General features: G+C 51.7%; 3 protein-coding genes across 5 annotated transcripts in view; all 3 read left to right on the plus strand.

Moving 5' to 3' along the window:
* Positions 1–4,693, plus strand: part of KIF6 (kinesin family member 6) — a 386,472-nt gene extending 381,779 nt beyond the window's left edge. For both annotated transcript variants that reach the window (XM_011944312.1, XM_011944316.1), the window contains one exon: positions 4,298–4,693. In XM_011944312.1, the coding sequence (XP_011799702.1) occupies positions 4,298–4,314 (17 nt within the window). In that variant the 3' untranslated portion in view covers positions 4,315–4,693. The remainder of the gene's footprint in view (positions 1–4,297) is intronic.
* A 12,701-nt stretch (positions 4,694–17,394) lies between these two features.
* Positions 17,395–25,229, plus strand: KCNK16 (potassium channel, two pore domain subfamily K, member 16). 2 transcript variants are annotated; one of them, XM_011944321.1, is made up of 6 exons: positions 17,395–17,615; positions 20,788–20,902; positions 21,969–22,135; positions 22,972–23,137; positions 23,477–23,617; positions 24,799–25,229. In XM_011944321.1, the coding sequence occupies exons 1-6, from the start codon at positions 17,403–17,405 to the stop codon at positions 24,924–24,926; spliced, it is 930 nt and encodes a 309-aa protein (XP_011799711.1). In that variant the 5' UTR covers positions 17,395–17,402; the 3' UTR covers positions 24,927–25,229. The 2 variants fall into 2 exon arrangements, with proteins under 2 accessions (XP_011799711.1, XP_011799715.1); XM_011944325.1 differs by lacking the exon at positions 23,477–23,617.
* Positions 25,230–25,380: 151 nt separating this feature from the next.
* KCNK17 (potassium channel, two pore domain subfamily K, member 17) lies at positions 25,381–41,047 on the plus strand. The gene is made up of 5 exons (XM_011944337.1): positions 25,381–25,844; positions 28,836–28,950; positions 35,403–35,563; positions 35,927–36,101; positions 40,301–41,047. The coding sequence occupies exons 1-5, from the start codon at positions 25,608–25,610 to the stop codon at positions 40,609–40,611; spliced, it is 999 nt and encodes a 332-aa protein (XP_011799727.1). The 5' UTR covers positions 25,381–25,607; the 3' UTR covers positions 40,612–41,047.
* The last annotated feature ends 28,961 nt before the right edge of the window (positions 41,048–70,008 follow it).

Raw genomic sequence — 70,008 nt, forward strand, 5'->3', positions numbered from 1 at the left:
CTGAAACATGCAGAGGAGGGAAATTGAAGCTACAGTGGGAGAGGGGAGCAGAGCTGCAGGAAAAACTTCCTTGAGAAAGTAGAGGTGACGGTGTCCGGGGCACAAGTGGAGGAAGGCTTGGATATGCAGGATATCCTTTGGAGCTGGGATATCCCTTCCCCTGTATCAAATCCATAGAAACCGACCATCATTCCTCCCCTCAAGAAGCCTACAAGCAAGCAATGTCTTTATGTTCACTAAGCTTTTGTACATATAAGAGAGATGTGATCATCTAACTGTCTCAAACAGAAGAGGCAGAAGTCCGGGTCCCTGTCAGAGTGGGGTCCTCCTGCTAACACTGTCCCCAGGCAGTGCAGAGAGCTGGATTGAAGGGCAGGGACTTTTATTAAAATATGTATGGCAAATTACCATTTATAAATGTTTTCATTTTTTATTGTTTCATTTAATGCTCTTAACACTCCTGTAAGGCATGCAGGGCCAAGATTATGATCCCCTATTGACAGGTGAGGAAACTGAGGCACACAGAGATTGAATCACTTGCCCAAGGTTACACAGCTGATAAATGGCAGAGCCAGCATAACCCAGGTTTTCTGCTCTCTCCCCACTGGGCCACACTGTCTTGAAAAGCTGCAGCTACCAAGATGTGCCCACTTTGCTGTCAGGAGTTCGCTCAGCCTCAGGAACAGGAACCAGTGTTGACAGGAGGGGAGTGACCGCAGCCTCTACCCACCCTGCAGCTGTGGCGCTTTGCTCTCCAAACAACAGCAGCCTGGAAGTAATTCATCAAAGCAAACAAAACTTCCACGGCTCCATTTTTATTCCGAAAGGAAGAATATTCATTCTGGCTTTTCAGTGACGACAGGGCCACAAAGGAAGCCAAAGACAGGTTGACACCGGGTCCCTCTGCCACCAGGTCCCAAAGGGCCAGCAGGCGTGACCTCTCAGGACATACAGCAGATGGTTCTGGTCCCACCATGCGGCACTTAATAGGCAGCCCACTTATCAGGGCACCCAGACAAACACACAGGCCGGGGCCCAGGCACCTTCTCAGCCAAAGCAAACACCTCCCTCTCCCTGCCTGGGCTCTCGAATCTTAATTTAGCACACAGCGCTGCCTTGGTTACTTCAGGAGTGCTCATTAAGGGGAATTTGTGACTGTCAGCCCGGGAGCAGGAGCCCAGAGAGGGCAATTTAACATAAGCCTCACCAGCTCTTAGGCTTCACCAAGGGCCAGGATGAATCTACTTGATTTAGGATGCGTGGAACAGCATGGAATGTTTAAATCCCTGCCAGGGACACGTGTGGACAGGTATATAACCCCCGTAAGGGGCATCAGTCATCTGTGGAGTCAACTCTGCCGTTTCCAACTGCCAAGGACAGTTTTTACACTGAGGAAATGAGGTTAACCCCTTTCTAGAGGGCCTTTTTGTTTTTAATCTTGCTTAATCGCTGAGTTTGGAAGTATTCCCATCTGGAAAGGAACCATGGTGTGACCCCCATAACCATGAATCTGTCTTCTCCAAGAGGTGTTAGGAAGAGGTCCCGCCTCTCCCAGCCCTCCAGCCCCACTCGGAGAAACCCTCCAGCTCTCTTCTGTGTTCAGAAACCCTCCCAGGGAAAGAGAAAGAGCCCCGAACTGGGAGGGAAAAGGCAGAAATTCCCAGGCCATCTCCGCTCTGCGTGACACTGGGCAGGTCACCTCCCCAAGCCTCCCTCTCACTGTCTGTCATGTACAGATTCCTCCCTTGCCCAGGCTCTGATCCTTCCCCAGATAATATCCATTAAAGTCCCTCATCAACGCCCAAGCACCAAGAAATTATTAGCAGGGAAGTTCTGTGGTGAGAGCTGGCCCAACACCATGAGGTGTGATTTTTTTTAATAGTGTGTCTGTAGCATGCCCTCCATTCTGGGAACCCACAGTAATCAAAATCTCAATATAGACAGAGCTTCGTCACTTAACTGGGGTCCATAAAGTGAATGAGTTGTAAATGGTGCCTTTTGTGTTGAGGTCTGTGCATGTAAGGAACTATGTCTTGGAGCAGAGCATGTTCTCAGCCCTATTCTGTAGCATTTCTTCCTAGGCCCCACCCCACCCACCCCCTGTCATTGCTGCATGAAAGTGTGTGAGGGGCTCAGAGATCATCCGGGTGGGAGATGGCTCAGACTCCATGCTCCTTACCACCGGCAGCGTTCACAGTCCTGGCCCAGGCTGCATTTCAACAGTGCAGCAGAAACATCACACCCCAGATCTCACCAGCAGCCACATGCCCACAGGCCCCTGCTCTTGCCCTGCCAGTCCTTGTACTAGAGAGACAAAAGCAGCGAGTTTCAGCCCTGGCCATGCCTCATAACCACTGGACCCACCCCAGCGATCCTGACTTAATGGTTTTGGGCTGTGGTCTGGGCACCAGGATTTCTAGAGATTCTCCAGAGATTTCCATTGTGTAGCAGAGCTGGGAACCACAAGTCCAGAGTGACGGGAACACATGACCATCACAGGCGCTGGTGTATCTTGTCTTCTTACTTCCCATTCTAGGATTCAACTGGGACAGGTCGGAATGTCTTAAAAATAAGGACCATGTTTGTTGAATTAAACAACAAGGCCAGGCGCGGTGGCTCAAGCCTGTAATCCCAGCACTTTGGGAGGCCGAGACAGGCGGATCACGAGGTCAGGAGATGGAGACCATCCTGGCTAACATGGTGAAACCCCGTCTCTACTAAAAAAAAAAAAATACAAAAAACTAGCCGGGCGCGGTGGCGGGCGCCTGTAGTCCCAGCTACTCGGGAGGCTGAGGCAGGAGAATGGTGGGAACCCGGGAGGTGGAGCTTGCAGTGAGCTGAGATCCGGCCACTGCACTCCAGCCTGGGCGACAGAGCGAGACTCTGTCCCAAAAAGAAAAAACAAGGCCAGCCAGAGGTCCTGCACACAGAATTAGAACCGAAGGACCAAGGCCTCACAGCCATGAATTATTTCCAATCTCTTCCTCCATATTAGCTGGACATTCAATGTATCACCAAGAACTACCCATTCTTCCTCAGCAATATCAAACCAACCAAGCCCACACTCGTCACCCACCACCAGGTTCCTGTGGCCACACCTGGAGGGCTGCAGCTGCCTGCTCACCTGTTCCCTGACCAACTTCACCCCTCAGTCTCTCTGTCCACTGCAATTCTTTTAAACATTGTATTTATTACTTCATCCAAGAATCTCAGAAATTCTCTGTTGCTCTTATTAAATTAGCCAAACTTTAAGCAAAATAACTGAATATCACTCTTACCAGTTCTTCTCACCCTTTAATGTGCTAATGAATCGACAGGTTTCGTCAAACTGTAGATTCCGATCCGGTAAGTCCAGGGTGGACCATGTCTTAGACTCTGCCTTTCTTAACAAGCTCCCTGGAGATGCCAGCACTGCTGGTCCAGGGACCACACTTTGTGGAGCGAGAAGCCACCTTGCTTTCTTCAGGTATCTCACCTGCTCTAGCAAAGAGAAATGTGAGGCCCAGAGAACTGACATGACTTGCCCAAAGTCACACCGTGGGTTGGGGACTGTCCTGGCTAGAACTCAAGGGCCCTGGTTCTCAATCCAGAGAACCCTCTCCATGCCCAGCCATGGGAGGTGACAGGATAGGGGCCATGTGGTCAGGAAGAGCCATCCTGGAATATAATTAATATCTGGAGCAAAAAGCAAAGAGAGAATCTCTCTGGGGGTTAGGTAGGAGCATCAGTGAAAACCGTGCGGTTGTCCGGGTGTCATGGCTCATGCTTGTAATTCCAGCACTTTGGGAAGCCGAGGTGGATGGATCACTTGAGCTCAGGAGTTTGAGACCAGCCTGGACAACATGGTGAAACCCCATCTCTAGTAAAAATACAAAAATTAGCCCAACTTGGTGGTGGGTGCCTGTAATTCCAGATACTTGGGAGGCTGAGGCAGGAGAATCACTTGAACCCGGGAGGCAGAGGTTGCAGTGAGCCTAGATTGTGTCACTGCAGACACTGCAAACAGAGTGAGACTCTCTAAAAAAAAAAAAGAAGAAGAAGGAAAGAAAAGAAAACCGTAGGGTAGGAAAACAGGTGTCAGTCTCAGCCTAGGGAGGTGGAGCTTCTGCAAAGGGCAAAGGGGGCCTCTTCCTTCAGAGCTTGGGGTATAAATGCAGCTCCTGGGAGGCAAGACACAGATGCAGTGCCCAAGACCCAGGGGCAGTGGCCCGTGGCCTCCCCTCCTCCCGATTCAATCCTGGGAAAAGTCAGTATTGGCATGCACAGCCTAACCAAAAGCATCCTGTCCCCCTTTCAGGTTTGGGAAGCAATTGAATTTCCAGGAAGTATCCAGCCATGCATTATGCCCGCAAGAATGAAGTACAGATGAAGGCAGCGCCCCTCACTTGCCCTGGCTTCAGAAGTGAACTATGGGCTGCTGGGAGCAACTAGTGACTTTGATTCCCATGGAGGGGGCTATATTTCTTTAAGGGTACTGTCCTGGAGGCCACCAAGACGCTGGGGCTGGGGCTGACCATGACATCCGTCCTGTGGTTCCTGGAGCTGCTGGCAGGACCGGGCAATGCCAGAGTGCTGGGGCAGGGTGAGGGCTGCAGCTCGCTGTTGTAGTGACGTTTCGTGTAGATCATTACAAACTTTTGAGAATGTGAAATACACCGTCATAGTATAATGTCAGAGGAAGCTCACACCAATGGAATGTGGGGGGAATATTTTTATTTTTAGCGATTTGCCAGCTTTCTCCCTTGGCCCATGCTCTGGTTTGGAAGCCCAGAAATGGCCATGACAGGTCCAGGCAGGATGTCCAGCCACAGGCAAGGCAGTGGAATGCAGGGCATCCTGAAGGCCAATCCTGATCCCCAGACCACATCTTTCACCATCAGCCTCTTGGCCAGGATGACCTGGAGGCAGTGCCTGAACAGCTGTGTCTCCAGGGAGCCATCTGCCCTGCAGGGTCTAAGGACATCATAGCACCCAGAGAACAGTGGGCAGCTCCCGGGGGCTCTGCTGAGAGCTCGAGAGAGGGCAGTGTGTGTACCTTGCACCTCACAACCTTCACCCAGCCCCTTGGGGCCTTGCAGGATTTGGGCCAACACTCCCGCTTCCACAGGGAAAAACATAGCTGCCTGGGGGTCTTGTCTCCATGGGCCCTTTCCATGACAGATCCGAGGGAAGGTGGGCAGCCCTCAAGGAGGTGCTTGAAGAACTGCCCCCTGGGCCAGGGGGTTCCAACCCAGCTGCAGCCAGGGAGGGGCAGCGGAGGGTGAGCAGGAGCAGCACCTGAGAATGAAGCTAACTGCATAAAAGTGCTTGTCCACTGCTCCTGGTGTCTCTGTCCTATAAATATATGACCTGGTGATCCTGGAGGGGGAGCAGAGAGGTAATATAGTATAATTGGCTTGATTTTCTTTTTCCTTTTTTAGGATTGGGTAACAGGATCATGCGGGAGGAGATAAAACCATTACATTTCTAAGCTAGGTAGCCCCATCGAGCTCCTCTAATCCACACCCCTGGTTTATACAGTAGAAGACCCGAGTGAAGGGGAGACTCAGCTTGCTGTTCTACGCTAATTAGTGACAAATATCCCCTCTTCAGGGGGCTTCCCCTGACCACTCCATCTTGAGTCACCCCCTAGTTATCCCCTATCCCATTTTACCATTTCTTTCTCCATCACTATCTGACATACTATCCTTCATGCCTATTTTTGTAATACCTGCAGCCCCCGATAATACTAAGAGCTCCAATGCAACAGGACCTGTTGGTCTTGCTCATTGCTGTGTCCCAAGCACAGAGTCACTGTTCAGTAAACAGTCCTTCAGTTCATGAGTAGATGAGCCAGAACCCAGATGTGTTTCTCAGGTTAGTGTCGCTCTGACTTCCCCTGGCTCTCACTGAATCCCATTGGGACAGGGGCCAGCATCTCTGGTCCACTCCTTGTCCTCACAGTTCAGTGGAACATAGTAAATCCTCTGTAAAGTCTATGGAACCAGAGGAAGACCAAATTCTATTCTAGAAGCCTCCCCAAGAGTCCATGGAACACACATGTAAATGCACACTCTCTCTCTCTCTCTCTCTCTCTCTCTCTCTCTCTCTCTCTCTCTCTCTCTCTCTCTCTCTCTCAGGAGCCCCGAAGATGGCATGGCATTTGCCCCAGTACCCTGTGTAGCAGCAGCAGCATTCTTGGCATGCCTTAGTGCCCTCAGTCCTCTAGAGCTGGGTAGAGTCTACTGACTTTTTAATTTTCTTTTATTTACTTTTTGAGATGGGGGCCTCACTCTGTCAGCGAGGCTGGGGTACAGCAGTGCGACCATAGCTCACTGTAGTTTTCAACTCTTGGGCTCAAGTGATCCTCTCACCTCGGCCTCCAAAGTTTCTGGGACTATAGGCATGCACCACCACACTTAGCTCATTTTAAATTTTTTGTAGAGACAGGGTCTCACTATGTGGCTCAGGCTAGTCTCAAATTCCTGGCCTCAAGCGATCCTCCTGCTTTGGCCTCCCAAAGTGCTGGGATTGCAGGCATGAGCCACCATACCCTGCCAGAGTCTTCTGACATTATATGTCCCACTGAGACATCATCCCCTGGATCCAAAGGCCTTATTGACAGAGATGCTTGGCATGGCCCCATGCGTGGCATGGCCCCTCCTGCCTTGGCCTCCCAAACTGCTGGGATTGCAGGCATGAGCCACCATACCCTGCCAGAGTCTTCTGACATTAGATCTCCCACTGAGACATCATCCCCTGGATCCAAAGGCCTTATTGACAGAGATGCGTGGCATGGCCCCATGCGGGGTGTGAGCCAGCCTCCTGGGGCAATCACTAAGACAGGAAAGGAAATGAAGACAGAAAAACGCACTACCTGGGATCTGGGGCCACTGGTGTCCAGACCATATGCAAAGTGTGTGCAGCAACTGACCAAGGAGCCTTTTGCTCCGGACATCCCCTCCCAGTGGAAACCCGTGCTTGACGGCAGTGCACCTTCCCAAAGTTCACTGGCCTCTGCACATGGGAGAAATCGATTCAATGTTTTGAAGACTTTCCAGCAATCCACCTGGGCTCAGTGGAGCCATGGATGACAAGAAGTATCTGAGTTCACTCTAGGCCAAAATGTAGAGTTTTCAAAAACATTTTCTGGAAAGCAGCCTAGCCAGTGACTCCAGCCTAGTTCCTGCTAGAATTCAACTGGCTCTACCAATCCCTTGACAGGAAGTGGGGTGGAAGGAGGTTGGAGGAGGGAGGTTAAAATGTAGCTTGCTCAGATCTTGCTAAAAAGGATTTTTAGAAAGCAGATAGAGAAACTGTGGTATACTGAATATGTCGTTTTAATTCTTCACCACCAGAATACAATTACACATACAAAGCTTTGTCATGGCCCACTTTGACTAATGTGATGTTGGCAAACGTGATGCAGGCAGAGGCCTGAATTGTGCTCGCATGGTTTAGCTTGCCTCTTGCTCCGGTGATCTCTCTTAGGATGGATATGCCCTGGGTAGCTGCTGCCCTTTCAGCCTGGAACATCCAGAGAGCAGACCTGAGCCCAGTCTACAGCCTGGAGCAGAGCTTCCCAGGCAAGCCCAGCCCAGATCAGCTGAACTATGGCTCACCCAAAGACCTGTTAGCATGAGAATATATGCTGCCTGTCATAAACCACTGAGGTTTAGAGTGGTTTGTTATATAGCATTAATTGTAGCAATAGCAGACTGGCACAGAAATTGCAACCCAGAGACAGTAAGTACATGACTAGATCTAGGATTTATCAGTCCAGAGTTCATTGTCTCACCATACAGCCTGTGGAAAGGCACTGAAAGCATCCTGTATATGGAAAAACAGGACTGCCACCTACAGCCATGATGAAGCAACAAGGACTTGATTTACCCTCCTGCTTTAAATGACTAAAAATGAGACAAAATCGTTTATACAAAGCAATGGTTTTCAGCCATTGGAAAACAAGCAATATAGGGTATGATTGATCTCCAAGAGAAGGGAGACAAGTGAGGGGGGCCCTATGATTGTTCCAACTTACTGCCTGCAGTGAGTTTTCAGGCTGCAGCCCAGGAAGGGGGAATCAGGTAGAGCCCAGTGGTTTCCCTGAGTTGAGAAATGGAACTGGGAATCCAGGGAGGACAAAGTGGCTTAAATTTGCAAGGCAGAGTCCCAGGGATGAGAGAGAGAGAAGGAGAGAGAGGGAGGAGAAAAAAGAGAGAGAAAGAGAGAGCATGCTCTGGAGATCTTCAGAGGGTTACCCTTGAGTCTTCAGCTAACTACCGATCAACATCTTCATGTGAGGAAATTACCCAAGGCAGGGGAAAGAACCACCAGGAAGGAACAGGTGGAATAATTTCCTGAGATAACACTGGGTTGGGAAGAGTTCATGTTTCCAACAGCCAGAGTGGAGAAACCTCCTCCCAAAACGGTCATTGTATAGAGACACAGAAGGTACTGCCTCAGAAGTGGAGCCAAATTAGTCCTAGATGATAGATTGCTCTGATCCCACCTAACAAAGCTTAAAAAGCCAGCCCCAAAGGAGTCAAATTGTTTCCGGTAAGTTTCCAAGTAACTTCACTGAGTCCCAAAACAAAGCTCGAAAATATCTAAAGGAATATGAAAAACAAACCAAAAAGAAACCAGCATCCAACAATATAGAATCCACAATGTCTGGTGTTCATTAAAAAATAATCAGGCATGCAAAGAAGCAGGAAAATATGGGCCATGAGAGGAGAAAAAACAATCAATAGAAATAGAGGCCGAGTGTGGTGGCTCATGCCTATAATCCCAGCACTTTGGGAGGCCAAGGCAGGAGGATCACCTGAGGTCAGGAGTTTGAGACCAGCCTATTCAACATGGTGAAACCCCATCTCTACTAAAAATACAAAAAGTAGCCGGGCATGGTAGTGCGTGCCTGTAATCCCAGCTACTCGGAGGTTGAGACAGGAGAATCGCTTGAGCCCGGGAGGCAGAGTTTGCAGTGAGCCGAGATTGCATCATTGCACTCCAGCTTGGGCAATAAGAGCGAAACTCTGTCTCAGAAAACAAAAAAAAAAAGAAAGAAAAAAGAAATAGAAATAGCCCCAGGCATGGCACAGTTGATAGAGTAAATAGACAGAAACATTTTTAAAATGCAATGGGTGTGTGTTTCAAATCTAGGCAGAAAAATGCTCCTTGTAATTCCTTAAACATAAACATGGCTCATTCATCTGGTCATTGTTTTGACAAGGATGTGCCATCCATTGTGCTAAGTTCTGAGGATTCAGAGGTGACAGAGTCAGAGGTGACAGAGACAGAGAAAGTGCCAGCATTCTTGGAACCTACATTCTAATGAAGGAGAGGGACGAGTCAGGCATGATGGCTCACGCCTGTAATCCCAACACTTTGGGAGACTGAGGCGGGTGGATCATGAGGTCAGGAGTTCAAGACCAACCTGGCCAACATGGCAAAAACCTGTCTAGTAAAAATACAAAAATTAGCTGGATGTGGTGGTGCACACCTGTAATCCCAGCTGCTCTGGAGGGTGAGGCAGGAGAATTGCTTGAACCCAGGAGGCAGAGGTTGCAGTGAGCTCCGATCGCGCCACTGCACTCCGGCCTGGAGTCTCACAACGAGAGCGAGACTCCTTCTCTGAAAAAAAAAAATAGGAGAGAGACAATAAGCAAGTAAGCAAGACAATCTGATAAAGAAGGAGTTGGGGTTAGCTGGGCATGGTAGCAAGCACCTGTAGTCCCAGCTACTTGGGAGGCTGAGGTGGGAGGATCCCTTGAACCCAGGAGGTTAAGGCTGCAGTGAGCTGTGATCACGCCACTGCGCTCCAGCCTGGGTGACAGAGCAAGACCCTCTCTCAAAAAAAGAAGAAGGAGTTCGGGGTAGGGTAGGATGGGCTTGGACTCACTGTCAAGGTAGGTGGGAGTGTGAGAACCCGGCAAGGTGCAAAGAGAGAAGCAGGGAAGGGAAACTTAGGACAATGGTGGCAGGTTAGGTATTGGGTGATGGGAAGAGGCACAGGACGTGGAGCTTGGCAAAAAGGGGACTAGTGGGGATTTGGGCCATGTGAGCATGTTGGGGAGACAGCGTTCCTTCCATAACACGTGTCCAGGGACTGCCAGGGCTCTGAGGCAGAGCAGGTGTAGAGAGGTTGGCTGTGAATGTTGGAAGTTGAAAACATATGTGTCAAATATGGGAGGGAAAAGCAGTGTTTCCTTGAATACGAGCTCCACCTCACCTTGCGAAAAGTGGCCTCTGAGTGTAGCCCTGGATGCATCTCTCAAGGAATAGGAGGAAGCAGCAACCTTTTCAGAGTTAACTGCTTTATTTGGGTTTTCCACGGCCCCGTGCCAGCCAGTAGGGCTGAGCCAATTTCACCCACCCTGAGCGGAAACTCAGCAAAGAGCAAGAAGCACGCCAGTTCTTTCCATTCCCTCAGCTCCTGATCTCGGGAGGGCAGCCCCTCCCCAGGCCAGCACCCATCCCATTCTGGCCCCAGGTAGGGGATGCTGTTGTTATCTTTTCTCTGAAATATCTCCTGGGTTTGTCTTTTCCATCACTGTCCTTAGACTGAGGCAAGCAGTCTCCCTGCCTTTAGCCCCATGTTTTGGGGGGAACCTGAGCTTTGACGTGCTTTGCTAGAGACTTTCTAAGTCTCCCTCTGGTGCTGGGACAAGCCATGACCAACAGCGTCATCCATGCAGGCCACCCCTAACACAGTCCAGGCCTCATGTGGGTCTCAGTTCCCTTTTCTTCTTTCAGGAAGCTCTCTAGTGCCTGCACAGTGTTGACCAGATGTCCCAAGGTGCTCTAGGACTCATGCCCATGAAGCTGTTTTAGGGCTTCCTAGTCAGTCCCTGGTTCCAGGAAAGCAGCCTGATGAGTAGATCATTCCTGCTGGCTGGTGTGGCATTTCTTTCATGGCACTACCTGGGATTGGGCCACCAGACCTGTGCTAACATGCTGATTTGAGGGACTCTTAACAGTCCACCACAGGGCAAAGAATCATCATGTGAGCCAATGAGACAATAAACAAATGCCTAAGTGCCTCTTCTCTGTCATTATTCTAAATCTACACAAATCAATCATTATACCTCACATGGGCTCATGAATTTGGTACTAAATTTTTTTTTTCATCAAATTGTTTATACACACAGGGGTCCATCCACAAAAACATATTTGCCAGGACCCTCACACACCAAGAGCAACTGGCCCTCTCTCCCCTCTGGTTTCTGGGCTCAGTATCTCTCGCAGGCCCTGGGGATGCTCTGCTCCTCCCTGTCTCGGCTGCACTCCTCATCCACATCCTAGCTCACAGCAGCCCAGGCCTCCTGCTGCTGCAGCTCCAATGACTCTTAAAATCTGGGTTTTTCTTATAGTCTGAGAGGTGAGGGGATGTAGGGAGATTCATTAACAGGGGATGTCCAGCAGATATTTTAACAATATCTTTCCTGGCCAGGTGCAGTGGCTCACACCTGTAATCCCAGCACTTTGGGAGGCTGAGGCAGGTGGATCATGAGGTCAGGAGTTCAAGACCACCCTGGCCAAGATGGTGAAACCCTGTCTCTACTTAAAGTACAAAAATTAGCTGGGCATGGTGGCAGGGGCCTATAATCCCAGCTACTTGGGAGGCTGAGGCAGAGAACTGCTTGAACCCGGGAGGTGGAAGTTGCAGTGAGCCAAGATTGCGCCACTGCACTCCAGCCTGGGCAACACAGCGAGACTCTGTCTCAAAGTAAATTAATACATAAATAAATACAATATCTTTCTTTTTTCAATTTGAGTGGCCATCAAGAGATGCGGGTATGGTCTTCCCACTCTTGTCATGCTTCCAAGGGCATTGGCCTAATATGCCAGGACAAGCTGACCACCCACCCCTCCATTAAGGTTCACAGAAGAGCAATTTCCCTGCAGCACTTACCACAGTGACCCAGACAAAGGGATGGAGAACTACAGCCTGTGACAGACAGTGTCAGCGCCCTGCCGGATCCCCCCAGCCTGCCTGGAGGTCACGCGCAGCATCCGTGGAATGTCTTCATTCTGTCCTAAGCACCCGCATCTTTCTGCACACGAGGACTCTCTGGCCACAGGAGTGCTCTCAGCCCACAAGCAGGGCGGGCTGGCAGTGCAGGAGTTAACCTCCCCAGGAGCAATCCTCAATTAACAAGGGACAAGTGTAGGTAGATAAACACCCCAGCTTCCTTGCCACTCCATGGGACAACTCTACAGCGTGTTCTACACAGGATGGGGACCCAGTTGCCCGTAACAGTCACCTGTGCAAAAACACGCCCTGAATCGACTGCCTTCCATTCCCCACTCCCCTGTTTGCTCATCCTGGGGTCAGGTTCCGGATGAACCACGCACACCCGCATTATGTCTCGGGACCCGCGCTGAGGGAAATCCAACTTAGACAAGGGCATCCATTTCAGAATTATGGGTAAGGGCTCTTGAAATCACGCTCTCCGGGCTGGTGGAAACGGGAGCCCTCTGCCCCCACTTCAGCCACAGCTCCACTCTTAACTACGCTTCAGATCTGGGCTCTGGCAAAGATTTCATGTGTGAGAGAAATCCTGTTCCTTAAAAAAAAGAAAGATGCAATTTCTGAGCAAAATTATTAACAGGTGTATTTGTTTGTTTATTTGTTTCAAGGCTTTACCTTGAATCACCTTTCAGCTTTCCCTGGTCTGTCTGCTGGTCACAGCACGAGTTGGCCCACCTCTGAGATCATACTCACGAGGGCACACAAAGACCCCTACAAACCCGCGCCACCGCCGCCTCCATATAGGATGCTGTGGGGAGACTCCGGGAGCCCAGGCTCCCACATCCAAAGCTTGCTGCTCCAGCCACGTGGTGCAAACTATTTGGGGGCCACAGTTAGGGAGGTGGCATCTAAAACCAGTGCTCTCTGTCTCCACTTGCCCTATCTACTACAAGGCATGCACCTGGGGCAGGAGGGCCTTATCTTCTCCCCTGCATTCTAGTTTGGAAAGTGTCCTTTTTCACCCATATGGATATGTGTCTATTGAGGGGCTCCACAGTGAATACCTATGTTGGATGGTGGGATGGGCGGTCTGTCCTGTCCTTATCTCGGGGCTCGTTCAGATGGAAAGAGGCTAGTGCCCAGCTGCTCTGTTTACTCTGCATTCTCTACCCATTGTACACTGAATCGATTGGGCAGATGGGGAGGGGGTGTTGTTTTTCTTCTTTTTCCCCAATCTCCTTATTAGTTCAGCCTCAGAAAGTCCCTTATCACCTCCGGATGTCAGGCCACACTCTGTCATCAGGCCTGGCCATGTCAGGCTCTCCATTAATTGATTTTGCCCTCCCCCTTGGGAAGCATAAATTGGCTCTGCCCATTAGCAGCAATAATTCCCTGAAAGGGATTGTAAATCATGCCTTGTGTCCACCCAGAGCTCACCAGCAGAGTGGTGCCCACATAGGGAGATGTTGGACAGGGAGGTCCCCGCAGCCCTGCAGTTTTTCTCCTAATCTTGGCCAAGTGCTGACCTCACAAGACCACAGTGGACTAGGAAGAGTAGCTGAATCAGGTCCCAGCACATGGAAGGCGCTCAGTCAGTGTGTGTAGAATGAGTTAAGGCAGGAAGCGAGGGAGGCAGGATGGGAACGTGCGCTCAGTCAGTGTGTGTAGAATGAGTTAAGGCAGGAAGCGAGGGAGGCAGGATGGGAACATCCTCTCTGGTGCAGAGAGCTCTGTGGGCCTCTTGAGCTGAGATCTCCCCTAAAGTCCACCATTATGTTGCCCTTTCTGTGGCTATTGTGGCCCTAGGGTTTTCAGAAGTCCCCCATTAAACTGAACATGCTTCTGAGAAAGACTCTATCCTAAACCCCAGCCACGTGAAGTCTTGTTGGGCTTGGGTGGTTTTGAAAAACTGATGTAAGAGGGAGATGTGAGGGTGCAACCAGAAGAGAGTAGAGAGGCAGCAGTGCAGAGAAAGAGCCAGGAAAGGCAGGAGGAAGCTGCGCCAGCTGACTTTGCCAGAACATGGTAGAGTCTCAACAGATAGTCCCAGCACACAGTCGGTTCCCAACAGATCATTCGTAACTGAATGGAGTGTCTGCCCACAGTGAGTCTGGTACCACTTCCTGCCCAGGACCTGAGGGAGGGAGGGCACCCTGATGGCTGATTCATCCCTCCCTCTACCCCAGCCCACCTCAGACATCCCTGTGGCCCACTACGTTCACCCCCTTCTCCCATGCAGATAGTCCATTCTCTTTTCCTTCATTTCTGTCCCCCTTAGAACAACCGTCATTACCTGCGGACTGCGTCCAGACTGCTTGAAGATACTCAGTGCTACAGAGTTGCTCAGTCCTGCCTGAAGCCCTGCAGACATCCACGGATGAGCTTTCTAAATGATACACGAGAGAGCTCTCCATGTATTGAGTTTCTCCAGGGCAATCAAATAGGGTTTGACTCTCACACTGCCTTTCAGATATAATTCTAACCGTTGCTTAAGCCAGCAGCTAGTGCATCTGTAGTAGAAATGAGTGCCAGCACTCTCTTGCCCCATCTGAGTCCAGATGCTTCCTTCTCCCTTCAAGACAAGCCCACATCCCAACAAGGTGCCGTCTGGGAAAGCTCTGGAACCATGTGAGATGGGGCTTGCTCAGAACCACTTCAGAGATCCCCAGATGGCCTCAGAGGATTCCAGAAGCAGCAGAATTCCAGAGAAGGTGGGTTCCATCACACCACCCCCAGACAGGGCCATGTCTAAGCCACAGGGTAGACAAAAGCCTGCAGGCTTGTCACTGCATCGGGACGTTCTTGGTGGTGCACAACTGTAGTCCCAGCTACTCAGGAGGCTGAGGCAGGAGAATTGCTTGAACCCGGGAAGTGGAGGTTGCCGTAAGCTGAGATTGCACCACTGCACTCCAGGCTAGGTTATAGAGTGAGACTCCGTCTCAAAACAAACAACAACAACAAAAATAACAATTGGGAAGTAACAGAATACCTAATGGTGGCTGAAACAAATAAGGTTTATGTTTTTAATATAAAAAGAAATCTAGAGAGGTGTGTGCAGGAATTGGTCCAGTGTCTTTGCAGTGCCCATGACCTTTCCCTCAGGGACACAAGATGGCTCAGCAGGTCCAGACAGAAAGAGGGAGAAATGTGGGGCCAGCTGCAGCTGAACCCTTTGTCAAGAGACAACAATTTTGCCCAAACCTCCACGGCCACCTCTGCCCAATCATGGCTGGACCTGGGTACGTGGCCAGCCCCAGCTGCAAGGGAGCTTGGGAAAGTGGGAGACCCTCAGGCCTTCTCCCCAGGTTTTAATGTGTTTTTCTTCCAGTGGCCTAGCCTGCACCTGGGGCTCTCCACGAGCTCCTGGAGCCATTTTGCCTGCACGTGTGCAAAGCCAGAAATGCATGAGTGATGGACTAATGTGGGAATATGAAGGCCCAGCTCCCCTGCTGGGACTCACTGGGATGCAATTCACCTGCCAGGGCTCCCAGGAACCAGGCTGAGGCTGGGACTGTGGTGTCTTGTTTGGTTTTCTCCTCAGTCTGGCCCTCTTGCCTGCTGTCTTATGGGTCTTCAGTAACTTCACTGCTCTCAGGGGCTGAGACAGAGGGGAGCAAGATTAGCGCGATGAATTAGACCAATTATGCTCCATTGCCTGGGGCTGACACTTACAAAGCCGGGGTTCTGCTACCTGGGAAGGAGGAAAAGGATACTCAGCACGCAACTCACAGTGTCTGCAGCCACAGCTCATTAAAGGAAACAGCAGAAAGCACAGCAGAGAAATCAGAATCCTCGCCCTGGGCTAGTGGGAATATAAAACGGTTTAGCCACTTTGGAAAATAGCCTGGCAGTTCCTCAAAAAGTTCAACAGAGTGGCCAGATAATCCAGAAATTCTACCCCTAGGTATGTACCTGTGAGTAATGCAAACATAGGTCCACAGAAAAGCTTGTACACAGAGGTTCATAGCTGCTTTATTCTTTTTTTTTTTTTTTTTTTTTTTTTTTTTTTGAGGCGGAGTCTCGCTCTGTCGCCCGGACTGGAGTGCAGTGGCCGGATCTCAGCTCACTGCAAGCTCCGCCTCCTGGGTTTCGGCCATTCTCCTGCCTCAGCCTCCCGAGTAGCTGGGGCTACAGGCGCCCGCCACCTCGCCCGGCTAGTTTTTGTATTTTTAGTAGAGACGGGATTTCACCATGATAGCCAGGATGGTCTCGATCTCCTGACCTCGTGATCCGCCCGTCTCGGCCTCCCAAAGTGCTGGGATTACAGGCTTGAGCCACCGCGCCCGGCCAGCTGCTTTATTCTTAAAAGGAAACAGAGACAACCCAAATGTCCACCAACTAGAAATCAAATGGATAAACAGATGTGTTACAGCCGCACAATGAAATATTACTCAGCCAGAAAGAAGGAAGAAGTACTGTTACATGTAGCAACAAGGCTGAACCTTGAAGACTCTGTGAATATACTAAAAACCATTGAATTGCACACTTTAAATGTGTGGACGATACAGCATGTGAATTATATCTCAATAAAGCTGTTATACATGTACATGAACAAGCATGTGCATACACCACACACACACACAGACACACACACACACACAGGCAAAGAGAAAGAAAAGCACCCTCAATTCCATCCACTCAGAGCCACTGGTACCATCCCAGGATCAGGGTATACTTTGTTTCTTTTTAATTCACACATATATTTCACCGACAGATCCTCTGAAGGTAACCCACTAGAGGGCTTCATGCAAGACAAGTTAGCAAAAGTTATAAAACCAATGTATCCAATTTATCAGCAGAACCAACCCTGATACTCTTACCATCGGGCTGAGCCAGACAATCACCTGCCTATCTACTTTGCCCTGATTTGTCCCGCAGTTTACTCATCCTGAGGTTCCCTCAACAGGCAGGTCAATTCTCCTGCCCCATCTTGTAGCCAAGGCAACCGAGTAGAAGGTTTATTTGCACCCATTCTGATCTATTCCCAGCTCCTAAGCTGGGGGCTTACAGCCTTCAAGGGCGAAGACGCTGGGGGCTGCCGAGAGAGCCCACTGGGGACTGGACAGAGTGAGCACACCTATCCGGTTTAGCCCAGAAACATCCATCCAACTTGGAGGCAGGAGAGACATGAAGCACTCAGGAGAACCTGGTGGGTCTCTTTGAAGGGTCCAGGACACTGACTTGCTGCTGTCCATGGAAACAAAGGCCGGGAGGGGGTGGCCGGCCTGTTTGCACTCACAGCATAGCACTTAGTGCAGCCAAGCTGAGCCACACTGTTCAAACAGTCTCCCCAGCCTCCAGACACCTGCGCCGAGGAGGAGGGCAGGGCAGGCGGCAGCCTGGGCACAGGTCCCTAGGTGCTTACTCCTCACCTGTGCTTACTCCTCACCTGTTTCCCACCTCTCCCTCATAGCCAGCCCCACGGCCCTGGCAGGGTCCTGGCCACAGCATGCCCAGTGCTGGGCTCTGCAGCTGCTGGGGTGGCTGGGTGCTGCCCCTGCTGCTGGTCTATGTCTGCTACCTGCTGCTTGGTGCCACCATCTTCCAGCTGCTAGAGAGGCAGGCGGAGGCTCAGTCCAGGTACCACTTTCAGTTGGAGAAGCTGCGCTTCCTGGAGAACTACACCTGCCTGGACCAGTGGGCCCTGGAGCAGTTTGTACAGGTGAAGGGGAGTGATGTGGGATGGGGATGGAGAGGCTTGGGAAGGTTGGTGGAATGGGGGTTCCTGTGGCAGAATCCAGAGTCCTCACCCAGGGACTGATGCCCCATGTGGAAACAGAGCGTGGTGGGAACAGAGAGCTTGGTGAGATCTAGTCCTGGATTCTGGCCCCAGGTCTACAACTGGATTGATGTGTGACCTTGAACAGGTCACTTAACCTCTCTAGACCCAAATAGACTCATCTATAAGGCAACGAGAATAACCATATCTATACTGCAGACATTTGACAGCAGATTAAAAGCACTCTCTAAGTTGTCACTTGCTGAATGAATGGGAACTATATGTCAGTGTTATCAGCGCTGCCCAAATTTCCTCCTCCCACACTTTCATACTTCCCCTTCCCCAACTCCAGGGCTGCGGTTCCTTCTGCCCTCTCCTCAGCTCATATCCCTGGGCAGAGGGCTGCAGGTGGGAGACACAGATAAACGCCAGGAGCAGCCACCACCAAGTTGGCCTTTCCTGGCCTGTTTGCACCTGGAGTTGGGTTTGGTGGGCAATGGCCGCGGTGACTGAGCTTACCAGCACTGCACCCAGACGGGGCTCTCTCTTGGTAACAGAGTGGGTCACCCCCTGCCTGGGTCCTTCCTGCTTTCCTCTTTCCCAGAAACAAGGCAAAACCAGGTGTTGTGGAGGGAGGTGAATGCATCCGAAACAGGCCCTGGAGCGAGTGACAACAGCCCCTGCAAAGGAACAGAGCAAATGCCGAATCATCTTGATAACTAGCATTTACTGAGCACTTACAATGTTCCTAAAACAGTGGGAAACAGGGTCTTCATGACCAGCTTAATCCAATCACGATCCACTCATCAGCTGACACTGAGTGTGTTACAGGTGTTGTCTCATAATTACCTATTACAATCTCTATCTCCAGTTTGTAGATGGGAACTGAGGTAGACTATGTTGGCCAAGGCTGCATAGCTACTGGTAGAGACAGCACTGACTCTCAGGCCTCTGGCTCTGGAGACCTGGGTCTTCGCTGCACAAATTAGTGTAAGTGTTGGGGGCAGGATGCAGCCTGAAGCAGCAGTTCTCAAAGTGTAGTCCCGGGACCAGAATCAGCATCACCTGGGAGCCTGTTAGAAATGGAGATGTCAGGCCCCACTCCGCACCTGCTGACTCAGGAACTCCAGGGATGGGTCCTGCAGGCTGTGTGTCAACAAGCCCTCCAGGTGATGTTGAGGCCCTCAAGACTGAGAACAGCTGGCCTAGAAGATGATGCGTGGCCTGGGTGGTCACAGAGAATGTTCTGTAGCTGTGAGAGACCAGGAAATGAGGCCTCCAGCTTCAGGTTTTACTCTCTTCTCCGTGATGGATAAGGTTAGTCAAAGTTGGGGGGGCCATCGTACCACATCAGGGTTCAGAACAGTTCAGGGGCCTCCCAAAACCCTGGGAGTAAGGCAGAGGCCCTGGAGAAGCTGAAACCTCTTCCTCCCTTAGCTCCGCATTGGAGGTGAAAGCCAAGCTGGAGGGCGTGGGAAGGGTTGGTAGCTGCGACCTAACTCGCTCTATAAACCAAGAAGAAGGGAGGCCATTTGCTTAATTGCAGCCCTAAAGGGGTTGCCACTGATTAGCCTGGGGGCCTCCCCAGGGAAGACAGGACATCCCTTTCCCTGAGAGTCCTCAGCCTCGGGAGAGAACCTTCCTTGCCAGGAGCAGTTGAGCTGGGCGGCAAAAGAACGCTGGGGTGAGATTCTGGAAGAAGACACATTCCTGTTGAACTCTCACACGCACAGGGCAAGTTAAGTAATTAGTATTAAAAGCAGTATTAAAAATTACCTCCGTGAGGAAACACTGCTTGCCCAGGTTCACAGAACTGGGAAGTCAACAACCCGCGGCCGCCTGCATCCGGCCCCCAGCACTCAGCACCCTCAGCAGGATGAGGGCCGCAGGCTGGCAGCAGGGGACGGCCCAGGACTAGAGTACTGCCTCCCAAGAGTGAGGGTCTCCAGGGAGCGAGCATGTTTGGGAATGTTGGGCCCTGGCCACTATGTGAGTGTGGGAAAGAGAGGGAAGCCAAAGTTCACATCTTAAGAGGCCCATTCCTGTCAAAGTGAGGAGAAGCAGACAGCCTGTGACCACGGATGCCGTGACTGGCTTGGCCTACCAGGGCCACTCCAGCCCTGAGCTAAGCACACCCACCCAGCCAGCAGGAACCGGTTCCCATAGGAATTGGAAGCCAGAACTGTTGTGTCCCTGGCTTCCTCCTGCCTTTGGGGCTCTTTAACAAGTGGCAAGACTGCTGCTGCTCTGGGACAATCCACAACTAAAGGGGAGAGGGCAGGAGGCAGTGGGGGAGACAGCCCTACCCATTCTCCAAGGGGCCTGGGCCCAGGGACTGGAAGTTGTCAGCGGTGGGGCGGTGTGGGGAGATGTTGTAGGCTTGAGCCTGCAAAGGTTTGGGTCCTATAAAAACACATGCAACACACACATACAGACAAACACACGTGCAACATACAGTTGCACATGCATACAACACATCACATATAAACAACCACCAAACACACACACACACACTCACACACGCCACCTTTGTCCTAGCCTCTGTTGGAATTTCCCCCATAGGCAAGGGCTGGGACTCACTAGAGAGCAGCAAAGAGCAAGGGTGCCTGCTCACCTGGACAAGTAGGAAACACAGGGTTCTCTGTCCCATCACTGGCTTCACGGCAGGCAGCCCATGGCTTCCCTATGATCCCTAAACCCTGTGTTCCCCAGCAATCCCTCCCAGACACACCCAACCTGAAATCCTCCCATTGTTCTAACAGCTGATGTGCATGCCATCCTTTTGGCCACCAGCAGCATCTCCCACGGGACCCCTCCCTGAGCATCCTCCACCTCACCCCTCAGGCCCATCTCCCGCCCCAGCCCATGCTTGCAGTCTACACCTTAGTCAGCCCTGGCCAGTGGAACAGACACTGGAGTTGGAGTCCAGTCACCTTGCACAGGTCACTTAGCCACTTTGAGCCTTCATTTCCTTTTTCCATGAAATGAGAACAATATCATCTAAGAGTATCATTACATTAGATGACACAGAAGCATGCTGCCAAGAGCATGGCAACAACTGGTACCCAGTAACCATCAGCCCCTTCTTCCTCCCCTGCCATGCCACCCCCTACAGGTCATCATGGAAGCCTGGGTGAAAGGTGTGAACCCCAAAGGCAACTCCACCAACCCCAGCAACTGGGACTTTGGCAGCAGTTTCTTCTTCGCAGGCACAGTCGTCACCACCATAGGTAAAGGGCTGGGGTAGAGAAGAGCTTCCCCAAGACTCTTGTCTTAGTTTGGGCTCCCCAAAAGCAGATGCTGAGGCAAGGATGTGGTGTGTCTAGAAGATGATTCAGGAAGCCCAGGGAGGGAGTAGGTAAGTGAAACAGTAGGGAGAAGAAGGCAATGAAATTTGCATTAATGAGCAGATTACTGGCTGGGGTAACTGGGCTCATTTCTGCCTGGGACCCTCTGAAAGGCTAGATGGAGCCCATCCTCAGAACGGTCCAACGAGGGACAAGAATGAAGAGCCATTTAGCTACCAACTCCTGCCCTCAAAGGTTGAGAGCTGGTCCCGAGTATATTAGTTCCCCAGCATTTTGAAACTTCCCATAGACCAAGCATACTCCTTCGGCCAGAAGAATCTCTCAGGTAGAGAGAGATGTGCAGAAACTGGGAGCAGGGGGTGAGTTGTATACAGGAATTGTCCACCAAAGCTGCAGGTGGTATCTTGTGTGTTCTGAGGGAACAGGGCACTGACAGCAGCTGCTACACCCCCTTGGCCAGAAAACTCACTCCATCCCACCCCAAGGAAGAAACCACCAGATCCAGGTCTACCCCATCCATTCAGTTAAGTCCAATTCCACATACTTTCCTAGAACTCAGGCGACATTCCAGGCAGAGTGATGGAGCTGGGGGTGGGAGATACAAACTTGGATCAGACCCAGGCTCAGCCCGCAAGGAACTTCCAGTCCAACAAAGAGGAACACCATAAATACACAAAAAACAATAATAGAAGACAAAGTCGATAATTACATAGCAATAACATAAAACACTCTGGGGAACCACACCCAGTAGGGAGGAGCGTGGCAGTCAGGAGGGCTTCATGGAGGCAGGGTCATTTGAGATGGGCCTTCAAAGATGAGCAGGAGTCCTATAAATAAAAATCATTCCAACAGAGTTCAAGGGAACAGGGGAGCTTCCCCTTCTCACCCCCAGAGCTGGTGGCAGACAAACCTCAGCTAGAGTCTGGGGAAGAGGAACAGAGGGCATTCTGGAGTCTCCATATTTGCACATGTCCCCCTTCCCTTGCAGGATATGGGAACCTGGCACCCAGCACAGAGGCAGGTCAGGTCTTCTGTGTCTTCTATGCCCTACTGGGCATCCCACTAAACGTGATCTTCCTCAACCACCTGGGCACGGGGCTGCGTGCCCACCTGGCCACCATTGAGAGATGGGAGGACCAGCCCAGGCGCTCCCAGGTATGCCCCCTAACTCCTTTACAGGCCTGCTATGACAGATCTGTTGCAAGTGGAGTCCTCCAGAAACCGATGCTGAGATGGAGTTTGGCGTGCATGGTGTTAGGGGTAGATGCCTATGAAAGAGGAAGGGTGAAGGCAGGGTTGGGCAGAGTAGGGAGCTGGATTTCTGTGCATGCTCTACACAGTCTTGGCCTCAAGGAGCTCTACAGCATGTGTGAGCTGTCAGAGTTGTCCCACAGTGGGTGGAACCAGCCAGGCTTTCATACCTGCCTCAATCAGGCACTGGGTGTGGCCTTCCCAAGAAGGGTATGCCCCCTGGCCAGGAGGTTCCCTGCAGCTGAACACCCTGAAGAAGTGGCAGCTGGCCTACTGTCCTCCTTTGAGTGGGGGATCTCTGCAGCACATCTTCAAGGTCATCACAGAAATCCAACATCCTTTTGTGCAGTAGCAAACAAGCTCTGCAGGCTGCCCAGCCTGCCCCCAGTGCCCACCCTTGGCCAGCCGCTTGCAAGGCCAGAGTCACGCAGACAATTCAATGATACTTTTCTGTTCTAGATCTGAGTCTCCGGGGAGCCTGCTCAAGTGTGATCCCCAAGCCCAGATGGGTCTCCAAATCGCTCCTTGACCCACTAATGCAATCCCTCTGCCTAAATCTTTCCCTGGGTGGGACAAGGTCATGCACACGTAGCTACAACCTCCACTCAAGGGTCTGCAGGGCAGGGAAGGGGTCTAGCTATGGCCCAGTCCCATTCCCACGTTTACCCCAGACTCCCCCCAACGTCATACAATCCTGGAGACTTTCAAGTGGACTCAGGGGCCAACTCCCTCCCTCCCAGGTACTGCAAGTCCTGGGCCTGGCTCTGTTCCTGACCCTGGGGACTCTGGTCATTCTCATCTTCCCACCTATGGTCTTCAGCCATGTGGAGGGCTGGAGCTTCAGCGAGGGCTTCTACTTTGCTTTCATCACTCTCAGCACCATTGGCTTCGGGGACTATGTTGTTGGTGAGAACAAAACAGTCACATTATCTCAGGGTGAGGGGGCCCACTGGGATTTGGGGGATGGAGAGATGTCAGATGAGGACAACTATTGAGGATAAGATAGCCCCTGGCCATTCAAGGGAGCCAAACCAATGATTTCTGGGGCTACTGTGGATTCTAAGCAACATTCTCAGAAGTTTCTGGTCTAGGACTCATCACCACCCCGCAGACACCTACCTCCACTGCTGTTCCTTGCTATGAGGAAGAGGGAGAGAGCATCCTGGCTGGTGAGGGTCCCTATGGAAACTGGAGGTGGCTGTGCCCTGAGATCCCTGGCATTGATGCCATTCCCTTCCCTGGCAGGCACAGACCCCAGCAAACATTATATCTCAGTGTACCGGAGCCTGGCAGCCATCTGGATCCTCCTTGGCCTGGCGTGGCTGGCGCTGATACTCCCACTGGGCCCCCTGCTTCTCCACAGATGCTGCCAGCTCTGGCTGCTCAGTAGGGGCCTCGGCATGAAGGACGGGGCAGCCCCTGACCCCAGTGGGCTCCCCAGACCTCAGAAGATCCCCATCTCTGCATGAGGCCCCCGGGGGGGCCCAGAAACCCCTTTCATCCTCCTCAGTCCCACCCTATCTGCTCTCTGGATTTTCAGTCCTGCCTTCTCCTCTCCCAACCCCCTCACTTCTCAGCCAGGGCTGGTCTCAGGAGCTCTCCCAAGAGAGAAAGGAGACAGGTATGTCCAAGAACGTAACAGACAGGAGATGTGAAATAGGATTAAAGATATGTGTGGATGGAGAGGTGCACCCTTGTCCCAGAGCCCCTGCCACAGTCTTCCACCCAAAGGTAGCCTGGAAGAGCGGCCAGATTTCCATTGTCCTCCCCATGCCCCTTTCCAAGAGACCTTACACAAACAAAGGATGGCTTTACTTTTGCCTCATTTGATACCTGCACAGTGCATTTGCCAAGCCCCTACTATGTGCCAGGTGCTGAGCCACGGTCTATGCCAGGGTCTGGGGATACAGCAGTAGACGTGCCTGCCCTTGATGTGCATTTAGTTGCTAGACAAGCAAAGAGGCAGCCCCAACACAGTGCCCAAAACGCTATGATAGGAATAGCCCCGGGGTTGATGAGAGCCCATGGGATGGCTGCAGGGAGCTTCAAAGAGAGGGGAGAGCTGGGCAGAGACGTCGGAACAATCTTAGTGAAAAGAGGACCTCTGCCCTCAGGAAGCTCTCGGCCGAGGGGCAGGCGAGCTGCCTCTCAAAGCTCGCCAGCTCCCCTTGCCTAGAAATACAGGGCTGTCTGTAAACAAGGCTTAGAACCTCTTGGGTGTCCCACCCCCTTTCCTGGACATGGCCTCCCCTGACCCTCACAGGCCACCCCCTTAACTTCATCACTCCCCTGGGCTCCTGCCTTCTCAAGAGCCTTTCCAAACACCCCCTGGGAAGCCAGAGAGCCAGCAGATCCCAGGATCCTTCCAGAAAGTGAGGTCCATGAACATCTGGCCTCTCTCAGGAATGTATTATCCAGGTCTGGCTTTTCCCCTGCCAGACTGCAACATCCCTGACCAGAAGGAGAGATTTAGACCCCTCCATCCTGAGGCCTGGAAACTTTGACCTTTGCCTCTCCCACCATCCAACAGCAAGTGGGCACCTACGTGGCTGGGTTCCTCTGCATAGGTCTGAGGCAAGGCTGTGGAGCCAAGGAGGCTCCAGGCAGGAGACCAAGGGGAGGCTCTACAGCAGCAAGAGGAGTCCAGGTCACACCCCAGGACTCCCCCATATCCAAGAGAGGACTGGGAAGCTGAGGACTCATGGACTCTTCACACAGCGTGGACACCTCCTCCACTCCGGGTAGAGGGATTTCGGGGGCCTTCTCAGAAGCAAGGAGTGGACAAGCCTCTTGGTTAAGGCTCCTCTTACCTCCCAAGTTCATGGACAAGTGGCAATCAGCTGGGGTCCCTCTTTTGGGGTACAAAGGAAAGGACAGAGGTGTGGGAGACCCAAGGTGGTCTTGAGATTGACAGACAGCAAGTCCTTGGAGATAGCCCCCGAGTCCAAGAACTTAGGCAGGGTCCCCAAGACAATAAAGTTGGTCTCTCCTATCTCCTCCCTCTGAGTGCGGTTTCCAGGAGTCCCTTCTATTGTTCATTTCAGGAAACGTGAGGGGGCTCTGGGCCCCTTCCCTCAGCGCCTGCGGTCACCCAGCAGCTTTCTCCTTCTCCCTGGCCTAGGTCTAGCGGGTGGGCACCCCGCACACATTTGAGGCGGGGCCAGATGCCCACAGTTCAGAGCCTCTTTTTGTCCCTGGGATTGGATCCCAGGGCTGGGTGGGGCCAGGCTGTCCCATTCCCCAGCACTCCTCCTTCCTGGCGAAACCAGGCACCGGCAGCTGTTTGCGAGACGAGCGACGAGCTGGGTTCCTGGCCTTTCCCTCCCACCAGGTCCTAGTCCACCGCTCCCGGCGCCGGCTCCCCGCCTCTCTAGCTATGTACCGACGGCGAATCCGGGCGGCTCCCGAGGACAGGGTCCAGGGCTGCGCGGTGCCCAGCACCGTGCTCCTGCTCTTCGCCTACCTGGCTTACCTGGCGCTGGGCACCGGCGTGTTCTGGACGCTGGAGGGCCGCGCGGAGCAGGACTCCAGCCGCAGCTTCCAGCGTGACAAGTGGGAGCTGTTGCAGAACTTCACGTGTCTGGACCGCCCGGCGCTGGACTCGCTGATCCGGGTCAGGGGCGAGCAGGGCCGACCTGGGCGCGGCGGGATGGGGTAGAGGGCCGCGGGGTGCACAGGCCGAGAGCGAGGGGACCTGCTCAGGCCCTGGTCAGGCGTTTCCTGGTCAGGGAAACGCCGGGAACGTAGATACGCGGGCACTACGGGGGTGGGCGTTCCTGCGCGGGGACCAGAGAGTTGGAGGCCCTCAGAGGAAAAGACCCTCGCTCCAGCGAGAGGACTGAGAGAAGCCGGGCTGAGTCCTCCTTGGGGGCGAGAGGGCATGCTGGCCCGATGAGGAGGCAGATGCCTGCGGACACATCCAAATTTGGGGGCGAGGACGAGGACGGCAGGGGGCGCGCGCGTAACCGGCCCCGCCCGGCCTGACCCGGGAAAGGGCGCGTTTGGGCCCCCTGGGGGGTCGGTTGCACCTGGACCCATGGCGAAGGACTAAAGGCCACACCTGGCCGCTTCCAGAGGGAGAACCCGGGCGCACGTTTGCGAACTCGGGGGTGGGACGGCAGGGGCGCCGGGTCTAAGGATGCGCAGGAGCGCGGGCGCGGCGGTAGGAACCTGGGGGAAGGCGTGCTTGTCCCGGAGGATGGGTGGAATGGGCCCCAGGCGTGCTGGCCTGGGCCACCCGCAACGCAGAGAGGGGGCTTGACGTGCGCAGACCCGGGTTCGAGAGGAGGGCGGACGCAGGGCCTCTCTCTGGCTGAAGCCGCTTTACTCCGAGTCTTCGGACACAAGGACTGGGCGCGCCGCCGCCGCGCGGCTGCCCGGAAGGGCTGAAGGCGGGGTTCTGGGGAGGACTCCCAGGTAACTCTGAGCAGAGGCTCCTCGAGGGTGGGGCCTAGCGGGGCGGAGGAGGCCGAGGAGGGTTCTAGGGGTGATGCACCTTCCCACTGAAGCGACGCCAGACTGGCAGCTGCTCGATTTGGCGGAGGCATTGATGTCCCGGGCCCTGGCTTGGTTCCCCACCCCTTCGTCCAAGAGCCCAGAGTCCAGACAGCTGCACACCAGCCCAGAATCCCCGCCTTGCAGTCCTGGTGGCTCATCCATCCAGAGTCTCTAGCCCAAAGCCAATCCCCGGAAGGTGGCAGGGAACCGTGCCAGGGTAGGAAGGGACCCAGCGCGGAGCGGAAGTGGTGTTCTGAACCCCCGGACTAGGCCGATTCGGTGAAGTCAGGAGCTAGCCAGGGCCAGGCCTATCTCTACTAAAGACCTAAAGTGGTTCCTCCAGCTCCCCACCTGCGGACTTCTGCAAATACAGCCCGACTGCTGGGTCCTGGTGCTGAGGCTGCCTGCCATTACCCTTGCAAAGGTGGTGAATTTCAACCACAAGCAGCCTGGGCTCAGGGAGATTGCTATGATGGTGATGGTAACAGTAAATGCCTCTGTGCAGCGCTTATCGTGTACCGAGCACTGTTCCTAGTGCTTTACCCGTATTTACTTGTTTCATTCTCACCTCCCTCACAGGTGGGTACTGTTTTTATCATCCTGTTTCAGAGGTGAAGAAACTGAGGCTCAGAGAGGTTACATACGAATGCATGGCTACATAGCCAGGAGCTGGAGCTATTAACCAGCATGAGTACTGCTTCAGTGTGGACCTGTGGATGTGGGTGCTTCCCAAGATTCCCAGCCAGGCTGTCATCTCTTTGGGCTTTCCCTTCAACTCCCTCTACCCCCACCTCATCCCCTTCCTCAACCCTCCAGTGGCTTCAGCTGTCTCCAGTAATAAGGATGTGGTATCCAGCCCAGATCTTCTTTCTGAGCACCAGATGTGGACATGCAACTTCTGAAATTCCTCAAGGCCAAGAGCAAGCAGTCCTCCTCCCAGCCCTGCTCCTCCACCTGTCCTAAATCTCGATTGTCTGCCCCATGTCCACACACCCTCACAGTCCTCTGCAACATCTCCTTTACTGCCTATACTAAATAGGGCCAGATGCCTGGGCTTCTGAATATCTCCTCTCTGTTCCTCCTGGACCACTCCGTGCCAGGAGACAGGCCAGGGCCTGTCTGTCACTCACCTCTTCAGGAGTCTCTCCCCTCTGGTCAACCCCTGCTATACCGCCAGCTGCCACAGAGCACACCAACCTGATCCTACTTCCCCTTTGCTCAGTGACCTTGGATGATACCTGCCACTTCATACCTGGCATGGCAAAGCCAAGCACAGCTTGGCCTCAATCACTTCTTACCAGTCTCCTTAATCTAGGTCCCAGGCAGTCTCACCTCCCAGCTTCTGCACTGCTGTCCCATCTACCTAAACATCCTCCCATCAGAAGCAATCCTACCTGACCCTCAAGGAAGGCCCAGATAAAACATCACATCCTCCATGAGGCCTCTGCTCCTACCCAAATGAGAGTGAACATCCTTCTTCCCCAGAGTCCTACAACATTATATGCCTAGTAATAATGATGATGGCAACTGCTAACACCATGTGCCAGGTACTAAGAGTACACATAATACCTTATTTAACACAACAACTCTATGAAGTAGGTACTATTTGTATTACCATTCTACAGGTAAGGAAGCTGAGGCACAGAGAGAAGTTGAGCAACTTGCCCTGGATTGTGTAGCTGCACTTCCTCCTTAATGCCCAAAGTGACATTGACTGCATCATATTATAGTTAATTAGGTTTATCTGTGTACCACTGAGGGCTGGGGTCATGTCCCCTAAAAGCACCACACATCATGCCTGGCCTAGTGTTTGTTTCAGGAATGGGAGTGAGCAGGGGAGAAAAAGAGTGGTTGGTTTACTAGGACTCCAACCTGACCTAGCCCCTGGGTAAGGTGGGGAAGGAGCTGTCCCTATGGTAGCTGTTGGTAGGTGTACCTGGTGAGCCCTTGGTGAAAGGGGTAGAGGCTCCTTTCCCTGGTGGGCTGGGATCGAAGAGTAATTGTGAGGGCTGTGTGTGTAGGGGTGGGTGTGTGTGTGTGTGTGTTTTGAGGTGCAGGAAATCCGTCACCCCACAGAACCTGGTGGTCATTGCAGCCTCTTCCCCAGGACGTCGTCCAAGCGTACAAAAACGGGGCCAGCCTCCTCAGCAGCACCACCAGCATGGGGCGCTGGGAGCTCCTGGGCTCCTTCTTCTTTTCTGTGTCCACCATCACCACCATTGGTAAGGGCCAGATGGGGCCAGGGGGATGGGGGTGGGGAAGGAGGCAGCTCTCTGAGAGGCAGCAGGCTGGTTGTCTTTTGGAGGGGTTACCTAGAGCCTCGTGACTCCAAGTGCAGTCCGGCTCTGCAGCGTGCACACCACCCGGGAGCAGTCTCAGGCCGCACTACAGACCTGCTGACTCAGCCTCTGTAGCTCACCCAGGTCCCTGGGGGATTCATGTGCACCGTTGGAGTTTGACAAGCACTGCCCTAGGGGATTTCTGCCCCACATGGCCTTTCAGGAAGCAGAGGTCTCCCGGTATAGCAAGAAACATGTCTCTGGGCACAACAAGGGTGCCAATCTCCTCAGCTGAGCCCACCCAACACTGAGCCCCGGGGGTGGTGGTCAGGAGAAGTGGGGGGAAAGTTAGGAAGGAAGAAGGAGTAGAAATCCAAAGAAAGGGCTTTAGACCCCCCTGCTTCTCAGTCCTGGGGGAGGTGGCCATTCCTTCCACCTTGTCTGCAGACCCCATTCCCACAGGCCTCTCTGCAGCTTGCAAACAGCCTCCTCCACTCCTCATCGCTATCCTCCCCACACACAGGGACACCTGGAGTAACCTCCCCTGGGGAAGAGCTGAGGTAGAGCTTGTCTCAGGAGGGTGCTGAGGGGCTGTTGTGCAGAGAAGAGCAGGCTAGATCCCTGCAGCTCTAAAACCCAGGAAATCATGCAAATCAGGCCACCCAGATCCTTCTGCCCCAGCCCCTGCATGACACAGGACTTGCCACCAGGTGGCAGGCTGATATCACCGGTGACTTGGGCTAGCTAAGGCCTCCCAGCTCCTAGCCAGTCAGGATCCTCTCTCCAGGACACCAGTATCCCAGCCTCCCCACAGGGTGGGGTAAGGCAAGAGCACCCAGAGGATTCTCCATCTAGTTTTAAATCGGCCAGAACTTCTTGAAAGCAGACCTCAGAGCTACATGGAAGCTTGGGCAGTCCTTGAGACAAGCATGCTTCGGAGGCACCTCAGACCCCAGGGGCCCTGAGCCCCTGAAGGACTGGCAGGATGGACTGATTCATCTTTACATCCCCAAGGGTCTATTACAAGGCCCAGCATACAGCAGCCACTCAATAAATGCTGCCACGTTAAGGAATTCCATTAAATATGCATTCACCAGGCATGTATTGAGTTCCAGGGTAGCAGGAGATCTTAAAACACAGTCACCACAGGCCAGGCCTCCCAGATTTGGGGGTCCTTTAGTCTGCAAACCCCACACCTCCCACACTCTTCCCCAGGCCTGTGACTTTGACCCACCAAATTCAGAGTTTTGCTACCTCTCTTCCCAGCTCTACCACCCCTAGCCTGGATTATGCCTCTGTCCTTTCCTCTCCACTCAGTTTCCACCAGCTGTGAGGGTAAGGAGGGCAGAGAGAGGAGGGTCCTGCCCCACCTCCCCAACACAGTACACCTGAGGAAACACCCGTGGTCTTCTTGTACTAGGCACTGTGATGGACACTTTGACATTTAAGATTTCAATTTGTTCATATGGCAACCTCCAAGGATAGGTCTTATTTTCTTTCTTTCTTTTTTGAGATAGAGTCGTGCTGTGTCGCCCAGGCTGGAGTGCAGTGGCATGATCTCGGCTCACTGAGACCTCCGCCTCCCGGGTTCAAGAGATTCTCCTGCCTCAGCCTCCCAAGTAACTGGGACTACAGGCACCTGCCAACGTGCCTGGCTAATTTTTATATTTTAGTAGAGAAGGGTTTTACCATGTTGGCCAGGCTAGCCTCAAACTCCTGACCTCAAGTGATCCACCCACCTCGGCCTCCCAGAGTGCTGGGATTACAGGCATGAGCCACTGCATCCAGCCTATTTTCACGTCACAGATGGGGACACAGATGGCACCATCTCATCCAGGTCATATGGCTAATGAGCAGCAGAGTTGACTAGCCATTGTGGAGTGAACAGGAGTGGAGTGAGGGTTCTGTGACGCTGACCACACGTGTATGCACATACACATGGGAGGAATTTGGAGACAGAAGGAGAGAGATGGGAAATGAGGTACATCTGGAATGCCACAAGGGAAGAAGGGGTATTCTGAGAGGCTCAGCGGAGGGCAGCCTCCTCAGCAACCCCATTACCCTGGGATCAGCACCCTGTAAACAGGGCAGTACTTTCCAAGCCCTAACACAAATACCTCTGGGCCAGTGGGACAGGCCTGAGCCCAGAAATCACTCATCTATGAACTCCATTCCTGGCTTGCTCATTGGTTCTCTCATTCATCCATCCATTTGTTCAACAAATAAATTGAAGTCCAGGCACAGTGGCTCTTGCCTGTAATCCCAGTATTTTGGAAGGCAGAGGCAGGTGGATCACATGAAGCCAGGAGTTGGAGACCAGCCAGGCCAACATGGTGAAACCCCATCTCTACTAAAAATACAAAAATTAGCCAGATGTGGTGGCGGGTGCCTGTAATCCCATATATTTGGGAGGCTGAGGCACGAGAATCACTTGAGCCTGGGAGGCAGAGGTTGCAGTGAGCTGAGATTGTGCCACTGCACTCCAGCCTGGGCAATAGAGCAAGATTCTGCCTCAATCAATCAATCAATAGAGTACCTAGTGTGGGCCAGACCCTGGTGTTGAGGATACAATGGTAGCCAAAATTAGCAAGTCCCGGCCCTTGGGGAGCTGACATTCTAGTGTGAGGGGACACACATTAAACAGATACATGGACAATAATCAGGTAGTGGGGTGTGCTTAGAGAGAAGTAAAGCTAGTTAAAGGGGTCTCATAGTGATGGGGGCACCTATTGTAGATGGGGTGGCCGTTCAAGGACTCGCTGATTCAGTAACATTGAAGCAGAGACATGACTAAAATAGTGGAACAAACTGCTGATATATGAGGAGAGAATCCTCTGCCAGCAAGTGCAAAGACCCTGAGGTGGGAGTATGACTTGTATGTTTGGGAGCAGTAAGGAGATCCAGGTAGGTGGAGAGAGTTGGAAACAGGAGCTGCATTCAGAGAGAGTACAGAGGAGACCCATCATAGAAAGACTTGTAGGGTCCTTGCAGGATGCCGAGGGATCCCAGCAAGATGCAAGGTGACAGTCAGGAGACATGCTGAAGTGAGAGGTGGATTGCGTGGGGCTGTGGCTACCCAGTGTTCAACAGGTAGGTGACATCCTACCTGTGGACAGGTAGGATCATTGACATCCACTGGTTTTGCTGACCTGAGGGATGGCTGAGAATAATGGGGTGGAAAAAAACCATTTAATGTCAGCCTGAGAATGCTGTAGGCCTCTATGGGGCTCCTTTCAGAGCTGGAATCTTAGTGTCCCCATCCCACGGGTGAAAACTGAATGGGGGGAAAAAAAACAGGAAGAGAGGATGGAACTTGGCAGGACCTACAGCTGAAGGAGGAGAGGTTGGTGAGGAGGCAGGCAGAGAGGTGGGTGGAAAGTAGGAGGTTTACCTCGCCCTAGATGCCTGCAGAAAGAACTCTCTTCTTTAGAAGAGAAAACCCATAAAGGCCAGAGGGGGAGGTAGATGGAGACTCAAGAGGCTTCTGAAGTCCTCAGACCAGAAGCCAGTTCACTGGAGTTCCATCATTCATTTATTTAACAGACATTTAGCACCTTGTATATACCAGATGCTTGCAGGCTCACATTCCCTTCTACAGTGTACCTCGATTCCTCATTTCATTGTTACCCCCCACTGTAGGTGGATGTCAGCATCCCCATTTTACAGGAGGAAGTAGCATTCAGAAAGGTCAAGCTGAAAGGAAAGAAAGAGAAAGAAGGAAGGAAGGAAGGAAGGAAAGGGAAGGGAAGAAGGAAGAAGGAGGGAGGGAGGAAGGAAGGAAGGAAGGAAGGAAGGGAAGGAAGGAAGGGAGAGAAAAGAAAGAAAGAAAAAGAAAGGAAAGAAAAGAGGGAAGGAAGGAAGGAGGGAAAGGAAGGAAGGGAGAGAAAAGAAAGAAAGAAAAAGAAAGGAAAGAAAAGAGGGAAGGAAGGAAGGAGGGAGAAGAGATCAGAAGAGAAGGGAAGAGAAAAAGAAAAAAAGAAAAGAAAAAAGATGCAATTATTGGGCAGGCATGGTGGCCCACACCTGTAATCCCAGCACTTTGGGAGGTCAAGGCGGGTGGATCACGAGGTCAGGAGATTGAGACCATCCTGGTCAACATGGTGAAACCCCATCTTTACTAAAAATCCAAAATTAGCCGGGCGTGGTGGCACGTGCCTGTAATCCCAGCTACTCCGGAGGCTGAGGCAGGAGAATCGCTTGAACTAGGGAGTCAAAGGTTGCAATGAGCCGAGATCACACCACTGCACTCCAGCCTGGCGACAGAGCAAGACCCTGTCTCAAAAAATAAGAAAAAAGAAAGAAAGAAAGATCGAGCCACTTGCCCAAGGTCCCACAGCCTGCAAGAAGCTGAGCTGGGATCCAAACCTAGGAGGTGCACCAGACTCCAAAGCACATGCTCTGGACTTTTACATACTTTGGCCTCTCTTGGGACCCCTCAGTAAGATAGGGGTGGATGTAAACACTGGTTTCAATATAGTACAGACGAGTGTAGGGTGTGTGGGCACAGTGACCCCATCTGGGCAAGCAAGAATGTTAGGCAGTGATAGGAGGCAGAATGAGAGGCATTTGTTCATTTACTGACACCTTCATTTTTGTATTTCCTCATTCATTCATTCACCCATTCTTTACACAGTCAACACACATATAGTGAAGAGCACCTATTAAGGGTCAGATCCTTTGCCACTTGCTGAGAATATGATGATTAAGAACCAGTCCCAGGCCGGGTGTGGAGGCCCATGCCTGTAATCCCAGCACTTTGGGAGGCCAAGGCGGGCAGATCACCTGAGGTCAGAGCTCGAGACCTGCCTGGCCAACATGGCAAAACCCTGTCTATACTAAAAATACAAAAATTAGCTGGGCGTGGTGGCACATGCCTGTAATCCCAGCTACTCAGGAGGCTGAGGCAGAACAGCTTGAACCCAGGAGGCAGAGGTTGCGGTGAGCCAAGATTGTGCCAGTGCACTCCAGCCTGGGCAACAGAGCGAGACTACGTCTAAAAAAAAAAAAAAAAAAAAAAAAAGACCCAGTCCGTGCTCTTGAGGGGCTCAGAGCGTATACTTGATACTTGATATACTTGGAAGAGGCAGACATGGAAACAAACCTTTCTCACACAGTGCAAGGGAGAGTGCTGGAGGGGGTCCTGGATGAGGAGCAGCTGCACTGGAGAGTCAAGGACTAAAAGGGTCATTTATATTTATGTGGACAAGGAGGGGAGACACTCTTCATAGAGGAAGCATTGTGGTCAAAGGTGCAGAGGCACGGTGGACCTGGAGAGTTCTGCAGGCCGGCAATGTGGCTGGAGCTGGGGAAGTGGGGGCACCAGACGAGTCTCAGAGAAAGGCTAGGCGAGAGCTTGGACTTTCCCCAGCAGACAGGAGACTCAATGATGATCTAATCAGGTTTGCATTTTAGTAAGACAAGACTGTGCTGGTGATCAAGAAGGGTGGAGGCAGAGCTGGAGGAGAAAAGAATGTCCAGATGGGTAGAATCTTTTGTGAACATCTTTTCCTTCCCTAGCTTTCCGCCTCCCTATCTTGATCAGAGACCCTCCCCCTCCAACTTCTACCTCCTCCCCTAGGCAGCTGATGACTTACCGTCTGTCCCTGCCTCCCACTGAGGTTTATGAGGGAGCCCCGTTGTGCTAGATTGGGTCCTCCAGGAATCAGATATCAAGACAGAATTAGATGCACAAAACATATATTGAGGGGAGCCTTTGAAGGATAAAAGAGAAGAAACAGGAATTAATGGCAAAAGTCTCAGACTGCAAGCAGCCCTGATACCTGTGAAAGGAGAGAGGGAAGAAAGGAGACTGGAGTGGGAAGAGCTGCTCACTGCAGTGCGGCTGTGAGAAAGTCTGGGCCAGGCCATGGGGATCCCAGAGCAAAGGTTGCAAGAGGAGTGCTGCACTGGGCAGGGATGACCAGCTTCAGTGCCCCACTGTGCCCAAGCAGGGCTGGGAGCCACGTGGAGACAGCATGGCCTCAGCCTGAATGGCGCAGTAGATCCTGAGAGTGCAGCAGCAGGAGGCTCTGCCCCCTCCAGCATCCCTCTGCCCACCCAGAGAGGGAGGACATGAAGAGAGGAAGAGGAGACTCACATTTGGTGGGTTTGAGCTCATGCATGTAGCTTAGCCTCCTGGAGCTTCTCCGGCCTGGAAAATATGGCACATAATTCTGATTTGAAAGGATGGTTCGAGGGTGCACGGAGGGAATGAATGTACAGGGTGCCCTGCACAGTGCCCAGCACAGAAAAGGAGGGCCTTGGCAAGTATCAGCTGCCCACATCTGCAGTGGTTAGAATGAGGGTCCTGGGGGTTGGGCCCAGGAGTGGGGCTGTGGTGGTGAGTGGACAGGGCTGGGCTGGAAAGGTCCCCTGAGTGCCCCCTCTCACCTCAGGTTATGGCAACCTGAGCCCCAACACGATGGCCGCCCGCCTCTTCTGCATCTTCTTTGCCCTTGTGGGAATCCCGTTCAACCTCGTGGTGCTCAACCGACTGGGGCATCTCATGCAGCAGGGAGTAAACCACTGCTCCAGCAGGCTGGGGAGCACCTGGCAGGTGAGGGGGCTGCTGGACGGGGTGGGGATGGGTCACTTCTAGAATGAAGCGCTGCGGTGGGAATTGGGGTTACTAATGACAAGAGGTGGGACCAGGGGTTACTGGTGGGGTTGTGATGGGATTGGGGGTCACTGGTCAGAATAGAGTCCTCAGTGAAAAAGGACATTAGTGGTGGAAGCGGGGTGGGACTGGGCAGACAGGAAGGACACGAGGCACAGGCTCCAGGCAGGGAACCTGGAGAATATGGACCAGGTGAAGAGCCCCCTTCTTACTGGGGAGAGCTCTGGCCTGCCTCCAGCTCCCTCGGCTCCCATGCATGGGGTAAAGGCCACAGGAGGCCTGGGGACACTGTTGTACCCACAGGACCCGGGCAAGGCGCGGTGGCTGGCGGGCTCTGGCGCCCTTCTCTCGGGCCTCCTGCTCTTCCTGCTGCTGCCACCCCTGCTGTTCTCCCACATGGAAGGCTGGAGCTACATGGAGGGCTTCTACTTCGCCTTCATTACCCTCAGCACCGTGGGCTTTGGCGACTACGTTATTGGTGAGAGTTCCCGGCGGTGGGCTGGCGGGGACACACGGCAGCCTACACCTCTCACTCATCTGCTCCCGCAGCTGGCGCACCTGCTGTGTGCACGCCATGTGGGGGCTTTTAGGCCCCAAATCCGGAGACACTGTCCTACCCGCCTTTGTTGTGTGACGGGGCTGAGGTCGCTCCAGCCCTTCTTGACCAACGCGGAGAGGTCCGACACGTCCGCGGGCCCACCTGTTGTGCTTAGAAGGCCCCACATGACGGGAGTCCCGGCCTCCCTCCCCGATCCATGCTTGCCCCATGCTTTCCCTTCCCCAGTTCATTCTCTCCAGTTCATTCTCTCCCCACGGAACGCCAGTCCGTCGCACTGCTCCTGGACTGGAGGCCACAGTACCCGCGGATCAGGCAGCAGGGTCCGGGAGACTCCTGGAACCCCAGCTTCCCCAGAGCCCTGTGGGAAAACAGTTGGCAGGCAGATTCTGAGTGCCAGCAAGAAAGGGTCTCATGATCAGTGGACCCAGGGTGGGTTTAATCAGTGGTACTACACCGGCCCCAGAAGCCTGCAGCCTTGTGTAATCAGGCTGAGGCCGATGACCAGCAGATGGCAGTGGAGGGACATGCTGTGCCGTGACGGAGCGGCTGCGCCCCAGCGCAGCCTCATCACCGCCCCTTCCTGTCCCTGAAGGTGCCGCTGGCACCACTACCGCGCTAGCCTTGAGGGGCTTCGTGCCCTCCCTCTGATCCCGGACCCTAACGCGGGGAGGAGGCCTTGCCCTTCTTCACTCCTTCAGCGACAGAACCCAGCCTGGAAGAATGAAGTTTTACCAAAGTAACAATCAGCTAACTCCTCAGGCAACCTACAGCAACAATTGTCACCCCCATTTTACCGAGGAGGAAGCTGAAGCTCAGAGAGGCTGAGCCACCTGCCTGAGATTGCACAGCTAGTAAGATATGAATCTTTATCTGTTTGACTCCAAAATTCATACGCTTTCCAGACCACCTAAAATGTCTCCTCTCTGGGCCTCAGTGTTCCTGCCTATAAAATGAGGCAATCCCTAGAGCTCCTCAGTGCCATCTAGCCTGTTTGCAAGGTTCCCAGGAAGAGGGGTCAGGTGTTGGGGCCTCACACTGCCCCCTTCTTGATCTCCGTTATCCTCCCTTATCCTAGGAGGTCTGTTGCTCTGGAAGGAAAGTCTTGGGAAGATTTCTTCCAACTGGGTCATGCTCCCACCTTTACCCTCAGAGTAGAGAGATATGTCTCAGGGCAGCTGAGCCCAGTAGCTCCAAGGGCCATACCTGCACCCTCGCAGCTCAGAGTATGATTCTTAGATCTATCATTTCTTCTCTATCTCCACTCTGCCATTTCCCGAATCCAGGCAGGGTTGTTGCATATAGCTGCACAGGTTGGGCACTGCACAATCCTATAGTTTTGCTACTTACACAGAGCATAATAAGGATGGCACCCATGGGCTTGTGCAGCCTCTCTCCTTGTCCCCTGTTGGCTCTTATGACCTTAAAAATTACAAAGGCTATGAAGTCACCTGCCCAGCACCTCTGAAGACCTTCATTGTTTTCCCATAGTTTTAGGATGAAGTCCAAAATCTATAACCCCCCTCCTACCAATACAATCTGACTGAGGAGATCCAGTCCAGGCTTTAAGCCCAGAGGGACTGCCCAGGTCTGGGACAAGGAGGGGCAAGAGCACTCCTGCTCAGCAGCCACTGCAGTGGGCAGAGTTGCCGCTTCACCACATCTCCGGAGACTTGCTACCTCCTGGGCCCCCCTGCAGTCATGGCAGTGCCTCGTAGCAGGTCACCACAATGAGAGCCCCAACTGCTTTACCTTCAAGGGATCCGCCTTATATAGATGGAGACACTGAGGCCTGGAGGAGGGAAGGGAGTTGCATAAGGTCATAGAGCAAGTAAGTCAGGGCAAGTCTAGGATAAACCTCCAAGCCTGGGCCCTTCACACCACCCGTGTTTCAGAGTCTTCCATGCCTATTCCTCAAACCTCTCAGCTCTCCTTGTCCTCCAGTAACAGGGACAACCCCTTTCTTGGATGGGGATACTGAGGTCCACCACTTGGCTACTGGGTGTTCACGTCCCTGCATCAGCAGCCACAAGAGGCGCTCTCTTCATAGCCACTCCTCTGCCTGAAGGCTGTGGCCAGAGCCACCCCCAGGTCCCAGGCGGCTGCTCCTCGCCGGCCCCATAGCCCTTGAGCCTCCCAATTGCATTTGCAGCTCAGTTGAGCGCCTTGCCAGCTGCCAGGTCTCCTGCCACTTATGATTTCAGCTTAAAAAAATAAAATAAAAAGGGGAGAAGAGCACCTCCTCCCCTCTGTCTCCAGGAGCAAGCCAAGCTGGCGGGTGGCAGGGCCAGAAAGCCGGCTCACCACCTGATCTCATTTGGGACCATCGGCGGAATCATGGCCCCATAACCCAATCAGCCTAATCCAATCCCAGCTCCTGCCAGGCAGCAAAGGTCAGCTCCCAGGTGGCAGCCTCATCCCATGTGGGAGTCCTAGAGAGGGGCCCAGCCTTGGGGGACCTGGAAAGAGAGGCTGTCTTAGGGCCAGCAAGACAGGATGAGGAGTAAACAGAGGCATGGTACAGGGAGCAACGACAGAAAAGGATGACGAAGAAATAGGAGGGGAGATCTCTACCCTTTGAATGATTCCATTCTGATGAGGGAGGCAACACAGACCTCCAGGGAGGGAACTAAATGATAGAGCAAATCCTTGGCAAGATTTATCTAAGACTCACAGCAGCTCCCATCAGTCCCCTCCCTCGGCCATACTTACCCAGCACCAACTTCGTTGGGGGCGTCTGGTGGTGAGTGAAACCAACAACCACCTATAGGTCTTGGGCACCTGTTATGTGCCAGGCACCATTCTGAGCACTTGAGCTGCATCAGCCCATGTGATCCTCCCAAGAGTCATAGGAGGAGGACTCTTACTGTCTCCATTTTACAGATGAGGAAGTAACTTTCCCAGCAGACACACATAGGCCATGAGAGCAGCACGTATAACAGAGGAACCCAACGTGGTCTGTAGGGAGGAATGTCTGAACTGAGGTCTGCAGGATGAGGGAAGGTAACCAGGCCAAGAAAAATGAAAAATGAAGAGCATTTGGAACGGAGAGGCCATAAGTACAAAGGCCCAGAGGCAGGAAGAATGATAGACAGGGCAATGGGAAAAAGACCAGAATGACCAGGCAGTCAGAGGGGAGAGGTGCTGCAGAAGCGGGCAGAGGGCCTTGAGGATTTCGACTTCATCCTAAAATCCAAGGGGATACAGTCGTATTCCCCATCTCACAGGTGAAGGAGGTTCAGACAGGTGACTGAAGAACCGAGTCAGGAAACATATTCCGGTGGTTCCCAACATATTCCGGTTTTCTTCCCAAATCCCCTGGCTCCAGCAAGCTGCCTCCTTTCAGATACAAGAAAACCAAACAGAGACTAGCAAACACTAGAGCGGACATCGAAATCCTCTGGAGGCTTGTTAAAATAACAGATTGCTGGCCAGGGACGGTGGCTCACGCCTGTAATCCTAGCACCTTGGGAGGCTGAGGCAGGTGGATTGCCTGAGCTCAGGAGTTTGAGGCCAGCCTGGGCAACAATGGTGAAACCCCATTTCTACTAAAATACAAAAAATTCACCGATCGTGGTGGCAGGTGCCTGTAATCCCAGCTACTCGGGAGGCTGAGGCAGGAGAATCGCTTGAACCTGGGAGGCGGAGGTTGCAGTGAGCCGAGATCACGCCATTGCACTCCAGCCTGGGCAACAAGAGTGAGACTCCATCTGCAAAACAAAACAGAACAAAACAAAAAATACAGATTGCTGGGCCTATGCCCAGGGTTTCTGATCCAGTAGGTCTGGGGTAGGGGCCCCATCATTTGCATTTCCAACAAATGGTCAGGGATGCTGATGCAGCCGGCCCCAGAGACCACACTTTGAGAACTGCTGGGATGGAGCATAAACAGATTCCCTCAGAAAGACAAAGAGGAAATGTAGCTCCTACACCCGAGTGCCAATCCAGGGAGGCTTTCTGGAATCCTTTGCAGGTGACCATGAGGCTAGGAATCTCCATGTTCTGTCCCACTGACCCCTCAACTTGCTTATATGAATCAAACCATGTATCTCTGTTTCTGTTTGAGGAATGTGGTCCTGACTTCCCCAGGCCTCCATCCTCTGACCTTGCCTCTTCCCCAGGGATGAACCCCTCCCGGAGGTACCCACTGTGGTACAAGAACATGGTGTCCCTGTGGATCCTCTTTGGGATGGCATGGCTGGCCTTGATCATCAAACTCATCCTCTCCCAGCTGGAGACTCCAGGGAGGGTATGTTCCTGCTACCACCACAGCTCCAAGGAAGACTTCAAGTCCCAAAGCTGGAGACAGGGCCCCGACCAGGAGCCAGAGTCCCACTCCCCACAGCAAGAATGCTATCCAGAGGGACCTATGGGAATCATACGGCATCTGGAACCTTCTGCTCAGGCTGCAGGCTGTTGCAAGGACAGCTAGTTATACTCCATTCTTTGTTTGGTCATCCTCCTCAGTAGCAAGACCCCTGATTTTAGGCTTGGCACATGTCCACCCAAACTAAAGACTACATTTTCCATCCACCCTTGAGGCTAGGTGCAGCTATATGATTAATTCTGCCCAATAGGATATACAGAGACATGTCCTGGGTGACATGGGATGTGACTTTCGGGTGGGGGGAGGCATGACCTTCTTCCCCACAGCCAGTATTTAGCTGGCTGCAATGCCAATATGGTGGCTGGAGCTCTGGCAGCCATACAGCACCATGAAGTAGAGGCAATGTTTGAGATTGGTGGCACAATAAGATAGGAAGAGTCTGTATCACTGATGATCACAGAGCCATCCTAACGAACCTGGACGGAATATCACCCGACCTCCTTTATGTGAGAGAGAAGTAAACATCTTATATAAAACACCATTATTTGGGTTTTTCTGTCATTCATAACCAAACCTAATTCTAAGTATACCCAGAGACAAAGGCAGCATCTGAGACTGGAACCTACACAGAGAGAAACTACCTTCTCCCCAGGTGAGTTTGTCCAGGGCTGGTGGCAAGAACGGATTGAAGGCTGGACTGCCAGCCCCCTACACCTTCAGAGAGCCACCAGGTAAACTTGGTAAAGATTTGCTGATAACTCTCAGGGCCGATACAGCCAGCAGGCGGCTGGTCTCAGTCCAGCTGCTGAATCCTTACTCTGTGGCTCATTCATACCACAGAAAAGCCAGGGGCAAGCCAATGGACTCCTCCTGACTCACCCTGCCCCACTGCATTTGAAGGCTCCAACAACGGTTTGCAAAGCCGGGTAGAGTTTGCAAAGGCTACTTCTGTTTGCGGAGTGTTACCGAGGGTTGCTACTAAGACAGCACATAACACAATGGTTCCCACCATACACACGTATAAGCACAGCCAGAGCTCCTGGCAGTACCAGTTAACACCTGAGGTCACCTGGGGTAGCTGGGCTCTTGGCCTCAGTGGGCACCTGTGATTCCATTCCCTCCACCCATTTGCAGGTGACATCCCAGGGACCCAGGGAATTCCATGTGGCCCCTCCCTGTGACCATCTTGGAACTGGGTCAGAGTCATCCCTTTGGCCAAGGAAGGAGTAAAGGCCGTTACACCATCTCACTTGCGCCATCCATCCTGGCCCCGCGTGGACGAAGGCCAGACCCAGGGGCAGCACCAGAGAGTAAACAACAGAGCCTATGCCCACGTCCTAAGGCCCACAGGCTGGACAGAGGAAAACGGAGGGAGGAAGAGATTGCCGAAGTGTGGAAGTGGCATGCTTTGTACTTAACACACTCTAGAAAGAGGACCTAGCAGTTCAAAACTGTTCCTCCTGGGAGCAAGGAGCAGGCCAGTGTGTTGGCTTAGTCACTGTGGTCCCAACTCGATCTCACCTCAGACCTCTTTGTCCTCATGCCTGGCCCCACTGGATTCTCCCACAAAGCCTTCACTCCCGTGCCCACACCCACCCTCATGCTCAGAAATACTTGCCCCAGAAGGAACCAACCTGGGCTGCTGGGGTGCCCAGAGGAAGGTTCATTCTTGACCAGTTCTTTGTCTGCTTCTCAGCCAGTGAAAAGAATAGCTAGAACTCTGAAGTCGACACCCAGGAGGTGGGAGGGGGAGTGGGGAGGGGACAAAGGTGAATAGGGTAGGGACGGGTATTAAGAAGTCATATTGGGAGCCACCTGGAGAGGTCTGGATGTGGGAAACGTACAAAAACAGAGTATCAGGCCTCAGTTCAGAAACCACAAAACAGAATGGACAGTGAGGCCACAAGCACGAGGGAGGGAAAGTAGGAGCGGTGACAACACGAGGGAGACAGCCCAAGAAAGCTGTTGCACAGTCTGCAGTAAGGAACTCGTTGCTTCTCGCCACCTCAGCCAGGTCACCCAAAGCCTGGAGAAGGAGAGAAAGGGCTGCTCTCAGAGCATGGCCCTTAAGGGTGCTGAGTTTGGAACCAGCCTGCCTGTGTTGAAATCCCGGTTCCACCACTTGCCAGCTCTGTGACCCTGGGCAAATCTTGCATCTGCAATTTGTTTCCTCTGCAAAATGGAGATAAGAGCAGCTTCGATCTCCAGGAACGAGATGAGTGACTGTGCACGCAAAGGACTGAGAAGTGTGTATGTCAGCCTTGAGGAGGCGCCACGTGCGTGTCAGCTGTCATCATCGTTCCCAGCCAGGCTGAGTGGACAAGAACAGGAGGAAAGCAGATGCTCTGGGGCCCGGTGGCTATGAGGCAGGCAGCGCCTTGGCTGACCCCCTCTCGGGGCTGGCCAGGCAGGCGGGCTGAGCAAGCAATGACGCAGGATGGGGCCCTGCCCTTGGGGGGCTCCCAGGCTGATACTATTGCTCTGCTGGCCAGGATAAGGCAAGTGGACTCACAGGGAGCCTCAAGGCAGAAACTGGGAAGTGAGTGTCCAGTGTGCAAATGTAGGGCCCAGGGACTGACCACTGTGGGTCCCACCATGCCAGGAGCAGGCAGACCTCTGTCCCCAGGGGCCACCTCTCCCCGCCCTCTCTGACCGGTGAGGCAAGATCAGACTCAATATCACTGGGTAGTCCACTTTAAAACAGCGGCATCTTTTATCCTTATCATCATTATTTATTATTGTTGTTATTATTTATTGTTAGCATTTATTAAATGCTTATTATGTGCCAGGCACTGTTCTAAACTCTTTACTTGTGGTAAGTGATTTATTCCTCCTATCAACTCTATAAGAAAAGAACTACTATTTGTAATACTGTTTTATCATGGGGAAACGAGGTCCTCAGTGGATGTTAAGGCCAAAGGTAGCCGCCTGTTCCTATGGGTTGTCACAGGAGTTGCCCCTAGCCCTCTGCAAGGGATAAATTCCCCTTGCCTGGGAGGCAGGGACTTTCTTCCTTTAAGCCCTGTGTGATCTCGACCAGCCACTCCCCTTTCTGTGCCTCAGTTTCCTCACCTGTAAAAGGGGGCTGGCATCAGGAAGTCTGCATCTTACTACTTCTACTCCCTCAGCCTTGGACTGGATTGTTTTAATAAACGTGTATCAGAAGGGCAGTTCCCAACCCCACCCATCTCAATCCTCCTGGGCCTGTGTTAAGTATTTGGATACGAGGAAGGAAGTCTCTCTTTCTCTTGTCTCTGATCTGTCTCTCTCTCTCTCGGATACATACACACACACTCACAGGATCTGGAGGCAAAGAGAAGAGAAAATCTGCACAAAATACCCCAGGCCCTGAGCCCCTCCCTCATGGCCTCGCCAATGCTGAAGGCCTGGCTGGGGGAAGGGTATCCATTCACTTGAGGAGCCAGACCAGACAAAAGGACTTGACTCCTTGGAAGCCAGAGGACCTTCACGTCAGGGATGACAGCTATGCTGAGACTTCCATCTCCAGTTCCACGGCCCTTACCTCACCCAGCCGTACCCCTGGGCTCCAGACCTGGAGTGTGCTGCCCTGAAGTAGGCCCCACTTCCTCCACCCTCCCTAAACCACACACAGTGCTAGTCTCCACCTACACTGGGTATCCCCAGAGAGGGGGAGACCAGGTCCCCAGGCCTCCCATTCCACTGTCTGTCCCCCAGCCACCCACACACAGTGCTGCTCCCAGCCTCCAGCCTCACCGATGCTCTCTCCCAATCCCCAGGAGACACGGCTGGATCCTGCATCTCCCGACCCTCCTTTGCCCCTTATCAGCCAAAACTCACCCCCAACTAAAATCATCCTTTGGGGCCAAGGAGAGAGCCCCACCCCCACCCTTCCCCAAGGTCTTCTCAGCCCATCCCTGGGGACTTTCCCCAAGCTTTTCAGTCCCTGACCCACTCCAATCACAAAACCTCTCTCAACCTGTCCGGGACCCCGTATCAGCCCACAGCCTGGCAGCACGAAAAGCAACCAGAGTTGGGTACCTCCCACCCTGTGACCTACTCCCTACACCCCACCAGCACATCTTCCAGAAACGTGAATGCAAAATCATCCAGACCCCTCCCAAGAGCCGCAGACGGAGCCCTCTGCCCCCTGCTTCCCCATGGGTTGAGGACCCTGTTCAGCTTTTGCCCACACTCCAACCTTTCCGCATCTTTATAGACCCTCATGTATTCTTTCCTGGACTCAGGCAGATGTATGTCTATGTTCTGACTCTACCCCTTGCTGTGTGACATCTGAGAAGTCACATAATCTCTCTGAGCCTCAGTCTCCCCATCCATAAAATGAAAATCCTGATACCAACCTCAGGATTGTTTTGATAAGTGTGGAGGAAGGGAAGTGGGGGAGTTGGTAACAGATGAGAAAGCATCCATGTCCTACCTTACACTTAATAGGGCTCAAAAATATTGGTGCCCCTCCATCTTTTCTTCCTCTTGGTCTCGAGTTTCTCCTCCTTTGCCCTTTTTCATCAGGAAGCTTATGAAGCCCAACTGTACCTTTTCCTCCAAGAAGTCCTCCTGGACCAGCCTGCCTTTTAGCATCCAGTGGACTTGGGAGGGGCAGGAAATTATGTGGGGATGGAAGGAATATATTTTTCAAAGCTCTGTTTTGGAGGGAGCAGCTCCCAACCAGCCCACTGGCCGAGGCCTCTAAGGGTCAGGCTCTTGGCCTAGGGGCTTGGGGCCAGAGCAGAGGGGTGGGCATGAGTCCTCAGCACCACTCTCTAGTTGTTACTCTGTCTTGGCTCCCTCTCTCCATCCACATTCTGACTTTCTCTGAACCCCTGAACTCCATGCGCTGGGTCACCAGGCTCCTTCCGTCTTTGACGTCCAGTTTGATGAGGCCTGAAAGGGGCCATGATGGAAGGTAGGAGGAGAGAGAAGTTAGGGTGGTGTGAGCCCTCTCTCTGCAGGCCCTGGCTTTGGGAGTGACTGCACTCCCAGGGTCATGGCGTCAGCTGGGTGAAGTAATAGCATCACCCTTATCCTTCAGCCCCAGGGTAGTAGCGACTCCCCGCTGTTGCTGATCCCTGGGAGTCCTGCTGTCTCATGCACATGGACCTGCCTACACTCCACACATAGTTTCTTCATTACATGCTCTTCAACGGGCCCTTGGAAAGTCCCATCTGTGCCCAGCAAGGACAGGACTGATCCCGACACCCAGTTCATTAATCTTTTACTCTTTCCCTGCAGCCCGCTGGGGGAGTGGGGCTCAAAGTACTGAATTAAAACCATGGAAGAATCAATTCAGCCACCTTGACTAGGGAGTGACTTGCTTTGAGTGATGGCAAGAGGGTAGAGACCCAGGCAGGAGGCCAGGAAGACCCTGTCATCCTTGCCTGTGGGGACAGTGGAACAAGGAAAGGAACAGAAGCTCCCTCAAGCTGTGTTGTCAGTCCTGCAGAGAAGTTGCAGAGAAGTCCTGCAGAGAAGAAGGAAGGGACAGACCATGTTCCCCACAAGGAACTCCTTCATCAGATTGGGGGCTTCATGGCATCAGAAACAGTGCCTCCCCCATCTGACTAGGTGCTCCCTAGGTGCAGAGGTTGTGTTTAGCTCATCTTTTCCCTATATCCCCAATGTCTAACGCCTCAGTGCAAAACTTAGAGACACAGAAATGGATAAAACGTGATCCCTGCCATCTAATAGGGAAGCAAATTCATGTAAAAGGTCCCACCAAGCAGTGCAGTCCTTGTTGTGCTGGTGGGCCCAGGTTCGGTCCCAGGCCTGCCACCCCCACTCCTGTGTGACCTTGGCAAATCACTTCACCTTGGGTGACCAACTCATTTCATCTTTCCTCTCATCCTCACACTGTCCTGAGAAAGTACCATCTCCAAGGAACCCCCTTATTTCCAGGAAAAGTGGGACACTTGTGCCTCCTACTGAGCCTCCTTATGCCTCAATTTCCTCAAATATGAAGTAGAAATGTTAATAGCGATATCTGCCTTATATGGAAAGCTGTTGTGTGGATGAAATGAGTTAACGTAAATCAAGAACGTAGTGTCTGGCGCAGTGCAAGTTCTATACGATTTGTCTTCTCCATTTGAATTCCCCAGAAGCAGATCCTGGGACAGGATCTGGCTGCAAATAGTTTATTTGGGAAGGGATTCCAAGAAGCATGGAATTAAAACAAGAGAAGAAAAAGGAAGCAATGCAGACAGCATTAATGAGCAGGTGACTGCTGTGGGCAGTTGCGCTCCTTACCACTGGAGACCTCTGCAAGCCTGCATAGAGCATGGCTTATAGTTGTCCGCTCTGAGGGGTAGAGAGGCTGGGGCTTATATTCTCCAAATCCCATTCCTCATCACTTGGAGTAGGATGGTGTTAACTCCCCAGCATTTGTGGATTGGAAATCTGCAGCGTACATGAGCATGGAGGGTGCAGAGCAGGCAGGACACTGTCAGCATCTGGTACGTATGTGTCAACCATTCCTGTGACATACAGGAGGCACGAGGGCAGACAGGAACTCCCACTCAGCTATGGAAGAGGGAAGCCAAGGCAGGAGGAGGTTACATCTGGGTGAGCTTTGAAGTATGTGTAGGAGTTTTTCGTGCAGAGGAGAAGGCAGGCCTTGTAATGGTGGGTGCACAATAAATGTTTAAATGAATGCCAAGTAAGTTGAGAGTGATTCAAATGTTCAAATGCTTGAGCTAGTGGGGCTGACTCAGTGCTGGAGAGCCATAGGTGGTCAGAAGGGGAGGTGATACAGTCAGCCTGGAGGCATCAGGAAATGCTGGATCAAGGTATGAGGACCTGAACTGGTCCCTGAGCAGCAGGTAGAGAGAAGGGAGGGTAGGCCAGGCAGAGAACCTCAAGAGCTAGGCAGTGGAGTTGGAATGAGGTGGGACAGAAGGAGTGCCAAAGACAGGGAAGAGAAGGGAAGGAAAGGGAAAGGGAAATGGAAAAGAAAGGAAGAAAGAGAAGGAAACAATTGAACTTGGGGAAGAAGAAGAGACACAGAACACTCCATCACAGGGGTAGAAGGAGAACCACGGAGTCTGGCATCACACAGGTCAAATGAAGAGAGCAATGACATGGTGGCATTGCGTTCTCAAGTCCTGAGTCCTACCCAAAGTGGAGGCCAAAGCCATCTGGAACACTTTCCAGGACAGGTGAGCCACCAGGAGACCACTGTGAGCCCAAGAACATGAGCTTCATGGGAAGAAGTCTGCAGGGATCCTGGGAGTAAGAGTGAGCTGAGGGCAAGGCACTGTCCGCAAGCCAGAAGGGAGGAGGGTTCCAGCGGTTATTACCGGAGCCGCACAAATATTGTTGTTTTGACTGGTAGTGGAGATTGTTTTATTTTTTTCCCCAGGAACCACAAGTGTGATGTGTGGGCTCATTTTAGAACATGACACCACAGGGAGAGCAACAACTTCTGGCCTTGCCTTCCCCACTTCCCCTGGTGAGATGCTTGCATGCACACACACACACACACACACACACACACACACAGGCACACACAAGTCACTAAAAAGTAACCCAAACCACAAATGTTTGATCCACCAATGCCAAGGCTCTGCTGGAAATTCCTAACTTCTTGTGATGGTAAGAATACCACTCCCCAACTTTTTTAAATATGTAAAACAAGTACAACAGTACCTGGAATGTAGAAAAAAAAAAAAAGCAAAAAAACCACAAAATTATGAATGCATTAGCTATTATTTAGAGGCTAAAAAGCTTAGTGGCTAAGAGCACAGACAATGCAGCCATGTTATGTTCAGAGCTCAGCTCCTCCGCTCACTGCTGTGTGACAGACTGGAAAGGTGCTTAACCTGTTGGTGCCTCGGTTTATCCACCTCTAACTTGGGGATGGTAATAGTACCTCCCACACAGGGTTGCTAGGATAAATGGGGTAATGCATGGAAAGAGCTCAGAAAATGGTCTGCCTTAGACATCAATAAACCTGAGTCATCATGTCATCACCTCCTGCCCAGGGAAGGAAGCAGAAATGACCAAACTCCCCATCCCACCCAAGCCTATGTCACAAACTCCCACTGCCTCGAAACCAACTATGCTTGGGCAGTAGTGTCCTGGGACTGGGAGAATGGAGGGAGGGAGAAGGAGAGAGAGAGGATGTGAGTGATACCCAAAATTCATACATCCAACAGGAAATATCAGATGCCCAAAGGGCTTGATTCCAAGATTGTGTGAATCTCCTGTTTTCACCCCAGAACTCCATCTGGGGCCTGGGGCCATGATCTCTCTGCCTACCCCTGGTAGGGAGGAGGGAGGTCTCTTCCAACCCAGAGGAGACCCTGCTTATTTAAGTTAAGCTAAGTTCCAGGGCGGGGCCAGCAGGTGAACTGAGGTCTAGATCTGGTCATGGTTAGATTATTCTTCTTGGTTGGGTTTGTCTGGGGATAGAGGAGGTGAAGTCATGTGCACCATTTTTCGGTTTGGCTTGGAGCAGTGGCTCTCAAGCTGAGTATGCACCTGTATCACTTGGAGGGCTTATTCAATCGCACATCGCTGGCCCCACCCCCAAGTATCTGATTTCTAAGGTAATTTGCTTTTCTAACAAGTTTTCTTGCTGATCCTGCTGGCCCAGGAAGCATGCTTGGAGAACCATTGGTTTAGGAGATGAACAGACCTAGACAGACCTCTCTGAATCCCAGTTCTACTCCTAGGAGCTGTGTGACCTTGGTCAGTCTCTTAAACTCTTGGGCCTCAGTCTCCCTACTTTTTTTTTCTTTTTGAGATGGAGATTCTCTCTGTTGCCCAGGCTGAAGTGCAATGGCGTGATCTCGGCTCACTGCAACCTCTGCCTCCCGGGTTCAAGTGATTCTCCTGCCTCAGCCTCCCAAGTAGCTGCGATTACAGGCATGCACCACCACGTCCGGCTAATTTTTGTATTTTTAGTAGAGACAGGGTTTCTCCATGTTAGCCAGGCTGGTCTAGAACTCCCGACCTCAGGTGATCTGCCCACCTCAGCCTCCCAGAGTGCTGAGATCACAGGCGTGAGCCACCACACCTGGCCGGTTTCCCTACTTTTAAAATTGAGATTCTAATACTTGTCCTCATAGTAGCTGTGCAGATTCAATGAGGACATGGAGGTGAAGTGGCCAGCACAGTGCCCAGCCCCCCATAAGTACCCACAGTGACTGTTGCTATTATTCCTTCAGTGGTTGGGACTGGGGTTTTGCTTGGGTATGTGTGCTTCCTCATTAATGATGTTCCCCCCAGTCATCAGCTGGGCACATGGCTTCCCAGAATAAAGATCACGTTTCCCAGGCTCCCTTGAGGCAGTGTCGCCTTATGATAAGTAGTGACTGATGGGTTGTGTATTAGATGGGATATTGGTTTGGCTACTAAAACCAGAGACACCCAAAATAGTAGCAGCCTAAGTAAAGGAGAAATGTATTTGTTTCTGACGTAGCATAAGAGTGTATGGCCCTTGTATCTTGTTGGTCTATCATTCTCAATATAAGATCTTCATCTCATCGTGTAGGATGGCTGCTGCCACTCCTGCCATCACACCCACATCCCAGACAAGGGGAAGGGGAAAGGAAGATCATATTTCTTCCCTAGGAAGTCACAAATAGTAGCTGTAAATATGATATCTATTCACATTCTACCGGCTAGAACTTAGTCACATGACCACATCTAGCTCTACAGGAGGCTGTGAAATGCAGTCATCAGTTGAGCTGCTCTATGATCAGTTAATGCTATTATTAAATGCTATGACTATGTAAGGAAGGGAGAATGGGCACAGCTTTTACAACAGGATGTAGTCAGCAATTGTGTGTACAAACACTGGGGATTGTCCTTAAAGGGAGGGGCATCCATACCATTTCAGCCTTTCTTTCTTCCTGTTGTAGGAATGCAGATGTGATTCTCTGAAGTTCTTTGTCTGCCTACAGTACTTTGCCATGGTAGATTAAAGAAAGCCCCAGTTCTTCATCCCTCCCAAGGTCCCTACCTTTTGCCATGTGACTTGTCACTCAGACTGTATGGGCTTGGCCATGGGATTTGCTTTAGCCAATGGGGCTTGAAATTATTTGTGACATTGACTTATTTATTCTCAGTCTCTCTCTTTTTCCCTTTCTTCAATAGCCACAAGGACATATCTGGACTGACCTGCTAGAGGAAGATAGAAAGACATGGTGCCACTGGACATTTCATTTTGGCCCACAGTAACCAACGCCCACAGAATGGAACTGCCCATGGGTACCCTTAGTGGAAAACAGGGAGAGAAATGCAATTACTGCTTTCTCAACACCTACTGTGTCCCTGGAAATGTTAACTCATTTCAGTGAGATGGTGGTGCTAGGGCTAGCATTCAAGCCAGCCTCCAGTCTGACTTGGAAGCCCTGGGTGTTCACACCACCCGACAGTGCCTCCAGAGACAGCCTCTGACCCTACTTCCTCGCCTGTCCACACTCCTCACCCACTCCAGCACCAAGTCTGACCCCAAAACATCTCTGCGAGGGCAGACTTCCATGTTACAAAGTCCAAGGGACACTTTCCAACCTCACGTTACTTGCCCCTCTCAGCAGCTTGGCATCTGTGTGGCTGCGGGTCTCCTGGGTTTCCTCCTGCCTACCTGGCCACACCTGTCTTCCTTTCTCTCTCCTTCTTTCCCTTCTTCCTTTCTTCCTTCCTTCCTGAAATGGAGGACAACTGTCGCTCTTTGTCCGGCAAAGAGTCACTTCTGGAGAGCATTTAGTTACTCAAATGTTGGGCAACGAAGCATCCATTGTTCTGAGCTTAGGGGAAGAGGCAGATCAATTTGCATAAATCCTTTGAGATATTCAGGGAGAGGAATGTGCTGCACCAGTTTGCAACAGTGACCTGTGGCCATGAGATTTGTGGACATATTTGGGCTATATAGCTCCAGTTCTCCCTGGTGCTGAAACTCAGCACTTAGCCTTTAGGGGTGAGTAAATCTCTAAGAATCTTGATAGTTACACGTAAGGGAGTTGCAGACAGAGACACTAGAGACCCCATAATATGGCCGGTGGAGGCTGGAGCCCTTTGGAATCTCCATTGCAAGCTCATCTTCTGTAAACCTTGGCTTTCCTCAAGGCTCAGCCTTAGGCCATCTTCTTTTCTCATTCTCTGCTGCCTAAGTCATGAAGTACCCTGCCAAGATTTCAACAACCAACTACAGCTCAGTATCTCTCAAATTGTTATCTCTGAATCAGATGTCTCCTTTGAGCTCCTGGAGCTAAGCAGTCAGCATCATCCCCTTCTGCATCATCTCATGGTTGAGGATGGCTGCTTGAGCTCCAGCCATTTGGTCTGCATTGAGTCAGAAAGGAAGAAGGAAGAAGAGGAGAAGAACACACTCCACACTCCACACCCTATTAAGGAGATTTCTTTACTAAAGAACCAGTGCAACAGTTTTCTTACATTTCGTTGACTAGAACTTAGTAGCATGGTCACATCTCCCTTCAGTGGAAACTGGGAAATGTAGTCCCTTAGCAGGTGACGAAGTGCCCAGCTAAATAGTGAGATTACGTTATGAAAAGGTAAGAGATTGAATAGTGGGAGGAAATCAGGCGTTTCTACCACAATGCCCCAAATCATAAACATGATCTTACCTCCAAAACAGGCCCGGACAGGGAAATCTATAGAGGCTGAAAGTAAATTAGTGGTTGCTTAGGGCTGGTGGTGGGGGAAGAGGGGTGGAATAGGAAGTGATAACTAGGCTGGGCGCAGTGGCTCACGCCTGTAATCCCAACACTTTGGGAGGCCAAGGTGGGCGGATCACTTGAGGTCAAGAGTTCAAGACCAGCCTGGCCAACATGGTGAAACCCCGTTTCTACTAAAACTACAAAAATCAGCCAGGTGTAGTGGCAGGCGCCTGCCTGTGATCCCAACTACTAGGGAGGCTGAGGCATGAGAATCACTTGAACCCTTGAACCCTGGAGGCAGAGATTGCAGTGAGCTGAGATTACACCACTGCACTCCAGCCTGGGCGACAGAGTGAGACCCTGTCTCAGAAAAAAAGGGAAGTGATAACTAAAGAATACAGAGTTTCTCCTTTGTTGTTGTTGTTGTTGTTGAGATGGAGTTTTGAGCCCAGGCTGGAGTGCAATGGCATGATCTTGGCTCACTGCAACCCCCACCTCCTGGGTTCCAGTGATTCTCCTTCCTCAGCCTCCCGAGTAGCTGGGATTACAGGCATGCGCCACCACGCCCAGCTAGGTGTGTATTTTTAGTAGAGATGGGGTTTCTCTATGTTGGTCAGGCTGATCTCCAACTCCCAACCTCAGGTGATCCACCCACCTCAGCCTCCCAAAGTGCTGGGATTATAGGCATGAGCCACCGTGCCCGGTCCAGGGTTTCTTCTTGAGATGAAGAAAGTGGCCAGGAGTAGTTGCTCTTGCCTGTAACCCCAGCACTTTGGGAGGCTGATGTGGGAGGAGAGCTTGAGTCCAGGAGTTCAAGACCAGCATGGGCAACATGTTGAGGCCCCATCTCTACAAAAATAGAAAAATATTAGTGGAGCATGGTGGCACACACTTGTGTTTCTGAGTACTCAGGAGACTAAGGCAGGAGGATCTCTTGAGCCCAGGAGGTTGAGGCTGCAGTGAGCCATGATCATACCACTGCACTCCAGCCTGGGAAACAGAGGGAGACCCTGTCTCAAGAAAAAAGAAAGTGTTCTAAAACAGACTGTGTTGAAATTGGTGCATATCTATGAATTATTCTAAAAGCCATTGACTTGTACACTTTAAATGGGTAAACTGTGTGGTATGCATATTACATCTCAATAAATCCATTTTTTAGAAAACAAAGCTCACTAGAAGATAAACTTCAGGAGGATGGGACTTTGCTGGCTCCTGACTGTCTCTGGCGTGTGGTGGGCACCCAGGAGCTGTTTTCTGACTGGTAGATGAATGAATGCTTGACCTCTTTCTCCCACCCCCTCACAGCCAATTCAGTGCAAAATCCTATTGTTTAACCTCTAAGTTCCGGCCACTTCTCCCCAGCTTCACTGCTACCATGCCGTTTCACATATCATTTTCTCCATCTCACGACAGCCCCCTCCCGTACATTCTCCACACAGCTGTCACAGAAGCCTTCTAAAAAGACAGAACTGGTCTGTCCTGCCTCTGCCAAAAATGCCTCAATAATTTCCCATTGCTTCCAGAACAAAGTGCAAAACCCCAGACAGGGCCTCCAGGCCACCTTGCCCGCCTTGGCTTCTCTGTCGTCGCCATACTCTGTTCTCCCCTCTCTGCAGTAGGTATCAGCTCTCAGGGTTCCTCAGACACTGCCTAGAACATGGGCAGAGCCTCCACTCACCCCATCCCATACACCCACTCTCCTCCCCAGCAGTGCTCAGCTCCAGGCCATCTCCTTACAGGGCTTCCCAGAAAGAGGCTAGAATCCTCTTCATAGGTCCTCACATCTCCCTGAAATCTCATGGTACTTACCATACAAGCTTGTCATTATATATCTATTCGGGTGTTTATTTCAATTCAACTCAACCAATATTTATGGATGACCTGCATGCCAGGTCCTCTTTCACAGCACCTCCTCCTGGTCCCATCCCCAGCCTTCAAGGGCTCCCTGTCTGCCTCTGCCCTTTGCCCCTGAGAGGCCAGGACCAGCCCAGCCAGTAGACTCCCAGGCAGACAATGACAGCAAAGACACAGCAATTGGCCAGGCGCAGTGGCTCACACTTGTAATCCCAGCACTTTGAGGAGGCCAAGGTGGGTAGATCACTTGAGGCCAGGAGTTCAAAACCGGCCTGGCCAATATGGCAAAACCCCGTCTCTACTAAAAATACAAAACTTAGCCATGCATGATGGCAAGCACCTGTAATCCCAGCTACTTGGGAGACTGAGGCAGGAGAATCACTTGAACCCGGGAGATGGAGGTTGCAATGAGCTGAGATGGCACCACTGTATTCCAGCCTAGGTGACAGAGCAAGACTCTCTCAAAAACAAAAACAACGACAACAAAAAGACACGGTAACAACTGCTACCCAGTCCAGCCTTTCCAGGGCCTGACTGGCCCAGCAGTCAGGGCCAGTGAGGAATGGATGGGCAGAGTATCAGCTGGGCACCTGGACAAGTTCTAGATCAGCTCTGCCACTGGCAGGACTTGAGGCCTTGGGCCAATCCCTGCCCTCCCTAGTCTTCAGTGTCCTTATTTATAAAAAGAGTCTCTCAGTCTGACTTAGGATGAGTATTCTTTGAATCAATGACCAAGATCTTTATGAAAAGTTCATGATGACAGGACTTCGGGTTTTACTCATTCACCCTTCAGTCGTTGATCATTGATGCATTCATTGATCACCATATATTTATCTAGCATCTCCTCTGTAACAGGCCTTACTCTAAGCTGAGGAGTCATAGGGACCAAGACAATGACAGGCAGGGCCTATTGAGGATACAGACATGGGGCCAAGGACAAAACACATCAACAGGCAATCCCAGTTCTGTGTGTGAAAGGAAAAATATAACGTTCTTTATTCTTTTCTTCTTTCATTTTTCTTTTCTTTTTGTTTTTTTGTTTTTTGTTTTGTTTTGTTTTGTTTTTGTTTGTTTTTTTTTTGAGACAGAGTCTTGCTCTGTCGCCTGGGCTGGAGGGCAATGGCACGATCTCTGCTAACTGCACCCTCCACCTCCCGGGTTTAAGTGATTCTCCTGCCTCAGCCTCCCGAGTAGCTGGGATTACAGGCATGTGCCACCATGCCCAGCTAATTTTTGTATTTTCAGTAGAGACAGGGTTTTCCATGTTGGCCAGACTGGTCTTGAACTCCAGACCTCAGGTGATCTGCCCGCCTCAGCCTCCCAAAGTGCTGGGATTACAGGCGTGAGCCACTGCGCCCAGCCATAATAAAATGTTCTCTATTTTGTAATAATGCCATCTTTATTTCAAGTGCTGCCTCAGATGAGGTCGAAGGAGAATATATCTGTTGTCAATGCTGCCTACTCCTTTTCTTCCATCACCTCCTTTCTGTCTGTCCTTTCTTCTAGTCCAGGAAAAGTATTTATCAAGTCAAGGAAAGGACAGGAGCGGGGTGGGATTCAGTTACTGTGGAGATGTAGCAAAAAAATTCACAATTCAGGCAGGGCTCAGTGGGGACATTTCTGTTCTGCTGGGCATCAGCTGGGGAAGCTGGAAGGCTGGGGCAAGATCATCTGAAGATTCACTCAGTCACATGCCTGGCTGTTGGCTGAAAACTTAGCACATGTACATGTGGCCTCCCCATGTAGCTTTGGCTTCCTGACAACATGGCAGTTGGTTTTCATGGGTGAGTATGGAGAGAAAGGGAGAGAGAAGCTGAACTGCTGCAATGACCTACCCTAGGAAGACTAGGCTTATGCCACCTTCTGTCCACCTAGCAGTCTCAACATCCCACTCAGTTTCAATGGGATGAGGAAATATCCAACTCTTGACTGGAAAGGTTCTGGAAGAGCATGTGGAAAAAAACCTATGGCCATGGCCACATTTGAAAAATACAAGCGGCCGGGTGCGGTGGCTCAAGCCTGTAATCCCAGCACTTTGGGAGGCTGAGACGGGCGGATCACAAGATCAGGAGATCAAGACCATCCTGGCTAACATGGTGAAACCCCGTCTCTACTAAAAAATACAAAAAACTAGCCGGGCGAGGTGACGCCTGTAGTCCCAGCTACTTGGGAGGTTGAGGCAGGAGAATGGCGTAAACCCGGGAGGCGGAGCTTGCAGTGAGCCAGGATCCGGCCACTACACTCCAGCCTGGGCGACAGAGCGAGACTCCATCTCAAAAAAAAAAGAAAAATACAAACTACCACAGGAGTGGGGAATGGTCCAGTTTACTTTTTTTTTTAATGTCTCCCCCCTTTATTTTTTAATGACTTAAACCTTTCAGTTCCCTTAAGGGCTTAGGATTCAGGACACAAAGGCCAGTGACTTTTCTGCTTTCTACTTTGTCATGGTCCTCCTGAGGAAATAAGGACCTCAGTTAACATCTAACAACAATGACCAGCCAGGTGGAAAAGTACTCTGAGAGCCACCCTGGCCTGAGGAATTGGGAAGCCGGGAAGGGAGGAGGAAGGAGAAATCGGCCAGATGAGGAAGAGACGGGTAGAGCAGTGAGGGAGAGAGGGATGTCAGGGTGGATGCTCAGTGCTCCACGTAGGGAGGGAACAACATGTGCAAAGCTGCTAAAGGAAGAAAAGAAGTCAGCATTGAGATAGAGCTGAGAGATGAGGAGGGCGAGATTGGCAAACCAGTTGAGCTTTATATGAGGAGTCTGGTGTGAAGTCATGGAAGGAAGGGTTTTAAGCAAGAGAATGAGATAAGATTTGTATAAAGCCTACCTTCAATAAAGTGAAATGGATTCTAGAAGCATTTGAGAAGCAGAAATATTGGGTCTTGTTGACCTATTGGGTGTGGGGGAGGGAAAGGGAAGCTTTCCCCAGGTGTGATCACAGCACCTCCTTCTCAGGGTTTGCCCAGGTTCTGACCAAGAGGCCACAGCCACTTCCAGGTGCCATCACAGCCCACTGCATCCCTGCAAAGGCAGGCCATGGCAGGACAAGACCTCCTGGAATGGGGTGAGATATGCACCCTCAACTGTCCACGGCTTCACTAGGGCCTTCATCCATGAGCAGGATTCCCGTCTGTTCTCTCCCCAGGAGCAGAGCCCAGTAGCCTCTGACAAAGGGGCTTCTCAGTCAATGATGTGGGAGTAGAAGCCTAGCAGGCTTGGGGGGCAGTGGGGAGGAGGAGCTGCAGGGCACCCTGAGGCCAGAGAGCACCCGCTGGGTGAACAGGTGACCCACTCTACCTTCCACAGGAGTCACCAGGAAAGGTGAGGCTAGGAAGGATAGAGAGGCTTCTTGCACACCTGTGTGGGGAGATGCGTCTGCATTGGGACCAAATCTGAGGTTACCTGGGCCCCTGGGCCACCTGCTCTGGGCACTCAGCACTAGCACCATTGTGCCCAGGGCAGCAAAGCCGCGGGATGAATGTGCCCCACCTTCCTAGAGCAACAATTTGGCTCAAAGAATGTGAGGAAAATATTGTTTTCACAGTAAACAGTATGATGAAGCAGAATATAAGATGCCTGTGTGGACTTTCAATGAACAGAAGACTTGTGATCCCACTGGCGCTCTGGGTTCGTTGTTTTGAGCCAAGCCCACCCCTCCTCCCCCCACACAAGCCTTCGGGGGAATGTGGTCTGGCTCCTTCGGGTGCCTCTCTGGTGGAAAAGTTTGAGGAAGATCACAGGCTTCATTAACACCCGCAGCCCCAAGGACGGCTCTGCAACAGAATCTGCTGCTGCCACTGGGAAGAGTGGTGTGTGGAAGGGGCCCCCAGGCCACACAGGCATCACCTCAACAAGCAGCTCCTGGTCACCCACAGCACTGAGAGGTGGTGGAAGTGCTGGTAGTGTGTCACTGGTGGAAGGTGACCTCTCCTGGAGCTGGTCTAGGCTCCCAACAGGTCGTTCCTGTCACCTATCCTGCCATGGCAGCGCAAATCAGTTCTCTTTAGCTGGCGACTCCCACTAGGGATGCAGCCAAGGCGAGTCCAGCTGGACTTTAGTCAGCCAGCAGTGGAGAGGAGACGGGAGAGAAGTCCCTCCTTGCGCAGTTGACTTGGGCTCTGGTTTTGCTGCCAGTGACCAGTTCTGTCACCTTTGCCCCCTGGTCAATGAGTACCAGGGTGGCTCTGAGTGAGAACACAGTGACCAAAGGGCTGGGTGGGAGTGGACGTGCAGCGAGAGGGACAGTGAGAGGTGCAGTAAAGGGCTGCAGCCCTTTGTGGTCTGACTGAGAGAAGGAGAAAGGAACAAAGAGCAAGCACAAGCACAGGGGAGAAACGAGGGACTTTGTGTGTTGTCATCTTTTCCTGGTATGAGGAGAACCCCAGCAGGGGGAACCAGGCCGTCTGCTCTGCTCTAGTCAGTGGGCCCAATAGGACTTCTGCAGAGGTACCCAGTGGCCCGTGGCTACCGCGGACCTGGTACAGAAGAAAGAGAGCTGTACCCACTCCTCAGGAAGCCCCTATAGAAGGGATAGAAGGGAGACACAGCCCCGTTCTCAGGGAGCCCCAGTCTGAGGGAGACACAGCCCCATCCTCAGGGAGCCCCAGTCTGAGGGTGACGCAGCCCCGTCCTGAGGAAGTCCCAGTCTGAGGGGATACACAGCCCTGTCCTCAGGGAGCCCGAGTCTGAGGGGAGTGGTCTCCTTAGGTCCCTGCAAAGGCTCTTGCCTCCCTCACCACCTGTACTTCTGTGGCTTTGCTCCGAATTCATATAAACTGAGATGGGGAATCCCAGGAACTGAAGTACTGTTAATCACCCTTTTTTATTGCCCTTCCTTGGGTGACTCAGCAGGAGGAAATCACAGCTCCTGAAGAGAACCCAGAATGAAAACTGAAAGGGAGAGTGACGAGTGAGAGTCAGCTACTGCCACAGCCTTGGCAGCCACACGGCCTTGTTCCCAGAGGTCACTGCTCTCAGCTGGTCACAGGCAGCTCCTGTACCGACAGAGGCAATGGGGTGGGTCTGGGCCAGGGGATGCCCAGTCCCCAGGGAGCCCCTGCAGCAGGGCTGGCCCTGGATCCACGCAGGGGCCAGTGCACAGCGGTGAAAGCCTGGGGTGATCTCAGGGCCGGTGATTTGCTGTCCCGGCCTCTGACTCCTGCCCTTCCTGACTCAACTACATCCGGTTTGGGCTCTCGCAGGCTCCCACCTGGAACACCCTCCCTTCCCTCCTGTGTGCCACACCCGGCTCTCTGGCAGCCCCTGATGTCCCGCTCAGAGCTGTCCTCACACCCTCTGTTTCAGCCCTTCTGGGTACTTGCTGTCACGTGACTGACTTGGGGTATGTGGCGTCTTTTGTCTTTTCTTCTCACTTGGACCCTGAAGCCTCAAGAACAGGTGCTTCCTGCAACAGAATGTGCTCAGCCCTTAGGAAAACCTGAATGAAGGAAGGAAGAAGGAAAACCAGAACCCAAACTTTCAGTTTTCTTGGCCGACCCAAAGATTGGGGGCCATGAAATGCTACGGGACACCGACCTGGCTGCCTTTCCCTAGGAGTGTGAGAGGATGACACTTCACCAAGCTAAAAGGGGCTTAGAAATCACTTGAAAACAAGCTCTTTTGAGGGGAAGGGCCTGCCAAGGTCACCCTGCTTGCCAGCAGCAGAACCAATGCTCTTGCCGGGGTCCGCTGCCTCATTCCCTCTGCCTGACCCTCCACCCTTGTACCTGGACCCTGGGCTGTGGGCCAGGCTGAAACCCAGAGCAAGACATCCTGTTCTGTGCTATGCCAGTGGGGCGAGGTGGGCGAGGTAGCCATGGCAGTGGCTGACCTGCTCCACCCACGGTGGGCACATTTCATCACCATGAGGGCTGGTAGCTTCTGTGGCCCAGGGAAAGCTATGCTTTGCAAACACTGAGCTGCCTGGGTCCCCATCCTCGTTCTTACGCAAGCACTCAGAACATTCCAGCCCCAGTCAGTGGTGAGAGCACAGCTGCCTGGGTACCCTTCTTCTGCCAAGGCAACTCCTGGGGTCGCTATAGCCTGAGGTCCTGGCATGGGCTGCTCAGGAGGGGTCCTGCCCAGTTTTTCCTACTGCCAATGGCAACAGTGTTTCCTACTGCTGATGGCAACGGTGTTTGGAGATAATCATAAAAATTATGATTCTAGGTTACTCTACCTGGCACTTCACAAATATTTTATCACCTAGCCCTCTTGTGAACCCAATGAGGTAGCTACTGTTATTATCCCCATCTTTCAGGACGAAAGCACTGGGGCTCGAGAAAGGCAGAGACCTGCCCAGTGGCACAGCCAGCATGTGGTGGAGTTGAAACTGCCCTGCTCCAGACCCTTGTTCTCCCTCACTGCGCTGCCAGTGACCCAGCTGCTGCCACGCCCTCCACACCCCAAGGAGAAGGTCACCTGAACTTTGGGCGTGAGAAACAAGCCTTCTGGATAAGCTACAAAATGCTACAGGTGCTGGGGAAATGGGTGGTGCCAGGACCTTCTGCTTAACCACAGAGAGTGCATATTGAAACCCATTTAGACTGGGCACAGTGGCTCACATCTGTAATCCCAACACTTTGGGAGGCCAAGGTGGGTGGATCACTTGAGGTCAGGAGTTTGAGACTAACCTGACCAACATGGTGAAACACCGTCTCCACTAAAAATACAAAAAGTAGTTGGGCGTGGTGGCACATGCCTGTAGTCTCACGTACTCAGGAGGCTGAGGCAGGAGAATCACTTGAACTCAGGAGGTAGAGGTTGCAGTGAGCCAAGGCTGAGATCGCACCACTGCACTCCAGCCTGGGCGAGAGACTGAGACTCCATGTCAAAAAGAAAAGAAAAGAGAAGAAAAAGAAACCCACTTAGGCTCTCCCCTTTGCCTGGTTCACCTGGTAGGGAAAGAATAGAGATGAGAACTAGCATTTGGCATCAGAGAAGCATCCACTGGGTTCCAGCCCTGGGACAGGCACTTATAAGATGATGATATTCAGCCTCAGGCAGAACAGGTAATTTGAAAGTTGTTCTGTGTTTGAACCGTCTGTGCGATGTCCTGAGGGTAACGGCCTCTACTGAGGGTGCTCGGGGCTCCACCGTTTGATGTTTCCTTCTTAATACTGTTGTTAGAGACCATGATGAAGACACACCTACCTACTGAGTTTCGAGGCCAGCAGGGTGGGCTACCTAACACGGTGGAAGACAGGCTAACATGGTGGAGGACAGAATCCCGATGGCAGTCTGCCCCGTCAATATGAGTTGGTGTCCTTCAACATTTCCTACAACGGCCATCGAGGCCCTATTTGTGCCAGGCCTGGATACACAAAGGGACAATGAGGGGTCACAGTCCTGGAAGCAAATTAGGGGGGGGTGGGTTGAGTAGAAACACGAGAGCTGTTGCCAGCTTCAGAGAGAGGCCACCCCCAGGATAGAATCATTAACCTGTGGGGAGGATCAAGAAATGGTGTACAGGAAAGAGGCTTATCTGAGCCCAACTTTGAAAGACAAATAGAATAATAGGGCTTCCTGCCCATGTAACCACAGGATTCATGTGAGAATCAGAAGAGATAATGAGGACAGAATCTTGTGACCTGGTTTAAAAAATTTAAAAAGACAACTTCTCCACTTCCACTAGTAAGGAAATTGAAGCCCAGAAAGGTGGTATGACTTGTTCAAAGTCAACCAATGATTTAGAGGCCAAGGCAGACCTTCTGATTCCAGCACTGGGTTCTGGCTTGTATTAGTCCATTTTCACACTGCTATACAGAACTGCCTGAGACTGGGTAATTTATAGAGAAAAGAGGTTTAATTGACTCACAGTTCTGCGTGGCTGGGGAGGTCTCAGGAAGCCTACAATCATGGCAGTTGGGGAAGCAGGCACGATTTTACATGGTAGCAGGCGAGAGAGAAAGAAAGAAACAGAAAGAGAAAGTGAGAGAGACAGCGTGTGTAGGAGGACTGCCAAACACATAAAACTATTAGATCTCGTGAGAACTCACTCACTATCACAAGCATAGCATGGGGGACACTGCCCCCACGATCCAATCACCTCCCACCAGGTCCCACTCTGACACGTGGGGATTATTGGGATTACAATTCGAGATGAGATTTGGGTGGGGACACAGCCAAACCATATCATGGCGCCTCTAACTGACTTCCATTGCCACAGCTGCTTGTCTAAGTATCTTGTTTAAGAATGTTACTATAGAGTGGTGGCCCTTTACACTGTAGTATGAATTAGTGGCCAACATGCTTGACAAAGAGACAACAAAGAACGGGGCAGTGAGGGAAATGTAAAAGTGGGAAGGGAGGTTGGAGATGAGTAAGAGACAAGTTGGGAATATGTAAGGCTTGGAGCCAGGAGGAACAGTAAACTTCCTAGGGGATAGGTTTGTCCCCCATTTAACATTAAATTAAATGGAGGACAAGGGGGTTTGCATGGAAGTAGGAAGAGAACTCAGAAAAGAGAGATTAGACTGCCAAATACAAATGTTACCATATGATCTGAAGGCCCTGTTTCCAAAACCCTTCCTCCCCAGAGTGAGGAGCTGGGCCCGGGGAAAGACAGGAGAGACCTGTTCCATGGGCTCTCTCTGAACCTCCAAGTCCACTGAGAGCTGTCCTGGCAGGAAATGGGAGTCTCACCTCCATTTTCCCTTCCTTGTACAGAAGGGAAGAAGAAAATAAATAAGAATACGAGATATTCATTCAGGCTTCATGGGCCATCCCTGCCCCCACCCGGAGAGGAGCCTCTTGGCGACTCTTCCTTGTTTACTAGAAACCATAAGCTGGCAGTGAGGATTCTTGTTCATTATACCAAAGTGCAGAGTTTAGAACCTCATCCCCAAGTTAACTGAGCTCAGAGGATAACCCAGTCTTTTTTTTCCTTATCTGTCTTCATTTTTGTTGACTTGGCCCACTCCACCCTCTCTCCACCTACATGATCAAGCCATGGAAACAAATTTGCAGAAGACAAAACAAACAAAACTGTAAAGCAGAAAATTTGAAATGCTCATTATTCCACTCCCTAAGTGAATAAATTATTGGTTAACACTTTGGCACACTTTCTCCCAGTCTTCATACCGGAAACATACCTGTGTATTTCCCAGGAGACCAGATGGCCTGCGTAAAGGCTTCATATGCAGCTCCCTGACTCACAGAAGTATAGGGAACTGTTTCCTTCCTTCCTTTCTTTCTTTTCCTTCTTTCTTTCTTTCTTTTCTTTCTTTTCTTTCTTTCTTTCTTGTTTTTTTTTTGAGATGGAGTTTCACCTTGTAGCCCAGGCTGGAGTGAAATGGCATGATGTCGGCTCACTGCAACTTCCGCCTCCCAGATTCAAGCAATTCTCCTGCCTCAGTCTCCCAAGTAGCTGGGATTACAGGCATGCACCACCATGCCCAGATGATTTTGTATTTTTACGATAGATGGTGTTTCACCTTGTTGGTTAGGCTGGCCTCGAACTCCTGACATCAGGTGACCCGCTTGCCTTGGCCTTCCAAAGTTCTGGGATTACAGGCATGAGCCACCAGTCTTCTTTCTTAAAAGCCCCTTGTGCATCTTCCTGGTGGATCCTGGTATCAGATCCTTTGCATGTGTTGACCTTTCAGGCTGATATACATGAACATCCCTGGGACATGGACCAAACCCTAATTCTACAAGTACAGACAGTCCTTCCACCTCCCTGCCACCACCCACCAAGCTGGGAACTTGAGGATTCTCTGCAAATCCTACTCTTCCAACCTGTCCCTCAATCTAGAGGAACTTGGTCAACTTCATGCCTGTTTGCTGTGGCCTCAGAGTTGGAGCCCTCTCTTATTTTCAAGATTAACAGTGTCTATCTGGACCTGGTCCATTCAGGGCAGTTCAGCTAATTCCTGCCAAGCTAGCCTGAAGGCACTTATACTCCATGGGTCAAAATGTCTTCATGAGCAAACTAAAGATGCTACTGATCATAACAGTAGCTGCCAATCTCTCAGGACAAGGCACTATAGTGGGTTATTTAGTTTATTGTCTTTACAGCCCAATCAGAGGACACTCCTAGATCCCACTTTATAGATGGGGAAACTGAGACTCAGAGATGTAGGCTGATTTGCCTAATGACACCTGGCAGGGAAGTCCAAAGCCACTGACCTTCCCATTTCTCTCCACTGTCTCCATGATGCTCAGTGAAAAATATTTTAATATGTCCGTGCCAGAGGGAATTTTGCTCATCCCAGGATAGCTCCATAGTAGTGCACTGTCCTGACATAATTCCCACAAAAAGCACGAGATCTCACCTCTTAGTTCACCTGAGTGGCCTTTTCTCAGCTAAAAGCACGCATCCCATGAGACTATTGAAATCTTGGAAACAGCTCTATCTCCTCTGTCACTGCCTCCAAGGATGCCCTGGGAACCCCAATTTGGGAACATCTAGCAAGGTCAGCATATCCAGACACTGGCTTCCCACCAGGTGTTCAGTCATCTTGGGGATCTCTGTCCCATTCAGTCACTCATTGGTGAGTTCTTGAGCATCTGATATATGTTCTGGACTGAGCTTTATATAAAGGTAAGGCTCAGTCCCTGCCCTCAGGCACTCACAGGGGTGTGTGTGTCTGCGTATATGTGGTTCTTTGTAATCTGGATGTACCTGTTCATGAAATGTCACAGGTCAGGTTCTCTGGGAAGAACCTGCAGAGATGAGGAAAGGTTTGCTGGGGAGTGAGTCCTGGGAAAGGAAGCAGGCAAGAGCAGGATTGGGCAGGGACCATGAGACCGTGAAGCAGATCTGACCCCTCTCCACCTGCTCAGTGGGGAACTCCTGAGCAAAAGACTGCCCGTTAGAGGAACCTTGAATTGGCAATGGCCAGGCACTACAGCCACTGCAGTGCTCAGCCATCTGAGTCAAGGCCAGTGAGGCAGCCAGGGCGGAGCATGTAAGGAGGCACTTGCACACTCCTGCAGGTGAACACATCCTTAGATTCTTTTTTTTTTCTTTCTTTCTTTCTTTTTTTTTTTTTGAGATGGAGTTTCACTGTTGTCACTCAGGCTGGAGTGTAATGGCACGATCTCAGCTCGCTGCAACCTCCACTTCCTGGGCTCAAGTGATTCTTCTGCCTCAGACTCCCGAGTAGCTGAGATTACAGGCGCCCCCACCATGCCCAGCTAATTTTTTTGTAAATTTAGTAGAGAAGGGTTTTCACCATGTTGGCCAGGCTGCTCTCGAACTCCTGATCTCAAGTGATCCACCCACTTCAGCCTCCCAAAGGGCTGGGATTACAGGCATGAGCCATGGCGCCCAGCCCACATCCTTAGATTCTGTGTCCTGGGTGCTACAGTTCTCACCCTAGTCCCACCCCTATGGTCCCTGAAGGGGCCAACAGCTAGAACTGTCAGCACACCACATCTTGCCACTGGGCAATCATCCTTTCTTACAGGGAGGTCTGCATGGCTCATCCCTGCATCTAACCCATTTTTCATTCAACAAATACTTATTGAGCATCTCCTAAGTGGCAGGCTTTAGGGATATAATACTGAAAGAATCAGACCCAGGCCCTGTGCTCTTGAGCTTCCTATCTACACATCTCCCTGTGCTTATTTGTGAATGTGCCTTGGTGTCTGTGTGTCAGAGTGAGGGTGTGACGGGACGTGTCGGCCAGACCTTTGGCTCTGGTATGTCCTTGTGTGGGTGCATGGTGAGGCACACACACTGACACAGAGCCAAAGGGGCTCTGGAAGGATTGGGGAGATTTTCAAAGAAGCTACAGCTTCAGAAGAAAGATGAGAGAACCAAAGAAGAAAGTTTGAAACTGGGAAAGCAGGTCAGTGTGGCCAAGCCAAGTCTGGCGGGGCATTTCCATGCACAGATGAGTAAGAAGCCAGAATGAGCGAGGAGGGCTCATGCAATCCTGGGCTGGGCGGCTGGGCTCTGGCCAGCAAGGAAAACTTTCTGCTTTCCTGAGAACCCGGGAGTGAAGGGAGGAGGCAATGGAAAAAGCCCCAAGACCAAGAACCAGGGCTAGGGGGGTGGGGTTCAGACTGGGAGGAGTAGGCTGGCAGAAGAGGGCAGGGGCATGAGAGCCTGCTGGGCACCAGCACAGGCCCACCCCTTTCACTGGTTGATCGGTCACCACTGGCTGTGAGCCACATGCAAACTGTGCATTTGAATAAGTAACTGGCAGAGCAGGGTGGCTCATGCCTGTAATCGCAGCACTTTGGGAGGCCAAGGCAGGGGGATCACTTTAGGCCAGGAGTCCAAGACCAGCCTGACTAACATGGTGAAACCCTATCGCTACTAAAAATACAAAAAATTAGCCAGGTGTGCTGGCACGCGCCTGTAATGCCAGCCACATGGGAGGCTGAGGCATGAGAATCGCTTGAACCTGGAGGCAGTGGCTGCAGTGAGCCAAAGTTACACCACTGCACTCTAGCCTGGGTGACAGGGAAAGACTGTGTCTCAATTTAAAAAAAAAAAAAAAAAGGGGGCTAGATGCGGTGGCTCACACCTGTAATCCCAGCCTGTCAAGAGGCCAAGGCGGGCGGATCACTTAAGGTCAGGAGTTTGAGACCAACCTGGCCAACATGGTGAAACCCCGTATCTACTAAAAATACAGAAAATTAGTTGAGTGTGGTGGTGCATGCCTGTAGTCCCAGCTACTTGGGAGGCTGAGGCAGGAGAATTGTTTGAGCCCGGGAGGCAGAGGTTGTAGTGAGCCGAGATCACGCCACTGTACTCCAGCCTGGGTGACAGAGCAAGACTCTGGCTCAAAAAATAAAAATAAATAAATAGCAAAGTTATTGCCGTGAGTATGCATTGCTTTTATGAAGGGAAAGGAAAACAGGAAGGAAGGAAGAAAGGGAAGAAGGAAAGGAGGGAGGGAGGAAGAGAGGAAGGAGAGAGAAATGGAGAGAGAGAGAGAGAAAGGAAAAGAAAGATCTGTTCTGGTCCAGACTTCTCAGTGGGTGTTCAGGGTTCAGGGCCCTGTCATGTTCAAATTTCTTGCCTCGCTTTTCTTCACTTTTTTGCTCAAACTTTATGTTCCAGAGAAAATGCAGTTCCCCAAACTGCCATGTCCATTTCTACCCCTGAGCCTTTGAACATACTGTGCCACCTTCTTAGAGCACCTTTGCTGATCTCATACCTCCTGGTTGACCTTCAAGATGCAGCTCTCAAGCGTCATCCCCCAAGCTCGTGTCAGATACTTCCTTCCCAGGGCTCTTATGACACAGGCACGTACCTCCCTAGTGTCCTTTATCATGTTGCATGCTAAAGATTTATGTATATGCCACTGCCATGCCTTTCTCCCACCAGACTGTGAGCTCCAGTAGGGCGGTAACCAAGTCTTATTCATCTCAGATCCCTGAAGAACCTAGTTCTGTGCCTGGCACAGAGCAGGCACAGTGGTGTCTGCTGAACTCAGCAGAAAGACACTGACTCCATCCATCCTGTGCTTTACTCGCCACCCCACTCGTCACCTGTTGCTCAGGTCAAGTGCAGGGCTGACTGTCCAGCCCCTGCAGCCCTCATGGGGCTCATCACGTTCCTCAGACATGATGCCCTCCCTCTGCCTTGGCATGCCCCATCCCCGTTTTCCTGTGGGTCTTCAACTCTAGGGCTCCATGGGCCCTGGACAGGCACAGGACCTCCGGGGTCCTGAGCCCAAGCAGGAACCAACAGGGCTTCACAGACCATTCTGCTGGCTGCCCCCAGCACTTCTCCCCCTCTCACCCCGCAAAGTGACCACTATCCTGACACCTAACACTAATGATTCATTGTTGTTGTGTTGAAATGTTATGTACATGGAACCATATGAATGTCCTTTTTGGAACTGCACTCCTTTCACTCACCAAGCTGTCTGCGAGACACATTCACATTGCTGCACACAGCAGTTACAGTTCATTTTCGTTGCTGTATAATATCCCGTTATAAGAGTATACCATCAGTTATTTATCCATCTGCCATTGATAGGTATTTTGGCTGTTTCCAATGTTTAACTCTTACACATGGCGCTATTAGGAGCATTTTGAGCAATATTATGGTGAGCAGACATCACATTTCTCTTGTGTTAGAACCAAGGGAAATCCTCTCCTTCTCCCTCTGAATATTCACTGAAAATGGACTCACAAAAGGCAGATTAATTGGAGAAAAGGCATATGCATTTATTTAAGGTGTACGTAGGAGCCTTCAGAATGAAGACCCAAAGTTACAAGGGACATCATTCATTTTTATACTTAGGTTCAACAAAGTTTTTATGGACAGCTGTGTGGAAATATGGTTGAACAATAAGGGTATGCTTTAATGCTCATAGATGGAATGGGGAAACCCAGGAGGGCCTGTTTGTCTAGATTCTTCTTGGCCTTTGAGCCTGCAGTCCTTCCTTCTGGGTATGGTGCAGGATTTTCTCTGGAACTGGGCTGTTATGACCTGTGGTCAAACTAGATAGGAGAGATAATGTCTTTATGACAAGTTTTCACACAGAAAGGTGGAAGGAAAGTGAGAGTAATATTTGTCGGTATTATGGCTGGCTTTGGGGAAAAGGGGCTCTGGTTTCTATGGCTCACCTTAGGGAAGAGGGATTCTGGTTTCTACACCCAACCCCGGCAGAGGAGAATGTGACTAAGAAGCAGGCAGGCAGAGAAAAACGTTTGCCTCTGAGGCTTCTTCTGAGGCCTGCATTTGCGAGTATTGTTTTCTGAGCTCCTACAGTTGGAAAGCAACCTAGGAAAAGAATTGCTGGATCATGGGGTATACACGTGGTCAGCTTTAAAGATATTGCCAAGCAGTTTCCCAAGTGGTTGCACAGCACTGCTTTTTTGTTTTGTTTTGTTTTTTGGAGATGAAGTCTCACTTTATTGCCCAGGCTGGAGTGCAATGGCACAATCTCGACTCCTGGGTTCAAGCAATTCTCCTGCTTCGGCCTCCTGAGTAGCCGGGATTACAGGCGCCCACCACCACACCCAGCCAATTTTTGTATTTTTAGTAGAGACGGGGTTTCACCATGTTGGCCAGGCTGGTCTTGAACTCCTGCCCTCAGGTGATCCACCCTCCTCGGCCTCCCAAAGTGCTGGGATTACAGGCGTGAGCCACTGTGCCAGCCCACAGCATTGTTTTTATAGAAGAGAAAATCTAAATCTCCATAAACATACATCCACCCCTTTCCCCTGTTTCCTACACAGCGCAGGGGGCCCGGTCAGAGGGCTTGAGGAGAGGTAGCTACACTGGATGATGAAAGGACAGGACTGGGAGGACATACATTTTACTGTAGCCTTCTATACCTTTGGAATTTTGAGGCATGTTAAAATGCAACCTAGTAATTTGTTTTTTGTTTTGTTTTGTTTTAATGAAAAAATAAGAAGGGGGAGAGAAAGATCCCTGTCTGAGCGTGATGCTCCCCACTCCACCCCTCCATTCTTAACCTTTACATAGATTCCTCCCCCAAGGAGGAGATCTTAGCATGAGGTTGGGGAGCAGGAATGACAGAGCCTTGGAGAGAACAGAGAGGAGACAGAACAATAGGAGTGGATGAATAAACACAGAGCTAACAGCTTCCACACATTCCAAGGAGACAGGGAACTAAGGTGTGGTCCAGATCCTCTGGAGATAATCCAGAAAGATGAAAGACTTGCTAGTTAGGAAGGGTTTAAAGGGTATGGGTGATAGAGGAAAGGAAAGGGGGGCACCACCCAAATGGTTAGGGCAGGGGAGGAAAGGGGTGAAGATATGTGGGCTGTGGGCACTGCTCCCCTTCTCTGTTCCTTCTAGAAACTTCCACCACCCCACTCCCCACCTCACGCACACCCCACCCTGACCCTAAGAATGTTGGATATTCGTCACTCAAGGACACCCCACCACCACCCACCCAACTCGGGTCCCAGGCAGGCCAGGTCTAGAGGGATAAACAGAAGGGCCCACCCCCTAGCCCACTACCCCATGACCAGGGGCCACCTGCACCTCTAACAGGAGCCAAAAGGAACTGGCTGCTGAACTGGACCTGGAGGAGGGAGCCAGCACCATCTGGCTGCATCTGCCTCCCTCAATGCCACATCCTCCTGCA

The sequence above is a fragment of the Colobus angolensis genome, unplaced genomic scaffold, assembly GCF_000951035.1.
Source record: "Colobus angolensis palliatus isolate OR3802 unplaced genomic scaffold, Cang.pa_1.0 Scaffold105, whole genome shotgun sequence".
In the NCBI taxonomy this organism is placed as follows: domain Eukaryota; kingdom Metazoa; phylum Chordata; class Mammalia; order Primates; family Cercopithecidae; genus Colobus; species Colobus angolensis.

What these genes read in the sequence shown, in the direction of transcription:
- KCNK17 (XM_011944337.1), top strand. Translation starts at nt 25,608, where the DNA reads ATGTACCGACGGCGAATCCGGGCGGCTCCCGAGGACAGGGTCCAGGGC. An exon ending in GGCTGGGGAGCACCTGGCAG is followed by an intron (nt 35,564 to 35,926) that starts GTGAGGGGGCTG and finishes TTGTACCCACAG; the next exon opens with GACCCGGGCAAGGCGCGGTG. An exon ending in CTTTGGCGACTACGTTATTG is followed by an intron (nt 36,102 to 40,300) that starts GTGAGAGTTCCC and finishes CCTCTTCCCCAG; the next exon opens with GGATGAACCCCTCCCGGAGG.
- KCNK16 (XM_011944321.1), top strand. Translation starts at nt 17,403, where the DNA reads ATGCCCAGTGCTGGGCTCTGCAGCTGCTGGGGTGGCTGGGTGCTGCCC. An exon ending in CCCTGGAGCAGTTTGTACAG is followed by an intron (nt 17,616 to 20,787) that starts GTGAAGGGGAGT and finishes CACCCCCTACAG; the next exon opens with GTCATCATGGAAGCCTGGGT. An exon ending in CTTCGGGGACTATGTTGTTG is followed by an intron (nt 23,138 to 23,476) that starts GTGAGAACAAAA and finishes CTTCCCTGGCAG; the next exon opens with GCACAGACCCCAGCAAACAT.